At 41.8% G+C, this 72,089-nt stretch overlaps 3 protein-coding genes across 6 annotated transcripts in view; 2 read left to right on the top strand and 1 right to left on the bottom strand.

Annotated features, from left to right (window-relative positions):
• Positions 1 to 17,662, top strand: part of LOC112218187 — a 23,250-nt gene extending 5,588 nt beyond the window's left edge. For 2 of the 3 annotated variants that reach the window (XM_024378774.2, XM_042301213.1), the window contains exons 2-4: positions 9,722 to 14,496; positions 14,601 to 14,663; positions 16,052 to 17,662. In XM_024378774.2, coding sequence (XP_024234542.1) covers positions 9,722 to 14,496; positions 14,601 to 14,663; positions 16,052 to 16,173 — 4,960 coding nt within the window. In that variant the 3' untranslated portion in view covers positions 16,174 to 17,662. The remainder of the gene's footprint in view (positions 1 to 9,721; positions 14,497 to 14,600; positions 14,664 to 16,051) is intronic. The other variant, XM_024378777.2, reaches the window with a different exon arrangement.
• A 9,619-nt stretch (positions 17,663 to 27,281) lies between these two features.
• Positions 27,282 to 39,699, bottom strand: LOC112218188 (mixed lineage kinase domain-like protein). 2 transcript variants are annotated; one of them, XM_024378779.2, is made up of 11 exons: positions 39,593 to 39,699; positions 37,672 to 38,121; positions 37,415 to 37,522; positions 36,960 to 37,137; positions 36,759 to 36,859; positions 35,974 to 36,109; positions 32,183 to 32,267; positions 31,931 to 32,070; positions 29,226 to 29,275; positions 28,912 to 29,052; positions 27,282 to 27,543 (listed from the first exon to the last, which is right to left on the bottom strand). In XM_024378779.2, exons 2-11 carry the CDS (start codon positions 38,117 to 38,119, stop codon positions 27,494 to 27,496), a joined length of 1,437 nt encoding a protein of 478 aa, XP_024234547.1. In that variant the 5' UTR covers positions 38,120 to 38,121; positions 39,593 to 39,699; the 3' UTR covers positions 27,282 to 27,493. The 2 variants fall into 2 exon arrangements, 1 of the variants encoding a protein (XP_024234547.1); XR_006079327.1 differs by lacking the exon at positions 29,226 to 29,275.
• Positions 39,700 to 42,755: 3,056 nt separating this feature from the next.
• LOC112219177 (mixed lineage kinase domain-like protein) lies at positions 42,756 to 56,798 on the top strand. The gene is given in 11 exon segments (XM_042302002.1): positions 42,756 to 42,763; positions 44,550 to 44,653; positions 51,001 to 51,178; positions 51,279 to 51,360; positions 51,362 to 51,368; positions 53,418 to 53,553; positions 54,695 to 54,779; positions 54,957 to 55,096; positions 55,286 to 55,335; positions 55,510 to 55,650; positions 55,778 to 56,798. Coding segments are annotated over 11 exon segments (981 nt in total). The 3' UTR covers positions 55,828 to 56,798.
• Positions 56,799 to 72,089: the final 15,291 nt, after the last annotated feature.

Consider the following 72,089-nt stretch of genomic DNA (forward strand, 5'->3'; position numbering starts at 1 on the left):
ATATATATACATAGAGAAGATTTGGCTGTGATCACTGAGATCCTGGTTGAAGACAGCGGAGGTGTATTTGGAGGGCCAGTTGGTCAGGATGACGTCTATGAGGGTGCCCTTGTTTACAGATTTAGGTTTGTACCTGGTGGGTTCCTTGATGATTTGTGTGAGATTGAGGGCATCTAGTTTAGATTGTAGGACTGCCGCGGTGTTAAGAATATCCCAGTTTAGGTCACCTAACAAACTCTGAAGCTATATGGGGGGCGATCAATTCACAAATGGTGTCCAGGGCACAGCTGGGAGCTGAGGGGGGTCGGTAGCGGGCGGCAACAGTGAGAGACTTATTTCTGGAGAGAGTAATTTTTAAAATTACTAGTTCGAACTGTTTGGGTATGGACCTGGAAAGTATGACATTACTTTGCAGGCGATCTCTGCAGTCGACTGCAACTCCTCCCCCTTTGTCAGTTCTATCTTGACGGAAAATGTTATAGTTGGGTATGGAAATCTCCGAATTTTTGGTGGCCTTCCTAAGCCAGGATTCAGACACGGCAAGGACATCAGGGTTAGCAGAGTGTGCTAAAGCAGTGAGTAAAACAAACTTAGGGAGGGGGGCTTCTGATGTTGACATGCATGAAACCAAGTCTTTTTTTAATCACAGAAGTCAACAAATGAGGGTGCCTGGGGACATGCAGGGCCTGGGTTTACCTCCACATCACCCGAGGAACAGAGGAGGAGTAGGATGAGGGTGCGGCTTAAGGCTATCAAAACTGGTCGCCTAGAGCGTTGGGGACAGAGAATAAAAGGAGCAGATTTCTGGGCGTGGTAGAATATATTCAGGGCATAATGCGCAGACAGGGGTATGGTGGGGTGCGGGTACAGCATAGGTAAGCCCAGGCACTGGGTGATAAGAGAGGTTGTATCTGTGGATATGCTGGTTGTAATGGATGAGGTCACCGCATGTGTGAGAGAAAGGAGGTATCCGAGGTATGAAGAGTGGAACTAGGGGCTCCATTGTAAACTAAAACAATAACTAACCTGAACAACAGTAAACAAGGCATATTGACATTTGAGAGAGACATACAGCGAGGCATACAGTAATCGCAGGTGTTGATTGGGAGAGCTAGCTAAAACAGCAGGTGAGACAACAACAGCTAATCAGCTAGCACAACAACAGCAGGTAAAATGGTGTTGACTAGGCAGCGAGGGTCGGATTAACTACACACAGAGCCTGAGTTCGCAGCTGGGATCCGACAGATAAAAACATAAACAGAATGGATTACCGTGATTAATGGACAGTCCAGCAGGCGACAGCTATGTAGCCAAGTGATCAGTGTCCAGGGGGCAGCAGTAGATGGGACAGGGAAGCCGCCACTACGCTAGCGACACAGCGTTTAAAGTTAGTAGCCCGGGGGGGTTGGCAGGGAGATGTGCCTGGCTCACGGCTAACTAGTGCTAGCTTCGTGGCAGTGGCGTTAGCCAAGGTCCAGAGTTTACAGCAAGGATCCGGTGGAGTATTGGGCTCTAGCCGTGTATGAGTGTGGTTCGGGTGAACACCTGAGTAGGCCGGGAAGTGGGCCTCAGGGATAGCTTCGGTACTGCGTGAAAGCTAGCTGTGAAGATCAGAAGTAGTGGTCCAGGGATTACTGCAGGATTCTGGCGTGGTGTGGAGAGACAGTTCGATACTGGTAGACTGGCGAGTATTATCCAGACAAAAAAAAACTGGCTGGCTGTGCAGAAGGTAAAAGCCGCTAACAATGACTAAATGGCTTGTAGCTGGTTAGCTTCTGGAGGTTCTTGAATGTGTTCTAAAATTAAAAATAATAGCGATTTCCATATCACATTTGGTGAGGCAGGTTACCGGAAGGTATAATCAAATTAAAAATCGAAAAGAGATTGAAAATAAACATGGGTCCAGTGAGTGGTTGGGCTGGCTGGGGACACGGCGATTCAGACAGTTAGCAGGCCTGTGCTATCAAGCTAGCAGTTAGTAGGCCATGGCTGAACAAACTAGCAGTTAGCAGACCGGAGCTAAACAAGCTAGCAGTTAGTAGACCGGGGCAGGCTAGCAGTTAGCAGGCTAAATTAGCAAGCAAGCAGATAGCAAGGGCTAGAAAGTTAGCCTTTGGGGGACGTCGCGATGGGGTTAAGTCTGTTTATGCCTCTTCATGCGGTGACATCGATAGACCGGTCGTGGAATTAGTAGGGTTCCAAATAGCTCTAGGTAGCTAAGCAGGCCTAGCTGGTTAGCATAATGGGCCATTTTACTCACCCTAGCAGAGCTGGTTAGGCTGTTTTCATGCTATCCAGAGCGTTGGAGACTGTAATTGTGTTGCTGGCAACGATTTAACCTCTCTGGGACCGTTTGGGACGTGAGCGTCCCACCTTTCAACAGCCAGTGACACCGCAGGGCGCCAAATTCAAAACAACAGAAATCCCATAATTAAAATTCCTCAAACATACACCATTTTAAAGATAAAATTCTCGATAATCCAACCAGTGTCCGATTTCAAAAAACGCTTTTCGGCGAAAACAGAACATATCATTATGTTAGGTCAACAACTAGTCACAGAAAGCATTCAGCCATTTTCCAACCAAAGAGTGGAGTCACAAAAAGCAGAAATATAGATAAAATGAATCACTAACCTTTGATAATCTTCATCAGATGACACTCATAGGACATCATGTTACACAATTGTTACTGTAATTCCAATATGTTTTCATTAATTGAATTCACTTAATCTATTTTATGAGAATTTGTAAGATTCTTGTTTGCATAAAATAGACGGAGACCAGACTTATCAATAATAGATAATAGTATTTATTCTCGGAGCGCGCTGCCATGTAACCACGAACAACAGTTTATATATAAAATATGACGTCATTGGTGAATAAATCTCCCCCTCTCGAACGAGACAAAGCAATTTTTAAAGTTAATTCTGACCCACCAGCACACACACAGGACACACAAAACTGAATTAACTCTTGACCCCTCACCATTATCGATCACCACTTAGCTGACAGTTCTAGTTAACAAAAAACCTAGGAATGCACTCACTGCCTTATCTAAAACACCCCAGAGCTAAGTTTCGTCGGTTCAACCATAGGGTCATTAACCTATCTGCTTACTTAACCCACAACCCATTCCTTCCCAGGCTAGTTGGAATGGTGTTCATTATGTTTAATTACTCCTTGTCCATGCCACATAATCCCTTTTTATGAACTCGTATTGTTAATCAGATATAATAAAACTGAGTATAAGTTAGTTACAGTTCTATTTAAAATGAGGATATTGTTTAGTCATTTATTCATTAAATTCATTTTTTTTTCCGGTAAAGTTCATATTTATATCCAAAAATCTGAGTTTACATAGGAGCGTTACGTTCAGTAGTTCCACAACATCCGGTGATTTTTGCAGAAAGCCACATCAATTACAGAAATGCTCATAATAAATGTTGATGAAAATACAAGAATTATGCACGGAATTATAGATACACTTCTCCTTAATGCAACCGCTGTGTCCGATTTCAAAAAAACTTTACCAAAAAAGCATAATCTGAGTACGGCGCTCAGACAACAAAATCAAGCCAAACAAATGTCTGCCATGTTGGAGTCGAGAGATGTCAGAATAACATGATAAATATTCACTTACCTTTGATGATCTTCATCAGAATGCACTCCCAGGAATCCCAGGTCCACAATAAGTGCTTGTTCTGTTCGATAATGTACATCATTTATTTCAAAATAGCTCCTTTTGTTGGCGCGTTCAGTACACAATCTAAACTCACCAAGCGCGTTCACTAGACAATCTAAACCGACAATCTAAGCAGTCCGTAGCAACATGTCAAACGATGTTTAGAATCAATCTTTAGGGCGTTTTTAACATAAATCTTCATTAATGTTCCAACCGGACAATTCCTTTGTCTGTACAAATGAAGTGGAACGTAGCTACCTTTCACGTGAGCGCGCCAGACCGAGGCTGTGGCACTCTGCCAGACCACTCACTCATAGAGCCCTTATGAGCCCCTCCTTTAGAGTAGAATCCTCAAAACAGGTTCTAAATACTGTTGACATCTAGTGGAAGCCTTGGGAAGTGAAAAATAACTAACATCACACGGTATCTTCAATAGGAGCTGAGTTGAATAACTACAAACCTCAGATTTCCCACTTCCTGGTAGGATTTTTCTCAGGATTTTACCTGCCATATGAGTTCTGTTATACTCACAGACATCATTCAAACAGTTTTAGAAACTTCAGAGTGTTTTCTATCCAAATGTTCTATTTATATGCATATTCTAGCTTTTTCGGCTGAGTAGCAGGCAGCAAAGTGAATCATGCCTTTTTCTTGTGTGTGAAGTTTCCTGACACCAGCCATATTCAACGGATGTTGAGCGTTTGTAAATTCATCAGTTCATTCTCGTAACAAGAACGCAGACTATGTTATCAATGTTCATAATCTGAACCTCAATTAAACTGCTCAGTCTGTAACCCAGAATTGATAGGATTCTAGTTGAATGAAACAGACAGTCCCAGCCTACAATAGCCAGAATGTTTATTTACGAGAGCTCTAAAAATCATACAATGCACATAGCCTTTTATACCTCACATTTGGTCATAAAAATGCCCCTCCTCCTCTCTAACACTGCCAATGCTGTTTACAAGTTTTCTCCAACATATACAGTGCCTTGCGAAAGTATTCGGGCCCCCTTGAACTTTGTGACCTTTTGCCACATTTCAGGCTTCAATCATAAAGATATAAAACTGTATTTTTTTGTGAAGAATCAACAACAAGTGGGACACAATCATGAAGTGGAACGACATTTATTGGATATTTCAAACTTTTTTAACAAATCAAAAACTGAAAAATTGGGCGTGCAAAATTATTCAGCCCCTTTACTTTCAGTGCAGCAAACTCTCTCCAGAAGTTCAGTGAGGATCTCTGAATGATCCAATGTTGACCTAAATGACTAATGATGATAAATACAATCCACCTGTGTGTAATCAAGTCTCCGTATAAATGCACCTGCACTGTGATAGTCTCAGAGGTCCGTTAAAAGCGCAGAGAGCATCATGAAGAACAAGGAACACACCAGGCAGGTCCGAGATACTGTTGTGAAGAAGTTTAAAGCCGGATTTGGATACAAAAAGATTTCCCAAGCTTTAAACATCCCAAGGAGCACTGTGCAAGCACTCAGCTGTAGATCTCTGCAGTTCATCCAACAATCAATTGAAATGGACGGAGTATCAGACCACTGCAAATCTACCAAGACCTGGCCGTCCCTCTAAACTTTCAGCTCATACAAGGAGAAGACTGATCAGAGATGCAGCCAAGAGGCCCATGATAACTCTGGATGAACTGCAGAGATCTACAGCTGAGGTGGGAGACTCTGTCCATAGGACAACAATCAGTCGTATATTGCACAAATCTGGCCTTTATGGAAGAGTGGCAAGAAGAAAGCCATTTCTTAAAGATATCCATAAAAAGTGTTGTTTAAAGTTTGCCACAAGCCACCTGGGAGACACACCAAACATGTGGAAGAAGGTGCTCTGGTCAGATGAAACCAAAATTGAACTTTTTGGCAACAATGCAAAACGTTATGTTTGGCGTAAAAGCAACACAGCTCATCACCCTGACTACACCATCCCCACTGTCAAACATGGTGGTGGCAGCATCATGGTTTGGGCCTGCTTTTCTTCAGCAGGGACAGGGAAGATGGTTAAAATTGATGGGAAGATGGATGGAGCCAAATACAGGACCATTCTGGAAGAAAACCTGATGGAGTCTGCAAAAGACCTGAGACTAGGACGGAGATTTGTCTTCCAACAAGACAATGATCCAAAACATAAAGCAACATCTACAATGGAATGGTTCAAAAATAAACATATCCAGGTGTTAGAATGGCCAAGTCAAAGTCCAGACCTGAATCCAATCGAGAATCTGTGGAAAGAACTGAAAACTGCTGTTCACAAATGCTCTCCATCCAACCTCACTGAGCTCGAGCTGTTTTGCGAGGAGGAATGGGAAAAGATTTTAGTCTCTCGATGTGCAAAACTGATAGAGACATACCCCAAGCGACTTACAGCTGTAATCTCAGCAAAAGGTGGCGCTACAAAGTATTAACTTAAGGGGGCGGAATAATTTTGCACGCCCAATTTCAGTTTTTGATTTGTTAAAAAACTTTGAAATATCCAATAGATGTCGTTCCACTTCATGATTGTGTCCCACTTGTTGTTGATTCTTCACAAAAAAATACAGTTTTATATCTTTATGTTTGAAGCCTGAAATGTGGCAAAAGGTCGCAAAGTTCAAGGGGGCCGAATACTTTCGCAAGGCACTGTACATTGCTTATCATATCCGACAACATGTTACATAATCTACTGCAAGACTAACGGTTTCCCCCCTCCCTGGGTGGGACCTCCTTCCCTGTTAACTTGTGACCGCTGTGAAACTGATGTCTTCACAGTTCCTTCTCTGCTAACAGTTCCTCTTTTTCTATGCCCATACATTCAAGAATTCTAGTCTTATGATTCAAACACATTTCACTCTGTTATACAGTGACAGATTGGAATACTGTTGGTTAATTCAAGCCTTAATATTACTTTAACCGTATAAATCATTTAGTCATTATTTTACCATTACCTTAAACATTCTATAACAGTTCTGGTACACTCCGATGAGAGTGCTCTGAAATCTGAGTAGATAGCTAGAATTAACAATGTCCATTGAGACCGCACAACGACTATACCGCTAAGCTATGAACGACGTGAATAAATAAGTCTTTACTTTGGGTACTTAGTTAGTATACTGCCTGGCAAGTTCAATGTATTAGTAGCCAACTAGCCTTAGGTAACTAGCTAACATACTGGTACATACTGCTGTAATGCTATGCGGTTCGTAAGGATGGTGTAGCTAACAAATTGTCAGCCAACAACAAAGTGTTACTTAACTTATTTGAAAAGTAATTTACTTTATTACATTGCTCAACATTTTAACATTTGTCATAATTAGTTAAAGCAATGAATTTGTATCCTCTCGTTGAAATCGGATGCATGTTTTCTGCCGTTGTCTTCAAATCTGAAAACACATTTTTTCTGAATTGCGTTATGGGCCCTAAAAGCACGGAAATAGTGTCCACTGCTTGTATACTTTGTATTTTGACACATTTAATACAACACCCGGGAACTTTTGGCATACTAACTATGACCAATAAGCATACTACATACTCAATTTACATTTCAAATAGTGAGGTTAGTTTGAGTATATGAATACAGCTAGGTACTCTGGGACCAGAACTAGGGAACGGGGTCGAATCCTGGCGACGGCATATTATTTTGAAAATGGTTTTGTTAAACGACACTTTCTGCGCATTGTTGTTCAAACAATTTTATTTTATTTAGTCAAGTACATGTTTCTGTCTTAAGCATCCTAAATAATGCCATAGATTCACAGTGGAAGGTGTGAACTTGTATGGTAACTGATAGTAGGCTAGTAAGTAAGACCTGCGACTAGCTGCCGTGCCATGAAGATTTGATGAATATTGTGTAACAAACTTCTATATGAACATCACACTGCTTTTCATTGCTGACCAGCACATGTCACAAATGTGCATTGTGTTAAAAGCTCAGAGTAATAAACTGTTTTTTGGCACAATTTGGTAAAAGACCCAAAGGCTTCAGAAAGCCTCAGTGTCCCATCACCATGTCTGAATGAACCAGAACTACTTTCTGTGTTTTAGGACTACAAGCTGGAGAGCTCTGAAGCAGGCAAGATGTTTACATGTGTGATTTACAGATGCGTGTAGGCCACAAGATGTGACTGACTTTTTATTTATATATATATATATATATCTCTGAATTAGGCCCACAGAATTATACCTACGGAGGAGCGGCTTCTGTGGAGGAACTTTGGTTGGCTTAACGCTGGACTAGAGCTAGCTAGCTAACAAGCTTGTGTGTGCAGAGCAGTACCAGAATTAACCTTTTTTGTTGTTGTTAATACATCTAATGTGAAACGATAACTATAATATCCTGAACTAGCAAAGAAAAAGTTAATCCATTCATAAATAATTTAAACTCTCTCTTCTGAATCACGCTTGTAACTTCAGTACTGTTGCTTACGCTTCGGGGGGGACTTAATTAAAAAATATATATAATAAAATATATTTGCAGGCTAACAATAAAATATAATTCCTAATGTGATTAGTAACCTAGGCATATGACAAGATTTGGTAACAGAAGTCACTGCAGCCTAAAGTAAATATATATGAATTTTCCAAAATGGTATAATTAATCCTGTCTATATATTAAATAATAGAAAATACTTCACCAGAGAATATTACTTAGCCACTGAGGATCATTAGCTTCTATAAAAAAAAAGATGTGCGGTGGATTGTTTCAAATTACAAGTGTGTAGGCCTATATGCCTAGTTGGGAAGCTGGCAATCTGGGCAGCACTCGTGGCCGAGATGCGGCTATCAGTGAAAAGCAATACAGCTAAAATATGTGTACCGATAATGTCTTGAGTATAAGATATTGGCACATCTCTCCAGAATGTGCTTAGCTCTGAGCTGTCTCCTGCTAAATCTAGCGCATTCATTGTGTTAATTGTTTGCCCTTTTGATTTGTAATTATTTATTTTTTGTCATCAATGTGTTTTGAGCGCTCCACGTGAGCAAGGAGCGTGTGTCTGGTTTCTCTGTCAACATTAAGGAGACAGAGATACAAGTAGGCTAACTGGCCTGCTGTTAGGTTCTGAACAAAACGCGTAAACTCAAACGGATGACTAGAAAAAGCTCAAACCATGTTTATTCACCCACTGGGTCATACAGCTGCAAAGACAACATACAGTTGAAGTCAGAAGTTTACATACACCTTAGCCAAATGCATTTAAACTCAGTTTTCACAGTTCCTGACATTTAATCCTAGTAAAAATTCCCTGTCTTAGGTCTTTTAGGATCACCACTTTTATTTTAAGAATGTGAAATGTCAGAATAATAGTAGAGAATGATTTACCCCACTGGTAAAACATATCAGCTAGTGTTGTGGAATATTGACACAAATATTACACCTTTACTGGAACTTGTCAATTCAATTTAGACTTTATTACAAAGTAGCAAAGTTGTGCAATTCCATGGAACCGTCTTTCTCAGCACAGACCTTTCCCTTTATAGCATTACATCCTTACATAACACATGTGTACTCCCCATCTGCAAATGAAACGACTCCCCTTGTCCTTTCACCACCATTATATTTCAGTCCCAGTTCTTGCTTGTTCACGTCCACATCTGCTTTGAGTTAAATTATAATGGTGGCAGGACCCTTTATAAAATAATACCTTTATAGTATACATATGTTTCACGTATTGGTCATTTTGTTACCATCCTGTCTCCATGTTCTCCTGACATTAGTATGTCCAGATGTAACAAATGTAGTTATGGGCATTAGCTAATTACCTTTAGAAACAGCAAATACACTAGGTGACATAATTTCTACATCTAGCCAATGTAATTATTGGCATGATCTTTTCTCAGAAATAGCACATGCAATTAGTGGCATCGAATTATCTCCCACACTAGCCTATCTGTCATAAGACTATGCTGCCAGAGAATATGATGAGAGCTTTGTAGTACCAGATTGCTATACTTCTAGATTTTTTTGGTGGGAAACAGGCTATGTTGGTTACTGTGTGTGTGTTGCGCTAATCCCCTGTTTATCATGTGTTTTTTCACTTCAGAAATGATTTCATTCTGAAATACCACAAGGCAGTAGGCGAAACTGAGGAGACCAGGAGAATGCAGACCTATACCTGGACCCAAAGTGGACTGGATCGATCCATTGCTGGACAATCCTCAAGTCCCCAAGTTACCAGTGGTCAGATGAGTGAGATTCCAAGCAGCTATTCTCGTCAATATGGGCCAGTCAGACCAGCTGTCCTGTATATAGAAGGTGGTCAATGCCTACCACACAGCGGACAAGTAACCAGTGGAGGTTACTGGAGTGGACCGACCCTGAATCAACAGGCTTCAATGGTTAACATAAACTCATCTCAGCATTCACCCACCAGAGAGCAAGTTCTGATGGGTACTAGTCCCCTTTTGACATCACTCTGGACTAACAATGCAGCGGCTGCTCAATCAACTGGTGTTACATCACAAAGTGGAAACCATCACACCTTGCCCGGAAGGGTTAACAGTGTAGCTCATCCCACTTTCCAGCAGGGACAGGGGTTTTTGGGTGTTAAAAATAACAATCCACAGAGGATCGTTAAGGATGGTCAGGGTGCAACCATTCACTGCCCCCCTCATATTAATGCACCACTGAGTACAAATGTTATGTATGATCTAAGCCCAGTGAGTGGCAGACAGCGACTTGTACTTGGCAGACAAGATGGGGCCTCCAGTGGTACCTCTGCTTCTCTTGCAAAGGGTAGGAGCCCCAACCATGTAAATCATGTAGTGAGTGGGCAGGATTCAAGAAGGATAGCAGTTCAAGCTACTCATCAGGGAAACCCACAAACACCAAACTCTTTGCAAAGTGCACAGGAAAAAACATATAACCAACTGTTGTATTTACTTCAAAATCAGAACAATGACAGCAGGCCTGAGATGAACAGGGTTCAACATGGAGCACCTGTCCACACTGGCTCATCAAACTACAGTCAGATGTATCCCTCTCAACTTCTCACTGGCATCAACAACCAGGTCAATGTACCAAATGCTGCAGTGGGAATGCCAATGCATAACATTAGCCAGAATCCTCAGTACAATGTACAAAGTACAAAGTATAACCCCCCTTTTAATAATTCTCCAAGACATGTCCCCATCTGCCCTAAAAGCCTTCCCATCCTACCACAACAGAACAGACTCCCATCTTATTGTGCAAATAATAACAGTCAGTTAGGGCCCATTGGAAATAATGCACACCATGCCTCTCATCCTAGGCTCCATATCCAAGGCACAGGCCCTACCCTACATTACAATTACAAGCCAGACTGCACCAATGTTCTGGTATCCAACACTGGACCATCTCCATCTGTTCCAAACTATAGTATACAGTCCTCAGTCCAGCACAACCGTGAAACCGCGCCTCCACCATACCCAGTCCAGCAGATGCGTAAGTCCGCGCCTCCTCCATACCCAGGCCAGCACTCCCATAGACCCGTCCTGAACAAGACAGAGCATGTGGTTGGGGCAGGAGCACATTTTCTGCAACACTTGCCTAACCAAGGCACAGCCCCTACCCTACATTACAAGCCAAAAAACAATTATGTTCAGTTATCCAACACTGGACCATCTTCATCTGTGACAAACCATGGAATGCTGTCTTCAGGCCAGCGAAACTGTGAGTCTGTGACTCCGTCACACCCCATAAGACAGGGCTATTACATAACAGTAACAGAGGACGAAAGTGGAAATGGATTTAGAACAGAAAATTTTATTTTCATAGGAGATAAACCTAATGAAAGTGCTCTGGTCTCGCAAGGATCTTCTGCAAGTAATGCCCCCTCTGTTCTTACGGCACAGAAGGCCATTGCAGTTGTACAACCACTATCGCAGTGTATGCAGACAAACACACCTCTAAATGTGGCTGATAAAATCTCCTTGACCACCCAAGCTATGTCTTTCTTAACAGGTGTCGGAAATGTGAGCAACCCTGGGGAACAGTCTTGTGTCCAAAGTCCATCACAAGGCCAAACAACCCTTGCTCTATCTGCTTCTTTGACAAATGAATCAGAACAAGAAGTCCCCAGGATCGGACTAGAATCAGGGGCTGATAAAACATTGACTCAGGGTTCAGAAACTTCTGATGTTGAAATGGCCAAGACATATTCATGTTTTAAGTCTCAACGGTCATTATCAAACGGGTTACGTGCAGAGAAATTTGATTCTCAACCATTATCTAATGTGGAATGTCAAGCCACTCTGAGAAGAGAGTTAGCTGACCCAGAAATGACCACTCATGTGAATGTTAACCAATTGAGTGAGGAAACGAATGAAAAAGTCGATTCCGATGAGGACATTTTTGATTTGTCCTCCATTCCTGTAATCAAATGGACCCTTGGTAAATTGAAGGAGTTGGTAGATACTGTGCAACGTCAAAAATGCACTGCCACACTAGTTGAAAGCAAAATACTAAGCCTCTATTGGGATGGAGATGGGCCAAAGCTTATGGATGCTGCAGGATCTGGTATGTTACAAAAGATAATGCAAGAGGTTAGATCTGTGTGTGGCGACGATGACGATATGTCATCACAGTCTGTCATATTTTCACAAGCCAGGCGCAAAAACTGGGGTCAAGTTGAAGAGAAATGTGCTATTCTTAAACATGATTCTGTTCACCCAGAGTTCCCGGCACAAGAGTCATCATGGTTGAACACAAATAAGCAGCTTGATGACATAGACAAGGAGTTTGGATTCCCATGGTCACTAAGATATGACCAAAAGACTCTTCAAAGAGGAGATGAACAACCAAAACTGATTTGTACCGAAAATGAAAAATCTACAGCCTCTGCCAATGACATGCAGACTGAGGTCACTCAGGCGAAGAGACCAACACCCTCTGATTCTGATGCTAAAGAAATTCAAGGGTCAGGTTTGGCACACAGTTCCACCCAGACCCTCTCACTGGTTAAGAGAGAAAAAGCAGGTATCATTTTTAGTGACCCATTTTCCTCCCTGGTGATCAACGTGCTGACACCAGAAGAGGCTTTGCAGTTTTTCAGTGGGCAGCTACTACAAGATGAAGTGAACGAAGACCTGTTGGAATTGCCAATGGAAATGGATGCGGAGCTGATTGAGTTGAAAGATTACTCAGTGGAGGATAAATCATCTGAGCGGGTAGATGTGAAGTTGACTGATTTAAAACTCAAAAACAAAGGGGATGTCCAATCAGAAGATTACTGTTGCCTCTCTCGTTGGATGGCAGTGTTCAGTGGGTCCACCAATTCTTCGTCCTGCAAATGCCAATACAAGACGAAACTGGGTTCAGCAAAAGCCACTGTGAATGCGACGGCATTGGTTGAGGTAACATTGTCTGTTGAACCCAGCACAACAAAAGCAGAACAAAGGGAATGCGTGCATTTGTGTAAATCAAATGGCACAGCAGAAGAAAAGAGTGAAGAGAATCCTGTAAAAAATTTGAATCCTCAATCTTGGAAATCTACAGGCATTGAAGAATGCCAAACAATTGTCTTGTCTGATAGAAAATCTGAGACTGCTCACATATACACAAATGGAGTGAAGAGCTTGCCTTTGTCAAAAGCCCCAGCACTGCAACTCCCCATCAACCACACAAACATTGTTGAAATTGAAGAGGTCTTCTCGCATTATGAAGACTTAATCAAAGTAGGCACCTCAATGTCGGAGCTAGTTTGGGACGATGTACAGCCAAAGCAGAAACTACCAGGTCCGTTCCAGAAACATGTGGAATGTGTACAAGAACTTGGTGTCATTTTGGAAGAAGGAAACCCTAGAGGTAGTGAAGTCGTTCCTACAGCTCCCATTCCTACTTCTAATCTGCAACCTGAAGCAACAGACAAAATCGGTTTCCTTACATCACTTTCCTTGGCACAAAGATGTCACAAACATCTCTCTCCTAAAACAAATTGTAGCTACAAGTTTAAACAAAAAGGGGTTGGACTCAAGAGAAGATGTGTTGAAAGTCCTCATTCAATTGTGCCTGTCCCAAGAAAGCAAAGGAAAATGAGGGACGGATTAGGTCCCTCCTTTCACCTTGTTCCTGAGGTCAACTTGACTGATGATGATGACGAAGATTTTGAGCCCCCCAATACAACTACTCCTAAGTCTTTGGAAGAAGAGAAACATTCAAAAAGTAGCAATCTCCAGAAGCCAACAGAACATGGAATTGGGAACAACATTTGGAGGGTTGGCACAGTAAGTCTAGCCCTGTTTGGTTCCGCGCTCCAACGCAAGGACCATAATGCTTCTCGAGCCAGACCTTTTGCAGACAATGCTCCAGCACCTCCTGTAACCCTCCATGTGAATGTCAACTCCTGGACAATGGAGCCCTCCGAGACCAGTCCTCCAGTGGAAAGCCCAATCAAACAATGGATCTTAAACGAGTGGAATAATAGTTTTATCCCGACAAAGTCCAGGGGCAAAGTGCCAAGACTACAAAACAGAAGAAGCGTTGCTCCAAAAATTATTTGTGCTGAAATGGCTAAAAAGATTGTTGCCCTCACCAACACAGATAGAGGTGCATTATCCTCTGAAAGGCGAGCCACACCAGAAAGAACTGTAAAGGCCAAGCAGACTTTGCGGCGCATTGAAAGAGAAAGAATCTTAAGCGGCCTAAAACTCAGACTGAAGAAATCTAGGATTGAGGCAGTGCCATCCGGTATCCCTGATATAGTGGAAAAAGGTAAATATGAGATCGGAAACCCTGCTTCTTTTCCTCATGAGGAGAACAGTCTTATGTTTAGTGTGCTGCCGGAGTCGTTCAACTTCAAAGAAATCATGGACCCTCCGACACAGACAGGTTCAATGAATGGTAAGTAATACCAACACAGATGCTTGCTCCTACTCCAGTTAATGTTACCTGTAATTAGACATTTTATTCCTGCTCTTTTCACATTGAAACACTTTTTCCATCAGACATGGCTGGTCCGGTTGCTGCCAAAGCTGAGAGGCCTAAGGCAATAGTCCAAAAATCCAAAGGTAATAAAGCATGCTGTCTATTCAACCATGTGTTGAAAATGTACTGTACAGTGGCACAAAAAAGTATTTAGTCAGCCACCAATTGTGCAAGTTCTCCCACTTTAAAAGATGAGGCCTGTAATTTTCATCATAGGTACACTTCAACTATGACAGACAAAATGAGAAGAAAAAAAATCCAGAAAATCACATTGTAGGATTTTTAATGAATTTATTTGCAAATTATGGTGGAAAATAAGTATTTGGTCACCTACAAACAAGCAAGATTTCTGGCTCTCACAGACCTGTAACTTCTTCAAGAGGCTCCTCTGTCCTCCACTCGTTACCTGTATTAATGGCACCTGTTTGAACTTGTTATCAGTATAAAAGACACCTGTCCATAACCTCAGTCACATTCCAAACTCCACTATGGCCAAGACCAAAGAGCTGTCAAAGGACACCAGAAACAAAATTGTAGACCTGCACCAGGCTGGGAAGACTGAATCTGCAATAGGTAAGCAGCTTGGTTTGAAGAAATCAACTGTGGGAGCAATTATTCGGAAAAGGAAGACATGCAAGACCACTGATAATCTCCCTCGATCTGGGGCTCCACGCAAGATCTCACCCCGTGGGGTCAAAATGATCACAAGAACGGTGAGCAAAAATCCCAGAACCACACGGGGGGACCTAGTGAATGACCTGCAGAGAGCTGGGACCAAAGTAACAAAGCCTACCATCAGTAACACACTACGCCGCCAGGGACTCAAATCCTGCAGTGCCAGACGTGTCCCCCTGCTTAAGCCAGTACATGTCCAGGCCCGTCTGAAGTTAGCTAGAGAGCATTTGGATGATCCAGAAGAAGATTGGGAGAATGTCATATGGTCAGATGAAACCAAAATATAACTTTTTGGTAAAAACTCAACTCGTCGTGTTTGGAGGACAAAGAATGCTGAGTTGCATCCAAAGAACACCATACCTACTGTGAAGCATGGGGGTGGAAACATCATGCTTTGGGGCTGTTTTTCTGCAAAGGGACCAGGACGACTGATCCATGTAAAGAAAAGAATGAATGGGGCCATGTATCGTGAGATTTTGATTGAAAACTTCCTTCCAACAGCAAGTGCATTGAATATGAAACGTGGCTGGGTCTAAGTGTACCTATGATGAAAATGACAGGCCTCATCTTTTTAAGTGGGAGAACTTGCGCAATTGGTGGCTGACTAAATACTTTTTTGCCCCACTATGTATTGTGGCCGCTGCCTACATTGCATTTTCCATATCTTTGTAAGGAAAGCATTTCTTGTATCTATTCAGTTTGTTCCCTATCTCCATGTATTCCTTTCTGTCAAATATGTGGATGTAGGTTTTTGTTTTATTTTTTATTGTAACGAATGGATTATTACTCCATTTAGGTGTATGGTCTGTTGGCATTCAGAAGAGATATTGTCCTCTCACCTCTTTGACCACTAAAGTTCCCAAGTCTTCCTCCACCACCTTTCAGAAGTTTCAGAAGAAATTCAAGCAGAAGAAGTAGGCCTGGTAGCTGACCCACGACAAATTGTATTGCTTCCAGTTATGGACTGGGGGAGTGGAGTGAGGACTGTCTGATGACAATCTGATTCTTGTAACTTGTTTCCGATGGAAATATATGTACAATTTTTGTTTTTAATGACAAATGTTCATAACCAATGTATATTCTTTGGGAATGCAGAAATTGACCTCATTGTGGTAAGGTTGGGCAGCTCATAATACAGTTATTATTTACTGTAGTTAGCGTTTACATTCTTAAGTGACTGAGAATTTATCTGACAGTGTCCTCTCTACCTCAGGCCTGACAGGTGTTGGTTACACTTTTCTGGGCTCCGTTATTTACTTAACAAATAAGGAACACTCAATGTGCACTTAAATCAAAACAGTTTTAATCAAAATACAGCTGTAGACAGAAGTCAAACATCAAACATCACACATACAACTGATGTCTCCTGAGTTCTGCCAAATAGGAAAAGTCCAAGTTGCTTTTAATATGCTTGCAGTCAACCCCTAGTGATGTAAATGCCTACGTCATTACCTTCTTCTCGTGAGACCAAGCCTATGCAGCTATTCAAACATTAGTTCCAGTGTTCTCTAAAGGCTCAGCAGTAAATGTCCCCAAGTTGATTTATGGTGGTATGTCTGACTGTCTCTTATCTCTTTCACTCCCCTGCAGGGTTCTGTGTCTATGAATCTCTTTTAGCCTTGAGGTGCTTTCTCACAGACACCCTGTTTTGACTGCAATAACTCACATCTCTCAGACCGTTTCTTATAAGAAGCAGAGACTAGAAAATAACTGGAACAATATTACACCTTATAATGCATATATATTGTTAATCTGTAGTCTAGGACCCTATACATGTAAGGGGGAGGGCTCTTATAACCCTTCCCCTTACATTAATGCAACATAAGCATAACCTATTATTATTATACATCAAACATTTGGTGCAGCCCCTATCATGACCCCAAATTGACCCCATCACCGGCAACATTGCGAAACTTAATCTAATTTAAAAACCCTAAACTAAAGTTTTGTGTGTCATTGGATGGCTGTTTTTGTCATGTTTATTTTCTTGTCAGTGTTGTAGCTGACATTTGGGGGGTAAACAGTATTTTATGCAAACCTCATGTTTACTGTTTTGAATGCATCACAGAAAGTGAACTATGCAAAATTGACTGCGATTTGTAAGATATCATTCCGCCCACCTTTCTACTGTTCCCTTTTACAATCTTCTAACAAGTGGGTACCTTACCAATAGTTAGTTTTCTGGCTTTTAAATTGATTCCGTTTGTTGACACGGGATGAACAGTATTGTATGATTTAGAGATACTAAGCCAGCTGAAACAAGGTTGCTTTGCAGTATTCCGGATGCATATAGCAGGAAAACTGTATGTATTTGTTCTACCTAGTGTTATTTCTTTATGTTGGTGTATGTTATTTGTTTCTAAATATTTTTGTACACTTAAAAATATATTGTCAGCAGCATCCTTCACTTGGCTCTTGTTGATTTTATAGTGGACTAAAGTAAGACAGGCAGGGTGCATTCTTACCAGAGGTGTCTGTTGGTTAGGTGTGAATGCTAACCCTTTTTATGGTTAAAAGAAGGCTATATAGACTATATAAAGTGTAGTACTGGGATGTAATACATTTTGTTACGGTTTTCTTCCGTTGAAGGAGAGTCGGACCAAAATGCAGCGTGGTTAAATCGATACATCTTTAATGAAGATGACACACGAAAATACAAAACAAACGGAACGTGAAAGGCTGTATAGGTTATCTGGTGAAATACAAAACACAGACAGGAACAATCACCCACGAAACACTCAAAGAATATGGCTGCCTAAATATGGTTCCCAATCAGAGACAACGAGAATCACCTGCCTCTGATTGAGAACCGCCTCAGGCAACCATAGGCTTTGCTAGAACACCCCACTAAGCCACAATCCCAAAACCTAGGAAAAACCCCCATACATAAACACAACACAAAATAAACCCATGTCACACACTGGCTTGACCAAATAAATATAGAAAACACAAAATACTAAGACCAGGGCGTGACACATTTCTAATCTGCATTTCTAAATATCTGACAGGGTACACGTGTGTATTATTTTTCTTAGCCCATATCCATGTATGTGAGGTGTTTTACTTTTGTTTCAAAGTTAATCATCTTTAAACACCAGTCTCAACATCAACAGTGAAGAGGCGACTCCAGGATGCTGGCCTTCTAGGCGGAGTTGCAAAGAAAAATTCCATATCTTAGACTGGCCAATAAAAATAAAATATTAAGATGGGCAAAAGAACACAGACACTGGACAGAGGAACTCTGCCTAGAAGGCAAGCATCCCGGAGTCGCCTCTTCACTGTTGACGTTGAGACCGGTGTTTTGTGGGTACTATTTAATGAAGCTGCCAGTTGAGGACTTGAGGCGTCTGTTTCTGAAACGAGATACTCTAATGTACTTGTCCTCTTGCTCAGTTGTGCACCGGGGACTCCCACTCCACTTTCCATTCTGGTTATAGCCAGTTTGCGCTGTTCTGTGAAGAGAGTAGTGAACAGCGTTGTACGAGATCTTCAGTTTCTTGGCAATTTAGAACAGGGATAGACTGACGAGTTTCAAAAGAAAGTGATTTGTTTCTGACCATTTTGAGCCTGTAATCGAACCCACAAATGCTGGTGCTCCAGATACTCAACTAGTCTAAAGATGGCCAGTTTTATTGCTTCTTTAAATCAGCACAGGTTTTCAGCTGTGCTGACATATTTGCAAAATGGGTTTTCTAATGATCAATTATCCTTTTAAAATTATAAACTTGGATTAGCTAACACAACGTGCCATTGGAACACAGGAGTGATGGTTGCTGACAATGGGCTTCTGTACACCAATGTAGATATTCCATAAAAAATCAGCCGTTTCCAGCTACAATAGTAATTTACAACATTTAACAATGTCTACACTGTATTTCTGATCAATTTTATGTTATGTTAATGGCCAAAAAATGTGCTTTTCTTTCAAAAACAAGGATGTTTCTAAGTGACTCAACTTTTGAACGGTAGTGTATATGGCTAGAAACTACCCCCAGGTTGAACTGGGGGAGGTCATCAATAATCTGATAATGTGACATTTCCTGGCAATGATTGATTCCCAGTACAATTCTAAAACACTTGCCACGAATTACTAAAGCCTGTTACTTATGTTCACAGCAGCTATTAGTACAAAAGCAATCTCTACTGAATTTTTTTTATATAATCCATCATACCGGGAACTTGGAATGCTCCAAAAGTGGCAGTATCGTTAGATGCTGAAAAAAATATTTGGAGTAGAATGGGTGTATGTGGTGGCTGTCTTAAAAAAGTAGTTTGTTTGGCTGTTATTTTGTTGTTGGATTGAGCTATTGTATCATCATTTAAGTTATCAAGAGAGACAAGGATGCTGTCTGTCGTTATCTATTTGCTTTAGCCACAGAACACACAACGCCACTGTTGCCACCGTTGCAGGAACAATCCATCACAGCTGCTTACTGCCAGAGGCCAACCAACAGGATACATCCAGAGAGACTGGACGCAAGCAAGAAGTGTGGGAGCTAGTGTAATATATTATTGATAGGCTGGGCAGATGCTATACTAAGTAGCAAGGACATAAGCGCGAAGGCCAATACCCAAGAGTACATTAAGCTGAACATAAGTGCAAAGGCCAAAGCCAGAAGCACTTAGAACACCAGGACAAATCAATACTAGAAGGACACACCAAGGAGAGTGCTTGCCAACGGACCAACAGATAGGACATAAGCATGATAGATATATTATGTTTTTTAGGACATGAAAGGGTCCTGCCACCATTATAAACTAACCAAAAGCAGAGATGGACGTGAACAAGCAAGACACTTGAACTAAAAGATAATGGTGGCAGAAGGACTGAGGGAAGGAACTTCATTTGCATGTGGGATGGACTGATATGCTGTATGTGTATAAAAGCACCTTTATTTAACATGGCAAGTCAGTTAGAAACAAATTCTTATTTTCAATGTCGGCCTAGGAACAGTGGGTTAACTGCCTGTTCAGGGGCAGAACGACAGATTTGTACCTTGTCAGCTCGGGGATTTGAACTTCCAACCTTTCGGTTACTAGTCCAACGCTCTAACCACTGGCTACCCATGAACACATGGAAATATTCATTCATTTTTTAAAATTGATTTTTTACTTCGACACGTGAAATGTACTGTATCCAAAGTAACCATGTGATTTAATATTGCATGTTATGTATATCAGAGGAGGCTGGTTTGGAGGAGCTATAGGAGGGAGGGCTCATTGTAATGGCTTGAATGAAATATATGGCATGGAGTCAAACACATTGTTTCCATGAGTTTGTTTTTGGTACCATTCCCATTACAATGATCCATTCCTCCTATAGCTACTCACACCAGCCTCCTCTGGAATATATCTATACAGCAAGCTAAACATTTCTCCCTACTGAAAAGCCAATTCTGACGTGTTTTACGAAACTAATAAGAATTGCCTCTGGCCTGCGTTGAAACGGCTGCCAGTTTATGCGCATCTCTATTCCCCTGAACACGCAACAAAGCCGCATGCTCACACGACATCCAAACATTAGTTTGTTTGTGTTTCTCCAACTGTACCATGGTAATGAATGTGTCCAGAGTCGGGAAGAGACAAACAGCCTGCATTTCTCAGCCAGTCGAAATCATGAATCACCTGCTATCATTTTTATGGATATATACAAAGAAATGTCAATTGAAAAAAGGTGAAACGAAGTACCGAGTTAAAAACAGTTTCATTTGGATTTTCCACGGATATTCACGCTTTCAAACCTCAATAGCTTTCAAACCACTTGAGCCACAGACTCCAAATAAGGATCAAGATGTTGGAAAATTGCGCACAACATTGCACAGCTATTTTCACGATTTGGACATGAATTCGCTTTCCAAAGCTAGAAAACATGTGGAAATGTGAGCAGCATTTTGTATTACTAGTTGAATTCGATATGGAGTGTAAACAAAGTACAAACTTTTTTTACATTTGAATTTCAATAGTACTTGACCCAAAAAGGATCAGAATGTCCACTGACTACCCTTCTATGCTGCAAAACCTTTGATTTGTTCATTTTCATCTCACACGTTTCAATAGCTCTTGGTTATATGACCTACTGACTTCAAACAAGGTTCAGAATGTACAGTCAGTGGACCTACACATTACACACCATTTAATTTGTCCATTTTCACCTCACGTTTTTACATTCATTTTCAAACTTTATAATTTCAATAGTTCCTTGGTCATGTGACCTACTGACTTCAAACAAGGTTCAGAATGTCCACGGACTAGCCTTATATATTACACACTCCTGTTTGTGTTCTGTAGAATCACCTAGTGTAATGTACATTTCTCATAGTTTTACATTTCAATGGCTCCTTGGTCATGTCAAATACACACCTAAGAAGCGTGCAGTGGATATACAGCCATATTGCATAACCTCTAGTCATGTATCTTCTATATTGTTGCACATTAATATTAGTTTTACAATTAGGGGGTTCAGTCCAGTGTTGTGTTTAACCCTTTTCTTTAATATTTATCTATAATAATTGGTCGTTCTAAGTACTTATTTTCCCTGTTTTTTTATTTTGCCACAGTATTTAACCGCGGTACACAATAGGAGAGGGACAGATAATATCTCCTTTCGTCGTTAATATCAACCATAAAGGAAAAGGGCAAAGTACGAGAGTCATGCTAATAATTGTCCAAAGCAGGGATGGAGAGTGAGCTGGTGAGGTAGACTGGACAATACATATACTGAACAGGGATGGAGAGTGAGCTGGTGAGGTAGACTGAACAGGGATGGAGAGTGAGCTGGTGAGGTAGGCTGGACAATATATATACTGAACAGGGATGGAGAGTGAGCTGGTGAGGTAGGCTGCAGTGGGCTTGCTGGTCAATACATATACTGAACATGTAACCACAGTAATGGTGGCCAGAAATATCAATTAATAAAAATTGAATATTGACCAATTAAACAGAAATTGTAGACAAAAATATTTTCCAACATGTCAACAGACACTTAACTTCAATTAAGCATGAAACATTTCAGTGTTAACTTTCTCTTTATCCCTGGTTGAGGTACATGTCAGAGCCTCTTCAGTGTGGATGGGGTATAGCATACATTATCCCTGGTTGATGTACATGTCAGGGCCTCTTCAGTGTGGATGGGTTAAGGCATACATTATCCCTGGTTGATGTACATGTCAGAGCCTCTTCAGTGTGGATGGGGTAGAGCAGACATTATCCCTGGTTGAGGTACATGTCAGAGCCTCTTCAGTGTGGATGGGGTAGAGCAGACATTATCCCTGGTTGATGTACATGTCAGAGCCTCTTCAGTGTGGATGGGTTAAGGCATACATTATCCCTGGTTGATGTACATGTCAGAGCCTCTTCAGTGTGGATGGGGTATAGCATACATTAACCCTGGTTGATGTACATGTCAGGGCCTCTTCAGTGTGGATGGGGTAGAGCAGACATTATCCCTGGTTGATGTACATGTCAGAGCCTCTTCAGTGTGGATGGGGTAGAGCAGACATTATCCCTGGTTGATGTACATTTCAGAGCCTCTTCAGTGTGGATGGGGTAGAGAATACATTATCCCAGGTTGGTGTACATGTCAGAGCCTCTTCAGTGTGGATGGGGAATAGGATACATTAACCCTGGTTGATGTACATGTCAGAGCCTCTTCAGTGTGGATGGGGTAGAGCATACATTAACCCTAGTTGATGTACATGTCAGAGCCTCTTTAGTGTGGATGGGGTAGAGCAGACATTATCCCTGGTTGATGTACATGTCAGAGCCTCTTCAGTGTGGATGGGGTAGAGCAGACATTTTCAACAACAAAGACATCACTTCCAGTTTGTGTTCTTCATTCTGAACCCTTGTCTTCCTTCCTTGGCACAGCACATGGAACCACCGTTGGCATGCAAAACATTCAATCAAAACAAAACAAAGTGTAACACGTTATAAATAATATCTAATATCAATGCAGTATGAAGAATTATCCATCCATTGTGTTATATCATACATTGTCTTACATGCCGTCACTGATTATAAACATGTTAAATAAAGTTACTAACCCAGTCAGTCTTTGGCCCACATCCAGGTTCTTTATTTATTTATTTTGCACGCCCAATTTTTCAGTTTTTGATTTGTTAAAAAACTTTGAAATATCCAATAAATGTCGTTCCACTTCATGATTGTGTCCCACTTGTTGTTGATTCTTCACAAAAAAATACAGTTTTATATCTTTATGTTTGAAGCCTGAAATGTGGCAAAAGGTCGCAAAGTTCAAGGGGGCCGAATACTTTCACAAGGCACTGTATCTTGAGTAACCCTGGTTGTATCACAGGGCAAGAGAGTATTAATATCTGGTGTGTGGCTTGGAGACTCAGCTAGTATTGTGTTGCCACACCTCCAAATTCCCATTGTTATCACAGAAACCTGGTTCGGAATGATGCTAAGCCTCAGATATAAATATGGGTGGCAGGTAACCTAGCAATTATAATGTTGGGCAAGTAACCAAAAGGTTGCTAGTTCAAATCCTTGAGCTGACACGGTGAAACATCTGTTGATGTGCCCTTGAGCAAGGCACTTAACCCTAATTGCTCCAGGGTCACAGTTGAATGGCATACCCTGGCCGTAACTCCTCTCCGAGTGTGTCTCGGGGAGAATGGGATACAGTGCCTTCAGAAAGTATTCACACCCCTTGACCTTTTCCACAATTTGTGTTACAGCCTGAATTTAAAATGGATTAGACTGAGATTTTTGTCATCACTGGCCTACACACAATACCCCATGATGTCAAAGTGGAATGATGTTTTTCAAAAATGAAAAGCTGAAGTGTTGAGTCAATAAGTATTCAACTCCTTTCTTATAGCAAGTCTAAATACATTCAGGAGTAAAGATCTATTTAACAAGTCTCATAGTAATTTTTTTTAACATGAATGTTGAATGTCTACCTCATCTCTGTACCCCACACACAATTATCTGTAAGGTCCCTCAGTCGAGCAGTGAATTTCAAAAAGATTCAACCAAAGACCAGGGAGGTTTTCCAATGCCTCGCAAAGAAGGGCACCTATTGGTAGATGGGTAAAAAAACAAACATACACTAAATATCTCCTTGAGCATGGTGAAGTTATTAATTATACTTTAGAGGTGTATCAATACACCCAGTTACTACAAAGATACAGGCGTCCTTCCTAACTCAGTTGCCAGAGAAGAAGGAAACCGCTCAGGGATTTCACCACGAGGCCATTGGTGATTTTAAAAGAGTTAAGAGTTTAATGGCTGTGATATGAAATAATGGAGAATGGATCAACATCATTGTAGTTACTCCACAATACTAACCAAATTGACAGAGTGAGAAGAATAAAAGCCTTCCAAAACATACATCCCGTTTGCAATATGGCACTAAAGTAAAACTCCAGGGTCGCCGTTGAAAGGTAGACCCAGGCTGTGACCCCACTCTCTGAGGGTGTCTCAGGGGGAATGGGATATGCAAAAAACACTGGACAAATATAAGCAACCACCAAATTATTACAGCTGCCAAGCTCAGTAGTAGCCAATGATGTCGACCCTGGTAAAGAATTCTGCATGCTTCCCAGCCGGAAGAGTTTGTGCATAAATTATGATTACATATTGTGATGTTATGACATTTAGTGACTTTTTTTTTTTTCTCGACTTAGGTGAGTTTTTTTTCCAGCTGTTCGGGAACACAACATTTCTTCTGGAGGAAAGCCGAAGTCTACACCCCTTCATCTGTGATTGGTCAACAATAGGGATTCTTCAATAGTCTTTGTCATTCAACGAGTGACGACTCATTTTCTTGCAAATCTTTTCATTGAAAAATACTGCACCAAACATATTAGTTAGATGTAAAATTGTGTGGCTAAGATCCCCTCAGCAAAAACGTCAAAATTAATGACAGATTTCTTGAGTTATCTTAGATTAATTCAGACTATTTTGAGTAAGTTCTAACGTATGCGCAAGGAGTCAGGAAACACGCAGAGTTAGTGAGTTTAATAATAATGAACGATACAAAACAAGAGAAGCACCTGACATGGAAACATAAACAATACTACCTGACGACTACTAACAGAAGATTACTATATAAAAAGGGTGAGTAATCAAGGGAGTAATGAAGACCAGGTGTGACTGAGATGCAGGTGTGCATAATGAGGGTTGCCTGGTGTGTGTAAAGATGGGTTGCCAGGATCGGTGGTTAGTAAACTGGCGACGTCGAGCGCCAGTAGAGGTGACAGAAGTTTATACTGACTATATCGTCTCAAAATGGACAAACAGTACTATTGCTGCTTTTTTCTTGTTTTTCAAGTGAATTTTCACCTAAAATGACATACCCAAATCTAACTGCCTGTAGCTCAGGCACTGAAGCAAGGATATGCATATTCTTGATACCATTTGAAATGTTATGACGTTGGCCTGGGGGTAGGTTTATCACAGTCATAAATACCTCTTCCCCCCTTTTTCCTATCTCTACCCTACTGAGGGTACATTTGCAAAACCCTTGGCTAACCTAGAGATTCTGGGAACATCAGTAGGTGGGGAGAGTTCCCGGATTCACATGGAATTGTTGTTCAATTTAAATGTTTGAATATGAAATTATTTGTGATGGGGTGAAATGTGATTTTAGCTTCTAAAATGTGAGATGTGGGTTTTCATAACATAGGGCTGCTCACTTAGTGGCCCGCCCACGTGAAGAGAGGGGTTGTAAACTATGAAACACACCCCTTTTCTCCCTTCCTATATAAGCCCTTGACGACAACATAACTTCCTGTTCTGAGGACGACGGTCCTATGTCAGAATGATTCAGATAATAACTACAGAACGAAGCCAACATCAGCGTGAGTTTTGGTTGCAAATGCTATGAACTTTGAACTCTTATTCACTACAGAAGTGATCCCTCCTAGCCGTTGAGTTAGCAATAGCCGCTGCAAACAAGGATTAGGAAGGAACAGACAGAGTTTCCTGTCTATCACACAACAACGTAACTACAACGTATCCAATTGACCACCAGAGACATTCTTCAAAGGACAAAGGGCTTGGTTTCGCAACATGGCCTTCCATCTACCACCAACCTACTGAAGCGCAGCTCAGAGTAAATATTTAGGATGCATAAGATACTGTATTTACGATAGCCCAGCTTTTTCCCTTTGTTCCTCAGTCTTTCCCGCTCTTTCACTCAACCCAGCCCCTTTTCCTTTGTGTAACAAGCTGTCATATCTGTTCTGCCCGCTAGGGATGTTTTCCTTTATGATGTCATTTGTAATCAAGTTATGATTAATTGTGTGTATCTGTAATCCTGTGTGATTAGTTAGGTATTTAGTAAATAAATAATAAAACCCAATTTTGTATTGCTGATTCAACTTGTTAGCCAGGGTTCGTGCAGATAAAATAATTTACAACTTTCAGATGAGACTGAATTAAGAGGAGGATTAATATTGACTGCTATTGATGTAAAATATTACTAGGTCTTTAAGAGTTTATTCGGAAGATAACAGCTCTATAAATATTATTTTGTGGTGCCCGACTCTAGTTAATTACATTTACATGATTAGCTCAATCAGGTGATATTAATTACGGAGAAATTATTTTATAGAATAGCATGTCATATCACTTAATCCGGCATAGCCAAAGACACGACAGAAAGGAAACACTTTGAAGTTTGGAAATGAAAGGAATGTAGGAGAATAACACATTAGATCTGGTAAAAGATAATACAAAGAAAAAGTGTTGTATTTTTTTGTACCATCATCTTTGAAATGCAAGATAAAGGCCATCACGTGCAATTTAGATTTTGTATGTAGCAGTGTATGTACAAAGTTTCAGACTGAGCCAATGAACCATTGCGTTTCTGTTCAAATGTAAGTATCAAGACTGCCCAAATGTGCCTAATTTGTTTATTAATAATTTTATGTTCAAAATTGTGCACTCGTCTCAAACAATAGCATGGTATTCTTTCACTGTAATAGCTACTGTAAATTGGACAGTGCAGTTAGATTAACAAGAATGTATGCTTTCTGACAATATCAGACATGTCTATGTCCTGGGAAATGTTCTTGTTACTTACAACCTCATGCTAATCGCATTAGCCTACATTAGCTCAACCGTCCCATGGATGGGACACCGATCCAGAAGAAGTTTTAATCCCATAAAGAATGAGAGACAGTAAATTGGTCTTCCTTTGACCTGGGGTTGATAACCGCTCTTGGTTTTCCTCTTTTCGGGGGACTCTGGGGTTGGAAACCTCTGTTTGTTAGTCCTCCTCTAGCTGCTCAACCACTTTGCGGAGCTTGTCCACTAACACTGTGGAACAGAAACTTGATTACTCAATCTGTCCTGGGTATGATAACACCTCTTAATGATTATAAGGATGGAAATAAGAAACAAGGATAACTGAGAGGACATAAAGGAATCAATACGGACAGGTGTATGTAGGCCTACAGTAGATCATACAGTGCCCTCCGTAATGATTGGGACAGTGAAGCATTTTCTCTTCCTCTGGCTCTATACTCCAACAGTTTGGATTTGCAGGCTGTCAGGTTTAATTTGAAGGTATTTTCATCAATATCAGGCAAACCGTTTAGAAATTATAGCCCTTTTTGCCCATAGTCCCCCCATTTCAGGGCACCAAAAGTATTGAGACAAATTCACTTGTATTAAAGTAGTAAAATGTAAAGTATTTGGTCCCATATTTATAGCATGCAGGGGATACATCAATCAAGTTGGTATATATAAAACAGCAAATGCATCCAACAAATGTGTAGAGTCACAAGCTTCATGCAGTCATTGCATGCTAGGAATATGGGACCAAATACTTAACTTTTTACTACATCAATACACATACAGCAAGTGAATTTGTCCCAATACTTTTGGTGCCCTAAAATGGGGGGGGTCATGTACAAAAAGTGATGTCATTTCTTAACAGTTCACCTGATATGGATGAATACCCTCAACAGTCTGCACTTTAACCCGTTAGGTTCTGAACAGCGTAAAAACTCAGACGATTAGAAAAAGCTCAAATGAAGTTTATTCACCCACTAGGTCATATAGCTGCAAAGACATGTCTACACAAGCATATATATTCATACCTTCCTACTAGGCGGAGTCAACTCCTTGCACATCTAGACAGCCAATACATCTCGGTTGCTAGTCAGGAACTTAATTGTTTCCTCTCACTGGTGTAGTCCTGGCCCTGCCTCGCACTATAACCTTTGTGAGCGTGGAAGTTCATCGGAAGTGACCTCGGGCCGAATTCTTTGCGTCTCCCTAATCCTCGACTGTCCTACTTTATCAGTGACTTAAACCATACTGTTGCTCTTTCCCTCAATCCTTAGGAGCCATGAGATTTAACAATAACATGTTGGCAGAACGTAAACTTTCTGCACTCCCTCGTCAAAGTCCATAACTTTCCATAGACCTAGTTCTTATCCATCCTCCATTGGCCCCAACATATACATTCCTTACACATGTACCGTAATCAATAAGTTCTAGTCTGGTAACATGAAAAAGTATATTTCAAGCTAGAATCCAACACCCGGGAGGAAATGTTTGATTTAAAATCCAAACTTTGAGAGTATAGAGCCAAAAGAAGAAAAACTGAATCGCTGTTCCAATAATTATGGAGGACACTGTGTATCTAGGCCTATTAGTTGTGTGTGTTGAAGGTATTACCTCCTGCCGTTGGCCTTTGGAAGCTGTCATAGGAGCGACAGTCGTTGATCAGTTCCCCCAACAGTTGAGGGCAGTCTTCAGGAAGAGGTTCAGTATATTTGTCTTTACACACCATCTGATACACCTCTTTGTGTGAGCAGTCTGATCAGAAGTACAAGAGAAAACAGAAATGTAATGATACATTTCTAAATATGACAGAGCAAGCACATGCTTAGGAGGGAGATAAAACCCAACCATGCTATTTTCAGATATACAGTGTCATTGATATTGCTGATAGTGTTTGTTACACACAGCCTTGTCACTAATTGACACACCTCTGAAGGGAATCTTGCGGGTTGCAATCTCCCAAAGGACAATGCCAAAACTGCAAAGAACACAACACTTTTAAACAGAGTTAAATTGCAGTAGACTTAGGCCTGAGGGGCCTACATTAGAACAACAGAGACCATTTCAACATTTAAAAAATGCCTTCAGAAAGTGTTCATACCCCCTTAACTTATTCCACATTGTGTTACAACTCGAATTCAAAATGGATTAAATATATTATTTTGCTCACCAAACTACACACAATACCCCATTATGACAAAGTGAAAACGTGTTTTTAGTTCATTAACATAGGTATTCACACCCCTGAGTCAATGTTAGAATACCCTTTGGCAGTGATTACAGCTGTGAGTCTTTCTGGTTAAGTCGAAGAGATTTGCACACCTGGATTGTACAATATTTGCACATTATCTGAAAGGTTCTTCAAGCTCTGTCAAGTTGGTTCTTGATCATTGCTAGAACGACAATGTAAAGTCTTGCCATAGATTTAAGGCGAAGTCAAAATTGTAACCAGGCCACTCAGGAACATTCAATGTCGTCATAGTAAGCAACTCTAGTGTTAAATTAGGTTATTGTCCTGCTGAAAGGTGAATTTGTCTCTGAGTGTCTGTTGGAAAGCAGGCTGAAGCAGGTTTTCCTCTACTCTCCTATAAAAAAAGTTTACAAATTTAAAAAAAAGGTTCCATAAGGGTTTTTCGGCTGTCCCCATAGGAGAACCATTTGTTGGATCCAGGAAGAACCCTTTTTGTTTCTAGAGAGCACCTTTTTTTCTAAGAGTGTAGGATTTTGCCTATGCTTAGCTCTAGTCTTTTTTTATTACATTTTATTATTTTACTCCCTAGTCCTTGCTGATGACAAGCATACCCATAACCAAGTGTTGGAACCAGTTCAGGAAACAGAATCGAAAAATAACTTTGAGGAACAGAGCCTGAAACTAGTGATCTATACAGTTCCGGAACAGTGATCTATACAGTTCCGGAACAGAACCATTCTTTTAAAAGCATGGGAACCGGTTAATAAATGTTATTTTATGCTCCAGGCAATTTTTCCAGGCCCACAAATATCGCATCAAAGTACCTATGCAAAGCCCTCGCTGAGTTTCTCAGTAACAGAGTGTCTGCCTGCCAGCTGATCTTTGCCTGTGGGTGTGCGTATGTGCCTCCCCTCTGAAGCATAGGTTACTATAGCCTCCTGAAGACATTACAAGCATGATTCAGAAATTAGGGAGAAACGTTTCATTAGAGAATGGATTAACCTTTTCAATGCTAGTTAAGGACACTAAAGTCATCACGTTTCACATTGGATTTATTAAACTACAAGAAAGATAAAACGTGTTTTTAATTATAGTGCTGCTCTGCACACACAAGCTTGTTAGCTAGATAGCGTTTCCTCTGATCCAATGTTAAACCAACCTGGAAGGTCAAAGTAATTGAATGATGCTCAGCGCTTCAAGGCGAGCTTCCAACAAAATGTCAGTGTGTGCGTTTCTTTTATTATGATTAAACCATGATGTTACGGCAAAATACAATTTGCTCTCAACAACTTTCCTATGCAGATTAAATTGCTTACCCGCTCCATAGTAAGCTGCTCTATCCGCACTGATTTTAGTAATTTAATGTCGAGCTAAATGTAAAAATTGAAATAAATTCAGAACTTGATTTTGCTGGGCGGAACAGTAACGTAACACAAATAATGGTTCTGTTCAGAACAAAACGATTGGAAAATTATTTTGGTTCCGACTGCTGCCCATATGACATGCTTGAAAATATGGAGTGGTACTCAGTGATGTGTTTTGTTGGATTTACCCCAAACATAACACTTCATATTCAGGACATAAAGTTAATTTCTTTGCCACATTCTTTACTTTAGTGCCTTACTGCATACAGGATGCATGTTTTGGAATATTTTGATTCTATACAGGCTTCCTTCTTTTTACTCTGTCATTTAGGTTAGTATTGTGAAGTAACTACAATGTTGATCCAGCCTCAGTTCTCTCCTATCACAGTCATTAAACTGCAACTGTTTTAAAGTTAACATTGGCCTCATGATGAAATCCCTTCGCGGTTTTCTCCTCCTCCGCAACGGAATTAGGAAGGACACCTGTATCTTTGTAGTGACTGGGTGTATTGATACACCATCCAAAGTGTAATGAATAACTTTGCATGCTCAAAGGAATATTCTGTTTTAGTTATACCCATCTACCAATAGGTGCCTTTCTTTGTGAGGCATTGAAAAACCTCCCTGGTCTTTGTGGTTGAATTAGTGTTTGAAATTCACTGCTCGACTGGGGGAATTTACAGATAATTGTATATGTGGAGCACAGAGATGAGGTAGTCCTTAAAGTCATGTTAAACACAATCATTGCACACAGATCGAGTCCATGCAAGTTATTAAGTGACTAGTAAAGCAAATTTTTACTCCTGAACTTTAGGTTTGCCATAACAAAGGGGTTGAATATTTATTGACTCAAGACATTTCAGCTTTGATACATTTCTAACACAATATTCCACTTTGACATTACAGGGTATTGTGTGCATGCCAGTGACACAAAATCTCAATTTAATCCATTTTAAATTCTGTAACACGACAACATGTGGAAAAAGTCAAGGGATGTGAATGCTTTCTAAAAAAGGTACTATAATGAGTTTGTGATTTTTCAATGGTTGAGAGCGTAGTATTTTGACTTGAAGCTGACCTGTACATCTCACATTCCTTGTTGTACTTATGATTAATACTCTCAAGCTGCTGAGGGGAGCTGTAGTATAAAGAGCTTCTACTGCTATCCTTTGTCCTCTTCAATGACGTATCGGTTTTGGCCAGCTCAAAACCTCCCAGCTACCCATGTATAACAAAGAACAGAACATTACATCCAGATAGAGTACTTAACCTATCACTTTGTAGTGTCAAACACACATGGTTGTGTACGGGGCTGCATTGAACCTCATACCTTCACTCTGTACCCAGCATCTACCAGGAACCTGCTGCTGTTGATGCATCCATGCACTTTAAACTTCTCCTCCGACTGGTGCAATCTACAATTAGAGAGGGATTGGCTAGTCATGACAGCTCAAAGTGATTAGGATACACTTTCTCTTTTATGTGAACTTTTATGAGAGAGGCGCAGACCACTGATACAATGTACCCACTATTTTAGAGAAGATGAAACGCCAGAGCATACTGCATAGTATTGGTGGATGGAAGTTTAAGTAGTTGGATCATAAGCTGCATGAATAGTTTCCAACTGAAAAGCATTCCTCATGAAGCGGGTTGAGATAATGCCAAGAGTGTGCAAAGCTGTCATCAAAGCAAAGAGTCGCTACCTTGAAGAACCTCATAAAATATGTCCCAACACCATAGTACCCTCCAAGCTCGTCATCAAGCTCGAGACCCTGGGTCTCGACCCCGCCCTGTGCAACTGGGTTCTGGACTTCCTGACGGGCCGCCCCAGGTGGTGAGGGTAGGCAACAACATCTCCTCCCCGCTGATCCTCAACACTGGGGCCCCACAAGGGTGCGTTCTGAGCCCTCTCCTGTACTCCCTGTTCACCCACGACTGCGTGGCCATGCACGCCTCCAACTCAATCATCAAGTTTGCGGACGACACAACAGTGGTAGGCTTGATTACCAACAACGACGAGACGGCCTACAGGGAGGAGGTGAGGGCCCTCGGAGTGTGGTGTCAGGAAAATAACCTCACACTCAACGTCAACAAAACTAAGGAGATGATTGTGGACTTCAGGAAACAGCAGAGGGAACACCCCCATCCACATCGATGGAACAGTAGTGGAGAGGGTAGCAAGTTAAGTTCCTCGGCATACACATCACAGACAAACTGAATTGGTCCACTCACACAGACAGCATCGTGAGGAAGGCGCAGCAGCGCCTCTTCAACCTCAGGAGGCTGAAGAAATTCGGCTTGTCACCAAAAGCACTCACAAACTTCTACAGATGCACAATCGAGAGCATCCTGGCGGGCTGTATCAACGCCTGGTATGGCAACTGCACCGCCCTCAACCGTAAGGCTCTCCAGAGGGTAGTGAGGTCTGCACAACGCATCACCGGGGGCAAACTACCTGCCCTCCAGGACACCTACACCACCCGATGCTACAGGAAGGCCATAAAGATCATCAAGGACATCAACCACCCGAGCCACTGCCTGTTCACCCCGCTGTCATCCAGAAGGCGAGGTCAGTACAGGTGCATCAAAGCTGGGACCGAGAGACTGAAAAACAGCTTCTATCTCAAGGCCATCAGACTGTTAAACAGCCACCACTAACATTGAGTGGCTACTGCCAACATACTGTCAATGACACTGACTCTACTCCAGCCACTTTAATAATGGGAATTGATGGGAAATGATGTAAATATATCACTAGCCACTTTAACAATGCTACCTTATATAATGTTACCCCTACATTATTCATCTCATATGCATACGTAGATACTGTACTCTATATCATCGACTGCATCCTTATGTAATACATGTATCACTAGCCACTTTAACTATGCCACTTGGTTTACTCATCTCATATGTATATACTGTACTCGATATCATCTACTGTATCTTGCCTATGCTGCTCTGTACCATCACTCATTCATATATCCTTATGTACATATTCTTTATCCCCTTACACTGTGTATAAGACAGTAGTTTTTTTGGAATTGATGGTTAGATTACTTGTTCGTTATTACTGCATTGTCGGAACTAGAAGCACAAGCATTTCGCTACACTTTAACATCTGCTAACCATGTGTATGTGACAAATAAAATTTGATTTGATTTGATTTTGATTTGCTTAACCCTTTTTTGGTTACTACATAACATATGTGTTATTTCATAGTTTATATGTCTTCACTATTAGTCTATAATGTAGAAAATAGTAAAAATAAAGAATACACTGGCATTCTCTCAACCAGCTTCATGAGGTAGTCACATGGAATGGATTTCAATTAACAGGTTTGCTTTGTTAAAAGTTAATTTGTAGATTTGAGCCAATGCATTTGAGCCAATCAGATGTGTTGCGACAAGGTAGGGGGTATACAGAAGATAGCCCTATTTGGTAAAAAGACCAAGTCCATATTATAGCAGGAACAACTCAAATAAGCAAAGATAAACGACAGTTTATCATTACTTTAAGACATGAAGGTCAGTCAATATGGAACATTTCAAGAACTTTGAAAGATTCTTCAAGTGCAGTCACAAAAACCATCAAGCACGATGATGAAACTGGCTCTCATGAGAACCGCCACAGGAATGGAAGACACAGAGTTACCTCTGCTGCAGAAGATAAGTTCACTAGTTACCAGCCTCAGAAATTGCAGCCCAAATAACTGCTTCACAGAGTTCAAGTAACAAACATCTCAACTGTTCAGAGGAGACCGTGTGAATCAGGCCTTCAAACCACTACTAAAAGGACACCAATAAGAAGAGACTTGCTTAGGCCAAGAAACACAGCAATGGTATTAGACCGGTGGATATCTGTCCCTTGGTCTGATGACTCCAAATATTTTATTTTTGGTTCCAACTGCCATGTCTTTGTGAGAAGCGATGTGGGTAAACGGATGATTTACGCATATGTATTTCCCCCCATAAAGCATGGAGGAGATGGTGTCATGGTGTGGGGGTGCTTTGCTGGTGACACTGTCTGTGATTTATTTAGAAGTTAAGGCACACTTAACCAGCATGGCTACCACAGCATTCTGCAGTGATACGCCATCCCATCTGGTTTGTGCTTAGTGGGACTATTATTTGTTTTTCAACAGGACAATGACCCAACACACCTCCAGGCTGTGTATGGGCTATTTTACCAAGAAGGAGAGTGATGGCGTGCTGCATCAGATGAACTGGCCTCCAACAATCCCCCGACTTCAACCCAATTGAGATAATTTGGGATGAGTCGGACAGCAGAGTGAAGAAAAAGCAGCCACCAAGTGCTCAGCATATGTGGGAACTCCTTCAAGACCGTTGGAAAAGCATTCCAGGTGAAGCTGGTTGAGAGAAAGCCAAGAGTGTGCAAAGTTGTCATCAAGGCAAAGGGTGGCTACTTTGAAGAATCTAAAATCTATTTTTATTTATTTCACACTTTTTTGGTTACTACATGAATCCACATGTGTTATTTAATAGTTTTAATGTCTTCACTAATATTCTACAATGTAGAAAATAGTAAAAATAAAGAAAAACCCATGAATGAGAAGGTTTTCTACAACTTTTGACCGGTAGTGTATATGAATTAAAGAAAGAAAGAGAGCGAGCGAGCGAAAGAGAAAGACTTACTCAACTATAAAAAATGTATGATAGACCGATTCCTTAGTTAAAATGGTATCAATATAACACAAAGATATGATAGAAATGGGGCTCCGTGCGTCATGTGTAATAGGTGTACTGTCTGGTTTCATGTATGTAGGGCACAAGGTAAAGAGATTCACTTATATAGTGGTACTGTATAACTGTAGGTAGGTTGGCATTTATTGTCACGATTTTTGCCCTGGAGGCAGCTCTGCAGTGGTCACTAGCTAGAACAGTCACAAAGACACAAAATCTGATTTTAAACCTAACCTTAACCACACTACTAAACCTAATGTCTAAAAAAATACCTTCAATCAAGATCAAAAAGCAGCTTGCCCATCTAGCCCATCATTACTGCCTTTAGGTCAAGATTCATGACAATAAACATCAACCTGCTACCTGTAGAGGCCCTGTGCTGCATCCAGACTCATGACAATAAACATTAACCTGTTACCTGTAGAGGCCCCGTGCTGCATCCAGACTCAAGCGAGCCTTTCTGTCCCAGGGCAGCTTCCTTTGGGAATCCAGAACCTCTCTCAGACTGCCCTTCTCACAAAACTCCATGACAATGAGGAAGTTTGGATTGGGTCCTGCGGGACAACCACGGTAGAGAAGAGGATTATTAACTGCAACAAGGGCACATCATCATCACATTTTGAAATGAGGCGGCAGGGTACCCTAGTGGTTAGAGCGTTGGACTAGTAACCCAAAGTTTGCAAGTTCATATCCCCGAGCTGACAAGGTACAAATCTGTTGTTCTGCCCCTGAACAGGCAGTTAACCCACTGTTCCTAGACCAGTTAACCCACTGTTCCTAGGCCAGTTAACCCACTGTTCCTAGGCCAGTTAACCCACTGTTCCTAGGCCAGTTAACCCACTGTTCCTAGACCAGTTAACCCACTGTTCCTAGGCCAGTTAACCCACTGTTCCTAGGCCAGTTAACCCACTGTTCCTAGGCCAGTTAACCCACTGTTCCTAGACCAGTTAACCCACTGTTCCTAGGCCAGTTAACCCACTGTTCCTAGGCCAGTTAACCCACTGTTCCTAGGCCAGTTAACCCACTGTTCCCCGGTTGGCCATCATTGAAAATAAGAATTTCTTAACTGACTTGCCTAGTGAAATAAAGGTAAAATAAAAAACATTTTGAAATATCCTGCAATCACATTGTGATTTGATCCCATCTTATATTTCTTCAGCAATTATTACACATACTATAAAACAAATACAGAAGCTGACTCACCGTTCTCTTCCTGGACACAGATCCCAAACATTCGCAGGATGTTTGGTGACTCAAAGCGTTTCATAGTCTCCACTTCCTTTTTAAAGACACTTCTCACCTGACTGTGTGGGACACACGTAACCCATTAAACAAATAGATGTTTAGCACCGAAGCTGATATTACAAGAACTCTTTGAGACGTCCTGTATGCTACGCTACATACCTCAGGCTTGTGCCACTTGAGTAGGCGTATCTTTTGATGGCCACTGTGAATTTGTTGTACTCTCCTTTGAATATCTCTGAATTGTCATTTTTGATGAAGGGCTCTTTGGGCACGTCGTAGATCAGCTCCTCTGGCTTGATCTCTCTGATGTCTTCATGAAAAATACTGGGCTTCATTACTGTCAATGGGAAACGCACAACAAAGTCACTGAGATGGCAAGTCACATAGGCACATCAAACCAATAACACAGAGAACTGAAGGTATCACAGCACAACGTCACGCAAAATACAGTGCGAATGGAGAGACCTGATGTAGGATGCAAAACTGAGCCGATAGGATATACTCACACAGTCTCCTTTATCATCGGACGCAGGTTGAAATCAGTAAGAAATTAGAAACGGCGACAGTTACAAGTACAGTTTGTAATGACAATTAATCTATAGAGGCTTACTTACAGGTTTCCAACATGGCTTTGATGTCTTTCACGTCTTCTTGGGTGGAGTCCACTTTCTCATGCACTGTGTCCACACTTTCCTTCGTGTCCTCCGCCAGAGACAGTAGCACTGTGGGACATAACAGTAACACACACACACACACACAAATAAATTTGGGGTAGTCAGCAGGATCAACAACTGGAGCTTTCCCTACCTGCTCATACAGAGAGGCCATTCGATTGACCTTGCACTGAAACGGCATGGTAGAGCTATCTCACATTTCTGCAGCTCCAGACGATCACTCTCCCTGTCAGCCTCATCCTCTCTCCATCGTGTCGTCTCTCGAGACTCCTGAAGTAGATCGTCACTCTGATCCACCTGTAGGGCTAGCGACAGCCCCTGAGCCGCATCATTCAGACGCTCATTTAAACTCCCAAAATCATCTCCCTGGTCGTAGGCCTTCAGGATGCGCTTCAGGTAGCTGGCGCAGGAGTATTTCTTAACCACGTCCTGGGCATTTTCCAGGGTGAGTTTGAGCTCGCATAGGACATTCTTCACAAGGGAAGGCTTTTGCCCCAGTCCCTTCACCTTGACTGCTCTCACCAGCTCATCCAAGGCTTTTATGCGCTGAGCCAAACGCTGACAGCGCTTCTTATTGGCTTTCACTTCACTACATAGAGAGTAAAGCGTCTCCGCTATGCCCAAGATGGGATCTATGATGTCCATGGCTGGAGGGAATAGAATGGATTAAGAAATGCATTAGACAAGACAAAAACTGACTTGCCTTATTATACATAACAACTAAAAAAATCACAACAGTCATACAAGTTCTGGAGACGCCTCTCTCACTTCAGCTAGACATTATATGTGTGTGTGTGTGTGTGTGTGTGTGTGTGTGTGTGTGTGTGTGTGTGTGTGTGTGTGTGCAGGGAAGGCATTGTTACCACCTAATTACATAAATAATAAAATCCAAAATGGATACATCAGGTTTTCTGGTCATTTGTAACCATAACTTCGTATTTCCATAGCTACTTTGGCACTGAGTAATGTCAGTTAATGTCTTTTGAACATTAGTCAAGTAGAGGAAGGGAAACTTGCTTATCTCCGAGACACATCCGATGTGAGACTAATGTGCCGTTTTTAAGCTCTTGTGAAAGCTGAGGGAAGTTTATTTCATTTGGCCTTGATTTTTAAGTCATGTTCAGTTGAGCAATCAATGAACAGCAGCAGTTATGACAAACAATACGGTCTGATTCCCCAGACGCAGGTTAAGGATGTAGCTACCCCTTTGTGTTGGCTGGCAACCCCTGCTTAGGATCATTCAAAGCAATAGCATCTGTCTTAGCCATTCCAAAAATCACAGAACTGTAATTCTACAACCTAAACTGTTTTTCTATTGCCTCTAGGAGGTAACTGAATAACAAGTGCTGACAAGGAAATAATTCGTAAACAGCTCATTTCAATAGACTGCCTTGCTCTCGAGAACCCAAGAGGGGGTTACAGCTTTCCGTCTTGGGTTCTCCGCAGAACGTATGGACCACAGCTGGATCTCTGCGAACTACTTTACCTCCATATCACACCAAAAATAATTTCACAAAAGCAAAATATACACTTACTGTAAACTGTTTTAACACAGTTGCAGCTGACAGTATTTTTCTGTTACACACAGGTGATCATACAGGGATGATTTCTGTATTTTGAAAGTTAGATATCTTGAAAACTTGATAGCTGACAAGCTAAACATTTTGGGACTATGTCAACAACGGACTAAAGAAACAAATACAAAAATATAGTTTTGGGGTGGATTGCAAGCGTGGCGTACAGACGTTTAGACAGAGCATTTGTGCAGCGTCGGGGAATTTCCCTCAGGCTGCAGACAGCTTCGTGAATAGACGGTATATGTTTACCGTCTATTGAATGGGCTATAGAGCCCCCATATCACTAGTATGAGTCACATCTGTCGATTGGTTGTATTCTTTTCACACTTTCCAGCATCTATCAATGACAATCAGAGGTTCTCGCTTTTCAGAGGAGACAGACACACTAGTGAGAACTTTCGATGAATGGTTTGAGTAAAAGGCTAGGAAAAAGCAGGAAGCAGGAAAAAGCAGGAAGCAGGCTATAAGACAAATCACACGCAACAAGCACTTGTTAATGTCCTTAACCTAAAACCTATTGTACGTTTGAAATGGAAATTACCTTGAGTGACTGTTGTTGGTGCTGTGACATCTGAAACTGAAAGGAGATCACACCCTTAGTATGCAAAGGTTTCTATGGAGCTCCTCCCACACCACCACTAGAAGAGCTTCTTTTTCTTCTGTGGGTTTTATGGCAAACTACACCCAAAAAGTTGTATTGCCACCACTAACTGGATGGTTTGAAAAAAATTTAAAATAATGATAATTTTAAAAAATCCATATGTAATCCACCCTAATAAAAATAGTACATTGCCAAAACAAACAAAACTCCCACTTCTTCCTTCTTTTAGTTCTCCATATCTCCCCTCTCAGGCTCTAGGACCTGAGAGGGTGGTACAGCTTGTGTCAATATTGCATGTAACTCCTTCGCTGAGAAATCCTTCAGCCCCAGGAACCTCTCCGCCACAATCACTATGATTTCTATCTTCCTGGGCCTTCTCTCCACATTGGCATTGCCATTGATTACCATACCTATAAAGGCCAAAAAGTCCACCTTCTTAATCTTTAAAATGTCAGGATCCTGCTGGTGAAAGGCAATCCCTGTATCCTGCAGTGTAGGCCTATCCACTACCTTGGACTCTTCTGATACACCATTCAAACCCTCAACCATTTTCACAGCTGCTGCATATGAAATGCTCTGTTTTACAACCCAGACTTTGGCCACCTCATTCTCTTTCACCCTTTTGGGGCATTCGGAAGACATGGCTTCATGATTCCCACCGCAATTGCAACATGTCACATATTCATTCCTTTTATATCAAATAATATGATCCTTTCCAAAACTTGGACATCTCAGCTTCTCCCTTCTGCAAACACTTGCTACATGACCAACATCTTTACAATTATCACACTGCATTGGTCTTGGGATAAATTCTCTGACTCGGTAGTTTATATACCCCAACAGCACTTGAGTAGGGAGAGACTGCATATCAAAAAACAAAAGAACAGATTGATTTTACTACTATTGAAAAAGTGAAGTTTATCTAATTTTGTTGACAATTGTACATAAAACACTCTTTACAGTTTTATAAACTCAGCAGAGAAAGTTCTCTCTCTCCATTCAGCTCCACTCTTATCTTGAGGAGTGTTTCTTTAAAACATCCAACATATCAAGCAAGTATTTTTATATTCCACAAGTGTAATATATGGAGCTATACACCTTTAATGATAGTCCATAACTCCCATGTTTAACAGCCAATCAGTATCACTCTTAAGGTTGAAGGTCAAGGGGATATGTAAATGAGCGGTCTTTCAGTTTGAAGTGCGCACAGTGTCAATTCTTGCCACGCTTCAGATTTAAAGCCAAAAGTTATAGTACATCAGTCTCCATTTTCAAGTTAATTATACCGTGCCATCTAGAGTACGACAACAAGTATCATTAGACTAACTGTTTTGTACAGATAATTATCAGACTCAAGTTACAAATGCTAGCAAACACGCCAATACATTTAGTTTACATTTTTTTTCACAAAAAGCACTGCACTGGGCCATTGCTAGTCCTTATTTAGCAGACGAATATAGGTGTCTTCAAGCGCAGGTAATGTTAACCAAGCATTTTGGAGTTTTGTACCTGAAAGTCAACGGTTACATGAAAGCACTTTGCACTAGTACAAATAGATACCTTCAAGGCTTTGGCTCGGATAATGATATAAATAACTTTATTATAGAAAACGCTGCAATAGTAAGTAAGCATTACTCAACCACAGAAGTGCATTTCAGACGGCTCACTCCAAATTGTTGGTTTTAGCATACAAGACCAGAACTGTGGCCCGTCTCTTACATTCTGGGCAATATACTGGCCAGGGGACAAGCACTAACCAGCTATACACCAAATATACAAAAGTATGTGGACACCGTTTCAAATGAGTGTATTTGGCTATTTCAGCCACACCCGTTGCTGGCAGGTACAGTGCCTTGCGAAAGTATTCGGCCCCCTTGAACTTTGCGACCTTTTGCCACATTTCAGGCTTCAAACATAAAGATATAAAACTGTATTTTTTTGTGAAGAATCAACAACAAGTGGGACACAATCATGAAGTGGAACGACATTTATTGGATATTTCGAACTTTTTTAACAAATGAAAAACTGAAAAATTGGGCGTGCTAGTCACCTTACCCCTACTACACATCTTCTTTTTTTTACCTCTTTTGGATTTCATGGTATTCAATTGGTAGTTACAGTCTTATCTCATCGCTGCAACTCTCGCACTGACTCATGAGCGGTTAAGGTCAAAAGCCGTGGGTCCCCTGAAGCACAACCCAACCAAGCTGCATAGCTTTTTGACACAATGCCCGCTTAACCCGGAAGCCAGCCCCACCAATGTGTCGGAGGAAACACCGTACACCTGGCGGACTGTGTCAGTGATTACTGCGCCCGGCTCACCACAGGAGTCGCTAGTGCGCGATGGGACAAGAGCATCCATGCTGGCCAAACCCTCACCTAACCCGGATGACGCTGGGCCAATTGTGCGCCGGCCCATGCGTCTCTCGGTCGCGGTCGGCTGCAACAGAGCCTGGACTCGAACCCAGAATCTCTGGTGGCACAGCTAGCACTGCGATTCAGTGCCTTAGACCACTGTGCCACTCGGGAGGCCCCTACTACACATATCTAACCCTATCATTCCAGTATCCCTGCACATTGTAAATATGGTATTGGGACTGACCCTGGAACTGACCGTGTAATTTAGCTTACTTTCTCGTGTTCTTATTTCTATTACTCATATGTTTTTGCTCTACTGTATGTTTTTAAATTATATACTACTGATATTGCTTACGGCATTGTTGGGAAAGAGCAAGCAAGAAAGGCATAATTTACCTGGCGAGTGCTTGTCCCCCTGGCCAGTATATTACCCAGAATGGGTCAGAGAAGGGCCACAGTTCTGGTCTTGCACGCCAAAACCAATAGTTTGGTGTGAAAACTCTCAAATGGATTTCTGGAGTAAAGTTTTTTTTTACTATCTAAGGTTTCTGTAATAAAGTTATTTATATCATTTTCCGAGGCAAAGCCTTGAAGGTATCTATTTGTACTGTACTAGTGCTTTGACAATTTTTATATAACCCTTTTTACATAGAATGTAAACTTTATCCTAACCAAGAACAGCACAAGCTCGTTGTTCCCATACTGAAACAAAAGATGACAGGACCAAATGTACAACGGTTTTAAGATGCCCCCGTACTACAACAAACAATACTTTGGGTTCCGCTCCACTTTTAGCAAACACAGCGTTGTTTTCTATTTAGTTCTGCATTCTTTTGTGTGGCTCAAATTTTAGAATGCGCAGTGTGTGTTGGACCCTTAAGGAGGATCATATCGACTCTAAGCTTCTCCTGGGCCAAAGTACTCAATTGTCATTCCTGAGTAAAACTATGAAGTTAAAATAAATGCTATTCATAAGGTTTCTTATATTTAGCAAAGCACACTGCACAATTTGTGTTTTTATTTTATTTACGGTCAGACTGGCACACTCCAACACTCAGACATAATTTAAGTAGTACTTTTAAGTACTGTTACTTACAGTGCCTTGCAAAAGTATTCATCCCCCTTGGCGTTTTTCCAGAAAATGGAAAAGTGGTGCGTGCATATGTATTCCCCCCCTTTGCTATGAAGCCCCTAAATAAGATCTGGTGCAACCAATTACCTCCAGAAGTCACATAATTAGTTAGATTACACACAGGTGGACTTTATTTAAGTGTCACATGATCTCAGTATATATACACCTGTTCTGAAAGACCCCAAAGACTACAACACCACCAAGCAAGCAGCACCATGAAGACCAAGGAGCTCTCCAAACAGGTCAAGGACAAAGTTGTGGAGAACTACAGATTAGTGTTGGGTTATAAAAAATATCAGAAACTTTGAACAAAAACCCATTGCTCCAAAAAATGTATATGCAAACACGTTTGGTGTTTGCCAAAGGGCATGTGGGAGACTCCCCAAACATATGGAAGAAGGTACTCTGGTCAGATGAGACTAAAATTGAGCTTTTTGGCTATCAAGGAAAACACTATGTCTGGCGCAAACCGAACACATCTCATCAACCCGAGAACACCATCCCCACAGCATGATGCTTCACTGTGGGTATGTTTTTCATCAGCAGGGACTGGGAAACTGGTCAGAATTGAAGGAATGATGGCTGGTGCTAAATACAGGGAAATTCTTGAAGGAAACCTGTTTCAGTCTTCTAGAGATTTGAGACTGGAACGGATGTTCACCTTCCAGCAGGACAATGACCCTAAGCATACTGATAAAGCAACACTTGAGTGGTTTAAGGGGAAACATTTAAATGTCTTAGAATGGTCTAGTCAAAGCCCAGACCTCAATCCAATTGAGAATCTGTGGTATGACTTAAATATTGCTGTACACCAGTGGAACCCATCCAACTTCAAGGAGCTGGAGCAGTTTTGCCTTGAAGAATGGGCAAAAATCCCGGTTGCTAGATGTGCCAAGCTTCTAGATGTGATTGCTGAAAAAGGTGGCTCTATAAAGTATTGACTTGGGGGGGGTGAATAGTTATGCATGTTCAAGTATTATTTTTTTGTCTTATTTCTTGTTTGTTTCTTCAAAGTGGTAGGCATATTATGTAAATCAAATGATACAAACCTCCCAATAATTCATTTTAATTCTAGGTTGCAATGCAACAAAATAGGAAAAATGCCAAGGGGGGTGCATACTTTTGCAAGCCACTGTAAGTATTTACACCACTGTCACCTTCCCACTGCATGCTCAGTGCTATTTTTGACATATTTCATAACTTTTGATTGATTGGACAAAATACATTTATTTAAACATTTGGTCATTTGGGGTCCCTTGTTTAAGCAAGTAGGTACGTGGCATGCTATACTGTGTTTTAGCAGGCAATCACTATTGTTAAGAAAGAAATTAGATAAGCAGACCTGAACTGAAATAAACCGAGGAAGTGCACAGCTGTAGCCTATTGTATGTTGTAGTGGTATTGTAGGAGGAGCTCAAGACAAACCGGTGTCAGGGAACATAAAGGGTGTGGTCTCCTTTCAGTTTCAAAGATCATTGAAGTCTCTGCACCAACAACAACAGTCTCTCAAGGTATGTTTAATTTCAAACTTACGATAGATTTTAGGTTGAACAGAGAACAGTAACTGCTTATGATGGATGTGATCTTTTCTGTAGCTGAACTGTTATACTAACTGTCCTTAAAAGTTCAAATTAACTGTATACTTAATGGCAAACCTCTATGGGTATCCGAAAGCCTGCTTCCTGGTGTTTGTGAGCAATGCATTTTTGTTCAAATCATTCCTCATAAATCCATGAGCAAGGCCTCCAAATCGAAATGCGTTTTAGCATTGCAGCAATTTTGTAGTGTGGTGGAAAAAAACACTTGTAAGACATTCCAGTCTCAATATGCACGGGAAAACCAATTCAACTAGCTCTCAGTACTCACAGACATTATATAAAGACCCAGGATGGGTGGGGTGTTTCACATGCCATTCGTATGAGTCAGCCACTTCTGCTTATCTCTAGTTGGCAGTCCCATATTCAAACAGACAAATCATGCCAAGGAGACACGATTGAGAGCATAGCAGAGAACAGAGCAAATCTTACAGAAATGAAGAGGAAAAGGATGATCGGTCCCTTCTTCAGGCCTTATAAGATACCAAATTAAATGTTCCTCTTCCACAGTTGCTTTCTCTGCGTTACCACTCATCCCTCTATCCCATACATTTTTCCCATAGGGATTTTACCCTATGACAAACAATGTCAGTATACAACAAGTTATTACTCACCCGTTAATCATAACTTTTCACACACACAGCTAGAACAGGGTTTTAGAAATATGTTTAGATATAGGACCAACACAGGATCCACGCATTAACCCCACAGAAGCCTTTTTCCAATATGGCCGCCAAACAACTCTGTTCTCATCTGACCATACCAGCATGAAATATTATTGTAGTATGCCCAGTAATATCTTAAAATGTACATAGTGATGTAGAATACACAACCAAATGACTCCAGTGTACCAGGTACATGAAGATGTTAAATTATTCACAGAAATGTGGTAAGAATGTGTCCTGTCAGAATCAAAGCTGTCAGAATCGGTGTTTTCTGAGTATGCTTTAATCCTTTTTTGCTATATTTAATCTTCAATCATTTAAAATGTATTTATACATGTAAATAGTAATGAATGTGTGCTGATTTAAAATTATATAATGTTATCCTATTAACTGTTTTAATTTTGAGGACTATAAACCTTCCAATGTTATCAAATCCAATGTTGGACCTGTTATCAGGTTTTAGGTATGACCCAGATGCAGACAGTGTCAAAGAAACAAAAGTTTATTTCTAGTACAGGGGCAGGCAAATGACAGGTCAAAGGCAGGCAGAGGTCAGTAATCCAGAGAGGGTGTAAAAGGTCCAGAATGGCAGGCAGTCTCAGGGTCAGGGCAGGCAGGGGTCAGTAATGCAGAGAGGGTGTAAAAGGTCCAGAATGGCAGGCAGTCTCAGGGTCAGGGCAGGCAGAACGGTCAAAACCGGGAAGGACTAGAAAACAGGAGCAAGAACAGACAGGAGCAGCGGAACAAACGCTGGTAAGTTTCACGAAACAAAACGAACTGGTAACAGGCAAACAGAGAACACAGGTATAAATGCACAGGGGATAATGGGGAAGATGGGCGACACCTGGAGGTGGGTGGAGACAAACACAGGTGAAACAGATCAGGGTGTGACACTTGTTGAGACCACTTATATTAATCTATATCTTTTGGCATTCTAGTAACAGACCAATCTGCTATGGCCCCATAGTAAGAATACACCTTCATTTAGAATAGCTATGTGTAATGGTTTTTAATCCTATGTTTTATGAAATGTGAATAGGATAATGGAATAACGTTGTATAGGTTACAAGATAACTTTGTATATCATTTTAATCATCTTATATCCACGAATACTCACATCTGCATAACCATTTTACATGTTTGAAGATTAAATATTGCAATTATTGATCATGTCACCTTCAGAAAACAGTGATTCTGACAACTTTTTGGGCACATTCTTACCAAAATTCTGTGACTTATTTAAAATATGTATATACACACCTCCCTCCGTATTTATCTGGACAGTGAAGCTAAAATTTTAATTTGGCTCTATACTTCAGCATTTTGGATTAGAGATCAAATGTTTCATATCTGTTTTACCTTTTAGAAATTAAAGCACTTTACTGTATGTACAGTGCCTTGCGAAAGTATTCGGCCCCCTTGAACTTTGCGACCTTTTGCCACATTTCAGGCTTCAAACATAAAGATATAAAACTGTATTTTTTGGGGAAGAATCAACAACAAGTGGGACACAATCATGAAGTGGAACGACATTTATTGGATATTTCAAACTTTTTTAACAAATCAAAAACTGAAAAATTGGGCGTGCAAAATTATTCAGCCCCCTTAAGTTAATACTTTGTAGCGCCACCTTTTGCTGCGATTACAGCTGTAAGTCGCTTGGTGTATGTCTCTATCAGTTTTGCACATCGAGAGACTGAAATTTTTTCCCATTCCTCCTTGCAAAACAGCTCGAGCTCAGTGAGGTTGGATGGAGAGCATTTGTGAACAGCAGTTTTCAGTTCTTTCCACAGATTCTCGATTGGATTCAGGTCTGGACTTTGACTTGGCCATTCTAACACCTGGATATGTTTATTTTTGAACCATTCCATTGTAGATGTTGCTTTATGTTTTGGATCATTGTCTTGTTGGAATACAAATCTCCGTCCCAGTCTCAGGTCTTTTGCAGACTCCATCAGGTTTTCTTCCAGAATGGTCCTTTATTTGGCTCCATCCATCTTCCCATCAATTTTAACCATCTTCCCTGTCCCTGCTGAAGAAAAGCAGGCCCAAACCATGATGCTGCCACCACCATGTTTGACAGTGGGAATGGTGTGTTCAGGGTGATAAGCTGTGTTGCTTTTACGCCAAACATAATGTTTTGCATTGTTGCCAAAAAGTTCAATTTTGGTTTCATCTGACCAGAGCACCTTCTTCCACATGTTTGGTGTGTCTCCCAGGTGGCTTGTGGCAAACTTTAAACAACACTTTTTTATGGATATCTTTAAGAAATGGCTTTCTTCTTGCCACTCTTCCATAAAGGCCAGATTTGTGCAATATACGACTGATTGTTGTCCTATGGACAGAGTCTCCCACCTCAGCTGTAGATCTCTGCAGTTCATCCAGGGTGATCATGGGCCTCTTGGCTGCATTTCTGATCAGTCTTCTCCTTGTATGAGCTGAAAGTTTAGAGGGACGGCCAGGTCTTGGTAGATTTGCAGTGGTCTGATACCCCTTCCATTTCAATATTATCGCTTGCACAGTGCTCCTTGGGATGTTTAAAGCTTGGGAAATCTTTGTGTATCCAAATCCGGCTTTAAACTTCTTCACAACAGTATCTCGGACCTGCCTGGTGTGTTCCTTGTTCTTCATGATGCTCTCTGCGCTTTTAACGGACCTCTGAGACTATCACAGTTCAGGTGCATTTATACGGAGACTTGATTACACACAGGTGGATTGTATTTATCATCATTAGTCATTTAGGTCAACATTGGATCATTCAGAGATCCTCACTGAACTTCTGGAGAGAGTTTGCTGCACTGAAAGTAAAGGGGCTGAATAATTTTGCACGCACAATTTTTCAGTTTTTGATTTGTTAAAAAAGTTTGAAATATCCAATAAATGTCGTTCCACTTGATGATTGTGTCCCACTTGTTGTTGATTCTTCACAAAAAAATACAGTTTTATATCTTTATGTTTGAAGCCTGAAATGCGGCAAAAGGTCGCAAAGTTCAAGGGGGCTGAATACTTTCGCAAGGCACTGTATCTAGCCCCCCCCCCCCACCACCAATTTGAAGGTCTCATAAGTATTTGCACAAGTAAAGTGTTCATGTGTATACAAGATAATAGAGTATTTCAGGTGTACTGTACTGGTTGAGTAACTCTGCACATCTCGTAATGGTGTTACAGTATGAGATACTCAACACCAATGTATTACTGAGACTGACCTCCCAAGGACCTTTATACTTTAAACTTTTATTTAACTAGGCAAGTCAGTTGAACAAATTCTAGGCGAGTCAGTTGAGCAAGTCAGTTGAACAAAGTATTATTTACAATGACGGCATTCTCTATGGACTTACCTTTCACCTTTACTACATTAGTTAACAGTTTACTGCAGCAGTCACCAAATTGACACAGATTCTCAATCTCACCCATGTGAAGGTGGATGTAGCTGATAAAAACATTTCTAAAAAAGGTATCAAAACAAATCAAATCAAATCAAATCAAATTTTATTTGTCACATAAATGGTTAGCAGATGTTAATGCGAGTGTAGCGAAATGCTTGTGCTTCTAGTTCCGACAATGCAGTAATAAATCATAACAAGTGATCTAACTAACAATTCCAAAAAAACTACTGTCTTATACACAGTGTAAGGGGATAAAGAATATGTACATAAGGATATATGAATGAGTGATGGTACAGAGCAGCATAGGCAAGATACAGTAGATGATCTCGAGTACAGTATATACATACATTTTATGAGATAAGTATGTAAACCAAGTGGCATAGTTAAAGTGGCTAGTGATACATGTATTACATAAGGATGCAGTCGATGATATAGAGTACAGTATCAATTATGCATATTTCATGAACAATGTAGGGTAAGTAACATTATATAAGGTAGCATTGTTTAAAGTGGCTAGTGATATATTTACATCATTTCCCATCAATTCCCATGATTAAAGTGGCTGGAGTAGAGTCAGTGTCATTGACAGTGTGTTGGCAGTAGCCACTCAATGTTAGTGGTGGCTGTTTAACAGTCTGATGGCCTTGAGATAGAAGCTACAATCGTACCACCTAGAGCCAGTATGAAGGTCATCAAACTTGTTTCTGCAAGTGGTATGCAATTAACATTGATATGAGTAGGTCTATATTAGAATACATTTAAATGTGAAGATTTACAGTTTCTTATATAGGGCGCCGCATTAAATGATGTACAGCTTATAACGGCTTCATAAAGCCTTCGTAAACGCTACATAAATGTGTTAAAAATCATATAACCATATGTCATGCTTTATAAAGGTTCTTTAACCTCTCTAGGGTATGTGGGACACTAGCGTCCCACCTGGCCAACATTCAGTGAGATTGCAGAGCGCCAAATTCAAATACAGAAATACTCTTTATATAAATTCAGAAATAGAGATAAAACTAATCACTTACCTTTGATGATCTTCATATGTTTGCACTCAGAAGACATCCTTTTGTTCGTTAAAGTCTCTCTTTATATCTGAAAACCTCAGTTTTGTTTGCGCTTTTTCTTGGGTAATCCACAGTCTCAAACGCAGTCACAACAGGCAGACAAAAAAATCTAAATTCTAAAAATCTAAATTTTATCTGCTCTCCTATAGTGCATTTTTTAATATATATTTTTAATATATATTTTTTAATTTTACCCTGTTTTCTCACCAATTTCATGGTATCCAATTGTTTTAGTAGCTACTATCTTGTCTCATCGCTACAACTCCCGTACGGGCTCGGGAGAGACGAAGCTTGAAAGTCATGCGTCCTCCGATACACAACCCAACCAAGCCGCACTGCTTCTTAACACAGCGCACATCCAACCCGGAAGCCAGCCGCACCAATGTGTCATAGGAAACACCGTGCACCTGGCAACCTTGGTTAGTGCGCACTGCGCCCGGCCGTCCACAGGAATCTCTGGTGCGCGATGAGACAAGGACATCTCTACCGGCCAACCCCTCCCTAACCCGGACGACGCTAGGCCAATTGTGCATCGCCCCACGGACCTCCCGGTCACAGCCAGTTACGATAAGGCCATAGGCCCAGAGTCTCTGGTGGCACAGCTGGCGCTGCAGTACAGCGTCCTTAACCACTGCGCCACCCAGGGTGCTCCACCTCTCTGCAAAACATGACATGCCACCAGAGACTCTGGGTTCGCGGTAGAGATGTCAGAGACTCTGGCCGGTAGAGATGTCCTAGGCCGTCATTGAAATACGAATTTGTTCTTAACTGGCTTGCCTAGTTAAATAAAGGTTAAAAAAAATGTGTTTACTAGCTGTACTACTTCATTTGGAATCTGACCAACTATTGTTTCTCGTTGACCTTGACCAGCGTCTGATGATAAAGGAGACTGTGTCTGTTTTCGCTCCTTTGTGGTTTATACCTTTCTCCATTTTTGTTTGATACTACAAGCACTCAAGTTTCACTCATACACACTACAAAACACAGCATAGATCCTACACCAGGAAAACACTCCATGGTCTCACTGCATTCTGCATGATGGTGTGTTTTCCTGTTGGACCTTCAGTTCTCTGTGTTATTGATGTGTTATGTTCCTGTATGACTTGACCATCTCATTGACTGTTGTTTCCCATTGACAGTAAAGAAGCTGAGCATTTTAGATCAAGACATCAGAGAGATCAAGCCAGAGGAGCTGATCTACGACGTGCCCAAAGAGCCCTTCATCAAAAATGACAATTCAGAGATATTCAAAGGAGAGTACAACAAATTCACAGTGGCCATCAAAAGATACGCCTACTCAAGTGGCACAAGCCTGAGGTATGTAGCGTAGCATACAGGACGTCTCAAAGAGTTCTTGTAATATCAGCTTCGGTGCTAAACATCTATTTGTTTAATGGGTTACGTGTGTCCCACACAGTCAGGTGAGAAGTGTCTTTAAAAAGGAAGTGGAGACTATGAAACGCTTTGAGTCACCAAACATCCTGCGAATGTTTGGGATCTGTGTCCGGTGAGTCAGCTTCTTTTTGCAGTATGTGAAATACTGTAGTTGCTGGACAAATAGGAGACTGGATACAATCACAATCATCTTTATTCATCATGTACACCCAGAATTTGATTTTGTGAAATGGTGCTGCCACAGTAAACCAAATAAACAAGCAGAATATAGATGAAGAATTTACATGAATCCACATAGTCTGTACACTATTAACAGCAAAAAAAAATAAAAAAAATAATTGTGCATGGTATGGATGTATAAACAAATGTACAGTCCATGATGTGCAATGGAGTGGAACTACATATGCAGTCAGTCAGTGGCAGAGGGAAAATTGGCAACCGCATATGTGCAAGAATGTGCATAGCGAAGTACAGTTACTGTATAATGAGCAAAGTAATCAGGACATAATATCAAATCAAAACTTTATTTGTCACCTGTGCCGAATACAACCTTACCGTGATATGCTTACTTACATGGCCCTTAACCAACAGTGCAGTTCAAGAAAGAGTTAAGAAAATAACTAAAGTAAAAAATAAATTCAATAGTAACACAATAACATATCAATAAAAAGCTATATACAGGGTTAGTGTCTGAACCCTCTACTCAATGCAATGGGGTACAGGTTTATTCGAGGTCATTTGTACATGTAGGTAGGGGTGAAGTGACTATGAATAGATAATAAACAGCAAGTAGCAGCAGGGGGGGGGGGTTCAATGTAAATAATCTGGTGGCCATTTTATTATTTGTTCAGCAGACTTATGGCTAAGGGGTAGAAGCTGTTAAGGAGCCTTTTGGTCCTGGACTTGGTGCTCCGGTACAGCTTGCCGTGCGGTAGCAGAGAGAAGAGTCTATGACTTGGGCGGCTGGAGTCTGACACTTTTTTGGGCTTTCCTCTGACACTGTTTAGTATATAGGTCTTAGATAGCAAGAAGCTTGGCCCCAGTGATGTACTGGGCCTTACGCAGTACCCTCTGAAGCGCTTTACGGTCAGATGCCGAGCAGTTACCCTAACAGGCGGTGATGCAACCGGTCAGGACACTCTCGATGGTGCAGATGTTAATGGGGACCTGTTCAGCCCACAATTTCCTGTAGACATGCTGGTAGAAATGAGGTAAAATGGATTTAAGTTTTCCTGCATTAATGTCCCCGGCCACTATGAGCGCCACTTCTGGACGAGCATTTTCTTGTTTGCTTATGGCCTACAGCTGGTTGAGTGCGGTCTTAGTGCCAGCATCTGTTTGGGGTGGTAAATAGACGGCTATGAATAATAAAGATGAGAACTCTCTTGGTAGGTAGTGTTGTCTACAGCTTATCATAAGTTACTCTACCTCAGGCAAGCAATACCTCGAGACTTCTTTAATATTAGACATCGCGCACCAGCTGTTATTGACAAATAGACACACACCCCCACCCCTCGTCTTACCAAACGTAGCTTCTCTGGCCTGCCGGTGCATGGAAAATCCCACCAGCTCTGTTATCCATGTCGTCGTTCAGCCACGACTCGGTGAAACATAAGTTATTACAGTTTTTAATGTCCCGTTTGTAGTATAATCTTGATAGTAGGTCATCCATTTTATTTTCCAATGATTGCACGTTGAACAATAGAACGAATGGCAGTGGGAGTTTTCTCACTCGCCTATGAGTTCTCAGAAGGCAGCCCGACCTCCGCCCTCTTTTTATCCGTCTTTTCTTCAAATAAATGACGGGGATTTGGGCCCGTTCCCAAGAAGGCAGTATATCCTTCGCGTCGGACTAGTTAAAGAAAAAACATTCTTCCAGTTCGAGGTAGGTAATCGCTGTTCTGATGTCCAGAAGTTATTTTTGGTCATGAAAGACGGTAGCAGCAACATTATGTACAAAATAAGTACAAAGATAAGTTACAAATAACGCAAAAAAACCGAACAAAATAGCAGTTTGTTGGGAGCATGTAAAACGTCAGCCATCCCCTCCAGCGCCATTCACCAAACCAATATGTGAATTCAGAATATGATATCAAAATGTGATGATGATGTGCCCTTGTTGCATTTAATAATCCTCTTCTCTACCGTGGTTGTCCCGCAGGACCCAATCCAAACTACCTCATTGTCATGGAGTTTTGTGAGAAGGGCAGTCTGAGAGCGGTTCTGGATTCCCAAAGGAAGCTGCCCTGGGACAGAAAGGCTCGCTTGAGTCTGGATGCAGCACAGGGCATCTACAGGTAGCAGGTTGATGTTTATTGTCATGAGTCTGGATGCAGCACAGGGCCTCTACAGGTAACAGGTTGATGTTTATTGTCATGAGTCTGGATGCAGCACAGGGCCTCTACAGGTAACAGGTTGATGTTTATTGTCATGAGTCTGGATGCAGCACAGGGCCTCTACAGGTAGCAGGTTGATGTTTATTGTCATGAGTCTGGATGCAGCACAGGGCCTCTACAGGTAACAGGTTGATGTTTATTGTCATGAGTCTGGATGCAGCACAGGGCCTCTACAGGTAACAGGTTGATGTTTATTGTCATGAGTCTGGATGCAGCACAGGGCCTCTACAGGTAGCAGGTTAATGTTTATTGTCATGAGTCTGGATGCAGCACAGGGCCTCTACAGGTAACAGGTTAATGTTTATTGTCATGAGTCTGGATGCAGCACAGGGCTTCTACAGGTAACAGGTTAATGTTTATTGTCATGAGTCTGGATGCAGCACAGGGCCTCTACAGGTAGCAGGTTAATGTTTATTGTCATGAGTCTGGATGCAGCACAGGGCTTCTACAGGTATACCACCATAGAAATTAATATCTTTACCCTGTACCCTACACAAGTAGACAGGTCACAACACCTATTGCACATGACACAGAGTACCACCTCTATCATATTGTTGCCATAAATGTGTTATGTCAATACAATAAAGAATCAATCTATAGTCTAATCTTTTATTTGAATAATGTCTCTGTCTTGTACCTTCCCTTTCTAATCTCTACCCTTCTACCTCTCCAAAAGTAGAAAGTAATGTGTCCTGTACACGCATGAAAGGGCTTCACCAGAGCGGTGGAAAGCAACGCCAATAGCTGGCTAATAAAGTCGCACCTCTAATAGCCCTGCCACGGCCAAGTGTCACAGGTAACACGGCAGGTACAATTTGGCCATATTCGAAAGAGGAACGCTAAATTCCTGTTCATGTGTCCACAATCCACCTACTAAAACCTCTGTCCACCATCATTAGTATGTGCTGCTGCTTCTTCACTGAAATAATAGGTACACTGGGTCTGTGCCCTGTACCTCTCTCACCAAAGTTCACAGCACTAGAAAGTGTGTAATCACATTGAGCTACCCTGTCAAGACTAACTAATATCTCGATCACAATAGATTGCACCAGTCGGAGGAGAAGTTTAAAGTGCATGGATGTATCAACAGCAGCAGGTTCCTGGTAGATGCTGGGTACAGAGTGAAGGTATGAGATTCAATGCAGTCCTCTACACAGTCATATGTGTCAGGCCCAGAAAGTCAGGCCCACTGTTAAATAGAGGCAGAGGTTGTTTTGAAGATGTGTAGTTGATGTTCCATGTTTACAGTGTTGCAGTACTCTATCGCAAATGTCATTGTTTTGGGGTCTGTTGTGTGTGGTCAGCTGGCATATTTTGAGCTGGCCCAAACAGAGACGTCGCTGAAGAGGACTAAGGACAGGAAGAGGAGGTCCTTATGCTACAGCTCCCCTCAGCAGCTTGAGAGTGTCAACCATCCCTACAACAAAGCTTGTGAGATGTACAGGTCTGCTTCCAATCAGACTTACAACACACTCTCCACTTTTGTAAATGAATGAATGTCAAAATTTTTGTAAATTAATGAATGTCAAAATCACAGAAATTATTTTGTATGTTCAAATGTTCTCTGTTGGTGTAATGCAGGCACTAAATATACTCCGAGTTCACTCTGTTTGAATTGTTGTGTTCGTTGCAGTTTTGGCGTTGTCCTTTGGGAGATTGCAACCTGCAAGATTCCCTTCAAAGGTGTGTCAACTCCATTAATTTAAAGGCTGTGTGTAACAAATACTGTCAGCAATAATAGTGATACTGTATATCTGAAAATAGCATGGTTAGGTTTTCTCTCTCTCTATAAGCATGCAGTAGTTGCTCTGTCATATTTAGAAATGTATCATTCAATGTCTGTTCTCTTCTGATCAGACTGCTCACGCAAAGAAGTGTATCAGATGGTGTGTAAAGACAAATATACTGAACCTCTTCCTGAAGACTGCCCTCAACTGTTGGGGGAACTGATCAACAACTGTCGCTCCTATGACAGCTTCTACAGGCCGACAGCGGGAGGTAATGCAACACAACTAAATGGCATATGATGAATGTACAGGAACATACATTTCTTTCAGCTGTTCCATATGGATTCCTATTTGTCCTCTCAGTTATTCTTTCCTAATTAAGTTGCTCTGTTCCACAGTGTTGGTTGACAAACTGTGCAATGTGGTGGAGCAGTTAGGGGAGGACTAACAAACACAGAGGTCCATCTCCAGAGTTCTCAGAAACATGGCCAGAGAAGAGAAAAACCATGAACCACTATCATCCCCACTCCTCAGGTCAAAGGAAGACCAACCAATCCCTTGCCAAAACCTTTGTTTCTGGCAAACCTCAAATCAAATCAAATTTTATTTGTCACATACACATGGTTAGCAGATGTTAATGCGAGTGTAGCGAAATGCTTGTGCTTCTAGTTCCAACAATGCAGTAATAACCAACAAGTAATCTAACTAACAATTCCAAAACTACTGTCTTATACACACAAGTGTAAGGGGATAAAGAATATGTACATAAAGATATATGAATGAGTGATGGTACAGAACGACATAGGCAAGATACAGTAGATGGTATCGAGTACAGTATATACATATGAGATGAGTATGTAAACAAAGTGGCATAGTTAAAGTGGCTAGTGATACATGTATTACATAAGGATGCAGTCGATGATATAGAGTACAGTATATACGTATACATATGAGATGAATAATGTAGGGTATGTAAACATTATATTATTGCTGCAAATTTGGCCAATTTTTTGCAAATTTGCAGCAAACTCATATTTCCAAGGGACATTTTTTTGGTCAAACTGTTGCTGTACATTTGCGGCAACGCGTGAACTTCTGGCAAAGAATCTTGGGAAACTTGTGGTGAACATTCTATTGTATGCTGCAAACTCAATATGAATATGTGAAATTGGATCAGGTTTTTGGTTGCTGTGTGTTGACACTGAAATGTTGTATCTACATAAAACAAGTCACATAACTTAAAATGAACTTACTTCACAGAGAAAAAACAACATACTAAATAAATGTAGTAAATATGCTAAACATGTATTCAGTGTCTTAAACAGATACAAATAAATCCAACTTTAAATCATTAGCATGGTAATGACGAAAAGAGCAAAGACTGGACATTTCTCAAATAAATACCTTCAATGAATTACATATCTTTACATCTGTAGCTCTGTCTCTCCCCCTTGGGGTGTGTGGGTGTGGAGTGTCTTTGAAGACCCTGTTTTACACCTGTTTCACCTTTATCCTTTAGAAAGAGTTAGTTCTCAGCTGTCCATATTTAATGGTTAACAGGTAGGCTAATCTAGGGGGTCCCTTACACACAAGTGGAACCCCAAGTGTCTTTGAACCAACTGTTTAAAACCTGTTTCACCTTAACCCGTTTAAAAATGGGGTGGGGATTATATTTAATGAGAAATATAATCTAATTAACAAATGTTTGCATAACCAAAGACATGACAACTGGCTCCAACATTGTATTTCGCTAGCTATAAGACTTTGATATTGGCAGTAAGGTCAGTGAGAATAACAATAGACAGTAGTTATTGTGGGTAGTTCAGGGATACATATAGTGAAGGATCATGAATGGTAAAGATGTGTTCACAGTGGGCATTGTGAAAGAGGGGGATTAGAACCCCTAAAGTAATAGTGGTAAGAAAGATCATAGTTTCAGATTCAGGTCTAGGGGGTTAATAACTGTTTGTGGATACCACTATTCACACTATGTGGATTATAAACATGTACAGACATAGAGAACTATCACATCAAGAAGGTGTAACAGTGATGAATGGCTATTCAATGTACAACAGTCGTCATCAGTAGCAAGCAATACGTATTAAATATACATCCATGAATGAATGCTTTCATGAACTCCTTTAAAGGTTTTGTAAGTAAATTGTAACAGACCTCATTCAGCAGTCTGAATTAACCTAGAGTCACCAAAACATCAATACTTAGAGAAGCTCGGAGATTATTCCACAAGTCAGGTGCAAAGAGCTGATTTACTGAACTCTGTACAGACCAAAGGAATTTCCAGAGCTAGCAATCCCTGAGACTGTGTATAACTCCGACTCGTACTTCTAATGGTTATTGTAGATGTTAGCTACAGAGGGAGTTCACAGTATGTCAAAGAGCCTGTCAAAGGCAAAGAGAGCAATTCATTGACCTACGTAACTAACTCATCAATATGTTGTTTTTTAAAAAACAGCTGAATGTCTATACAAATAGACCATACTAGGTACACACACTTCAATCATTAGAATCATGTTTGTGCACTCTAGAAAACAACTTATACTTAGTTTGACACGTATTCAATAATAATTTAAGGTTTTCTGCAAAATAATGAAAGCATACTGTAGTTCAGATAGATCATGATCAGCAGGGTGGGCGATAGAGTACACAGCTGTATCGTCTGCATACAGTTGCAGGTCAAACTTTATTATTATATTTATATTTTTTGGACAAAACAATATTTCTAATGTATACAATATAGTTTTTTATTTGACATTCTAACATGTAACATAATACCTAGGTACTAAACAATGTACGTGTATATGCAGCACTTGAACAGGAATTTACCCCCTGGGTTATGATGTATATGATACAGTGGTATAAGATACATTGGCTATTTTAGTCATCCTTTTTTATTATTTACATGTTTATAATCCAAAAGTATGTTTTTAGAGGGGCGGGAAATATTGTTTATGCTGTCCTGGAAACTATTCTCACCAAAGGAGAGAGACTTAGATTTCTTCAAAACAACTGACCTTTTATTTGTTCATTACTGCAGTAATGGAGTCCTCGTCACCCACCCCGGGAGGTGACTGTTGAGAAAAACAATGAGCAGAGTTGAGTTACAACCTTTATAGATGACGCACATCCTTCTGAGCACGTGACAAACAACAGACGTGTGGAATGTGTCAAAGGTGAGGTTTTGAATGGGAGAAAGAAGTAACCCCCCCAGCCAGATACAATTTGCTGTGAAGATTGTTCTAATTGTATAGAAATAGGGGTTTGGCCCCAAAGACAATACTCCTCCCATCAACTGTCCACACCAGAGACATCTAATCCCTGGTATCTCACAGAAACACCAACTCAATCTATGGAATGCAGGCTGTAGATTTTATCACCAAGCCATCACAAATCAATTGCCTGCGCCAAGCACCAGAGGCCCAACTCAGTCACACTCACACAGATGAGAAAATACTCAAAGATATTTGATGCATAAACAGTATTAAAAAATAATCTTGTAATTTTCTACCATCATGTTAAACTGTAGAGAACAAGAACATTTGGTAAATTACAGGTAGTTTTACAACTCTACTTGCAACAACAATCTAAATGTGTGCTGTGCAAAGTATTTTATTCTCAGTCCACCTAATGGACCACGTATCATAGAACCATGATAACGTGAGTTACCATTGATATACACTATTAGATTCTGGGAAATACATCCTGGTTTCTATCGCTTCTAGCATATTTATTGTGACCCATTCCTGAAAGCTCACCCTCCCAGGAACACATATGTTTGTTCCCCCACAACTAAGACCCTTTATACCAATCACATATTGTCACGTCGTGAGTGTAGGTGGCAGGGAAGTCAGGCGCAGGAGAATCAAACTTGTTATAAATGGAATATTTTAATAACTTAAAACAAACTCCAAAACCAAAGTCCATAATAAAATAAAAGTTGGTACAAGAACCCGTCACTTACCAATCCATGAAACACGAACATAACAATAAACAATCTCTGACAAGGACATGAGGGGAAACAGAGGGTTAAATACACAACATGTAATGAATGGGATTGGAACCAGGTGTGTAAGAAGACATGACAAAACCAATGGAAAAATGAAACAAAATGATGGCTAGAAGACGGGTGACGCCGAGCACCGCCCAAACAAGGAGCGGCAACGACAGTCCACTCCCCCGATCGGTCCTGGCAATAAGACCTCAGAAACCTACCCACATCCTGGTTAACTCCCTCTACCTGCCCATTACTCTAAGGGTGAAAACCTGAGGTAAGGCTGACCGAGACCCCCAGACGTTCCATGAACGCCTTCCAGACCCTTGACGTGAATTGGGGACCCCGATCAGACACTATATCCTCAGGCACCCCGTAGTGCCGGAAGACGTGTGTGAACAGGGCCAGGACTTAGAAAATCGAACCACAACAACCAGGATCGTGGCGTTACCCTGTGAAGGTGGAAGATCGGTTATAAAATCCACCGACAGGTGTGACCACGGCCATTGTGGAACGGATAAGGGTTGTAACTTACCTCTTGGCAGATGTCTAGGAGCTTTGCACTGCGCGCACACTGAGCAGGAGGAAACATAAACCCTTACGTCTTTTGCTAAAGTGGGCCACCAGTACCTCCCACTAAGACAGCGCACCGTCCCAGGATGATCAGAGGGGCGTGACGTGTGGGCCCAATAGATCAGCCGATCACGGACAGCAGATGGAAAGTACAGACTCCCAGCTGGACCCTGAGGGGGAACGGGCGCTGCACGTGACACCTGCTCAATGTCCGCGTCCAGCTCCCACACTACCGGCACCACCAAGCAAGAGGCTGGGAGTATGGGAGTGGGATCCATGGAGCGCTCCTCTGTGTCATACAGCCGGGACAGTGCATCTGCCTTAACGTTCTGGGAGCCTGGTCTGTAAGAGTGGGTAAACACAAAATGGGTGAAAAACATGAGCTTCTTAGAAAAGAAGGCACAGGGGCGGAGTTTTCGGTGGCGTACCCGAGCGCTGAGAGAGCACAGCTCCTATCCCAGCCTCGGAGGCCTGGGATAGGAGCGCACCGGCCCCCCTTCAGCAGTGAGGTAATGGGAGCAGCCACCTGACCAAAACCCCGGCTAAATCTCCGGTAGTAATTGGCAAACCCTAAAATTTGTTGCATCTCCTTTACCGTGGTGGGAGTCGGCCAATTACGCACAGCTGAAATGCGGTCACTCTCCATCTCCACCCCTGATGTGGAAATGCGATACCCTAGGAAGGAGATGGCATGCTGTACAGGTCATGCTCCAACAGTCGTCCAAGTACCTTGCGCACCAAAGACACATGCTCGACGCGTGTAGTGGAGTATATCAGAATGTCGTGGATATACACCACTACACCCTGCCCGTGCAGGTCCCTGAAAATCTTGTCTACAAAGGATTGGAAGTCTGATGGAGCATTCATCAACCCGTACGGCATGACAAGGTACTCATAATGCCCTGAGGTGGTACTAAATGCAGTCTTCCACTCACCACCCGAACAAGGAGAGGAACCGACTTCGGGAGAAGTCATGACAAAACTACTGTTGTGGAATATTGACTCAGAAATATTACACCTTTACTGGAACTTGTCAATTCAATTTAGACTATATTACCAAGTAGCAAAGTTGTGCAATTCCATGGAACCGTCTTTCTCAGCACAGACCTTTCCCTTTATAGCATTACATCCTTACATAACACACGTGTGTACTCCCCATCTGCAAATGAAACGACTCCCCTTGTCCTTTCACCACCATTATCTTTCAGTCCCAGTTCTTGCTTGTTCACGCCCACATCTGCTTTGAGTTAAATTATAATGGTGGCAGGACCCTTTATAAAATAATACCTTTATAGTATACATATGTTTCACGTATTGGTCATTTTGTTACCATCCTGTCTCCATGTTCTCCTGACATTAGTATGTCCAGATGTAACAAATGGAGTTATGGGCATTAGCTGTCGCGATACGAAACCTTCAGCCCCGCCCCTTGGCCGGCAGCGGGATGCTAGAGGTGGTTAGCGTCTCGTTCCCTGGATTGGACAGGGCACTATAGATACTTCAGGTTATCTCGGTATAACCAGGACCGCTCGCGTAGCCCTGCCTCTCTTTCTATATCGATACGTTGTCCGCGTAGAGAGGTCTTTTGCCTTGTCACTCTCAACGGTCTCTAGCTGGGATGTGTGAACCCCACCTTTATCCTCTAGACTCTTTGTTTCACCACTAATTGATCCTTGAGTTGTTATTAAGCACTAGTCCTACCAGTCTCTATATGATTTCCCTCAGGTTGAGTATTCCCCTTCTGTGATGTATCTAGTTTAAAGTGTGAAGACCTTTAGTCAACTTAGTCTCACTACTCTGCCCGTCGGCTATGTATCGCTTGGATAATAAAACTTAGATAGATCGATAAGACAATTAATGAATCACTACTGGACACACCTTCCTCCTTGTCTTTTAATGGTAACTCACTTTGTCGTAGAGTATTGGTCTCCGTTTCCAGGTAGAGGGGAGTGTCAGAGGTGTTATCTCCCATGCTGTTAACTGTCTTGGGAGGGCGTTTTACTCGAGACAAAATAAGGCTACCGTTTATTTTTGGAAACACTGTTTTTTGTCTTTTACAATCAAACACACTTCAAAATACACCATTTGTTACTTGGTCACACACAGCGTTAATCAAAAACATGCAAATGCCTTAATGCTCTATAAAGCCTGGTACAATGATAACACGTATCTCTATATTAATGCTTATAATAGCTCTTTAATTACCTTTGAGAGATGACAGGGAGACCCACGGTATCAGGAGCAGAGTTTCAATCGGTCAGAGTTGGCTGAATTTAGTTTAGGTATCGATTCCTCCTATGAGAGATCGGTGGTTCAACTAAATTTCGAGATTCAAGTTAGTCTGGAGAGATCAGAGGTTCACCGTTGATCTACCGCAGTGTCTGTGGCAATAAGATCCAGCCAGAATGTTGAGCTCAATCAGTTAAGATATTGTTGCATCAAGATAAACCGAGCACAGGGCAAATGGCGACAAGTACTACTGTTCGATAAGCGGCACGAACCCGAGTTCCAGCAAGTTAGAATCTTTAAGTAATTTGAGTCAGGTGGCAATTACCCGAAGTCAAATGGTTGTCTAAATGAATTCAGAATTCAAGAAGTCAGCGCCAAAGTAATGGCAATTTCTCTTTTTATACCTTTTGTTTCTCTGCACCGGATCCGCTGCTTGTCCCATCGCCTCAGACTAAACAATGATCTCGAGTCGCTCTTTCCTGAAGCATATCGAGTCACCTCTTTCCGGTAGCAGAGAGGGTGATGGCACATCTTACAACAGGAAATACTTTTCTTACAGTGCATATATGGGCCTCTGTTTATGACAGAGCTTATTACTCTAGCAACAATGATTCTAACAGTTTTTCCCATTCCTCAGAGGTGTCATTGAGGGGTGGAGCAGGTGTTTCTTGGTACCAGGAGGTTGAGTTAGGAGGTGAGCTGGAGGCTCAAAAACGGGTGGGGATAGAGGGGGAAAAGGGACACAGGGGAGATCCCTTTGGTGTTTCACCACAAGCTAATGTAATTATTGGCAATGGGTCATGCCTTGCTTTGGTCATGTGTTCTCTTACGGGTCAATGATTTGAATTACAATATAGCAATAATGTTCTCGCCTCGATTACTTAGAAGTGCCTGTGGTCCCACCCCTCCCATGTGTGCCCAGGTGTATATTTTATAGCACATATACATTCAGGATGTAAGGCTTACTAGTTATGGCAAATGTTAGGAAGACCTGGTTGTTGTGAAAAAAAAATATAAAAAATAAACAACACTTTGACCACATCTTTTCACATACATTTTATTTGGGTCTTTTTCATTTACCCTGTTGCTTGGCTCCAGCCAATGGAAGCTCGGCGCATGTGCAAAGAAAAAGAACGCAATTCAACCATTGTTGCATGGTGACGAAAATAATTACATTGCAAGTAGTCATGTTAAGGTTTTGGTTAAACCTAGGAACAACATTATAGAGGAACCATGCTCCGAGGGCTGTGCTGTGTGGACATTTAAGAGTACATGTGCCACTTATTGTTATTCAATATGTTCCAATGTTCGTAGATGACCCTCAGGGTCATATAATAACCAGGGTGGCTGTAGAGTGGGAAAAGGTTCAACACACAGGAGTCAATGTCTTTTGTCTTTTTCATAGAGAGAGAGAGAGAATATATTACATAAAGTTGTCACATTTACACACTATGTAACACATTATATTAATAATTGCCTAAAAATTGGACGTCATTGTCTATCAGAAGTGTTGCAATACAAAACGTTGAAACGCTGTTAAATACTTGTTACTTTGGTTTACACTGAGTCAAATAGTATACATTGACAGAGTAATATTACACAATTTAATAATAGATCATCACTCACACACACATGGCTTCATAGTTGTTTATAGTTTATTATCATAGTTTGATCATAGTTTGTTATAGTTTCTAATTATCGTTTCTAATCATAGTTTGTCATAGTTTCTAATTATCGTTTCTAATCATAGTTTGTCATAGTTTCTAATTATCGTTTCTAATCATAGTTTGTCATAGTTTCTAATTATCGTTTCTAATCATAGTTTCTAATTATCGTTTCTAATCATAGTTTCTAATTATCGTTTCTAATTATCGTTTCTAATCATAGTTTGAACATAGTTGGCCATACTTTCTAATCATACTTTCTAATCATACTTTCTAGTCTGAGAGGTTTGATATGATAAGAGGGTCAAATAGACCCTAAGAGGGCATAGACTATTGTTTACAAACAGTATGAATAAAAACAATGGTTACTGTTCAATGGATAAATATCCTTCATTTTTTTTAAACATACATGTCAATGAAAACAATTAAGACATTTCATTCTTAAATAATATATATCTATATACAAACATCACATTGAATATTCAACTCACCTTCAAAAACTTCATGAGGATGGAAGGATTCCCAGATGATCTTTTAGCTGTTCTGTCTTCATGCTGTTCTGGGCTGATGGCTGTTGGAGAGGGGAGGGGCAGGGGCCTTTTATGGCCCTGCCTTTGGGAGCCTGTTCGCTTGTGACATGATGAGAGAGTGAAAGAGGGCCTACATGTAAGATATTTTGTGCTACAAACATACTTCTATTTGAAGAGGTTTTGACCATTCAGGGATCTATTACAAACAGTCATGAAATCATACAAAGATGTATGTCAACACTAAAGAATGTGAATTTGGTCATAAAAATAATTTTGACAAGTTATAAATGACCCCACCCCGGGAAATGCTAAGAAGTCTTTTGGAAGGTGAGAGGTCCGTCCGTCCGTCCGTCCCCCCCCACACACTCACACACACACCCATCACGTGGGCAATAGACAGATGTCAGGACATCCTCAGGGGAAAAAACAACTGTTGTTTGGGTATCCTTATGTACATATAGCCCCCCTACTGTGTAAGGGCACCTGTTGAATTGATGAGAAAAAAACATTGGTTTCAAAGACCTTCCACACACACACACACACTTCCACACACACACACACACACACACACACACACACACACACACACACACACACACACACATCTTTCCCGGAATCCTTTCTCTTATGTTGAGAAAAACATTTCTTGGAGACAGACATATACAGAGAGAGACACATAGAGATTCCATTCATTAAAGGTAAGATACAATTTTAAACCCTTTATTTAATACTAAATCTTTAGTACAGACCTTTTAAACATGTAAAAATTATTTAAACAATTTTACTATACAATATTCAACTATGCCAGAATGTTTTTTTTTTACAAAAAAATTAAATGTACATAGAAGATATGTGTATTTGTCACGCCCTGGTCTTAGTATTTTGTGTTTTCTTTATTTATTTGGTCAGGCCAGGGTGTGACATGGGTTTATTTTGTGGTGTGTTTGTGTATGGGGGTTTTTCGTGGGTGATTGTTCCTGTCTCTGTGTTAGTTGTCACCAAGTAGGCTCAGTCACTTTGGTTTTTCTTTTTTCCTTGTTTTGGAAGAGAAGAGAACGTGCGCCATTCTCCTTGCGGAGATGGTGCTAAATCCATCAACACGGTCGGTCCCTGGGATTGGGCTGGCCAACACGATTCGGTTTGCTTGGAAGGAAAAGGAGTTGGAGCCTTTAGGACGGGAATCTTTTGGAAGGATAATATTGATGGGGATTCTAAAGCTGACGGTGAAGGACGTGTTTTGTTTCCAAGGCAACTCGTTGGAGGGAGCATACGACGTGGCACTATATACAGAGGAGAAACACGATGATATCCTGAGAAGGGCAAGAGCAGTAGGAGGTGAGAGGCCGATGAGCCACTATGAAATAACAAGCCTGGCGAAGAACAACTTTAGGGTTGTAACTGTCAACATTTACAACCCATACGTTAAGGACGAAGAGGTGAGGGCCTTTCTGGGGAGATACATGGATAACGTCTCCTCAGCAAGGCACCTCAAAGACTCCCTTGGGTTTTGGAATGGGAGGAGAGGCTTCCAGTACCTCCTCAGGGAGGACCCAAAGGGACTTGGTGGCTACCTCCATCCTCCTGCTATGTTCTCCCTAGGGGCTGACAGGGGGACGTTGTTTTATGCACGTCAGCCCCCATTTTGCAGGCACTGTATGGCCTACGGCCACATATTCGCCTCGTGCAGCACAAGAAAATGCAGATTTTGTGGATCTGAGGAACACGAGGCGAGGGATTGTGACAAGCCTAAGGCGTGCCACGGGTGTGGCTCGTCAGCACACCTGTGGCGGGGGTGCCCGGCTCGTCAGAGGTCATATGCGTCTGCGGCTGGGGGGGGAGCAGGAGCGGGGGATGGGGGAAGAAGAGGAGGGGAAGGAAGCACGCCTCATGACCAGAGTACAGGTCCAGAGGGGAAGGCCGCAAGGAAGGAGGAGGAGCAAGAAGCGGCGGATGGAGGAGAGAAGGAAACAGAAGGCACGGGAGTAGGAGAACCAGGAAAAGTGGCGGAAGAAGGCAAGCGAGTGGAGGAGCATGAGAGAGAAGAAAGCGAGGGAGGAGTGGTGGAGAAGGAGACGGTGGAAGAGCAAGTGGAGTGGGGGGAAAGTGCCCTGGTGGAAGAGATGAGGGGTATGGTGGAGGAGCTGGCGGGGAGGGTGGTATCTCTCCACTGCCGCCATCACCAAAGAAGAGAATGAAGAGGAGGGTGCGATTGGCCGACAGTGAGAGGGAGGGGATGGCCAAGAGAGTGATGGGGGTGGAAACCTCTGGTTTGCTGCTGGTTTCCCCAGGCCCTCAACTTCTGTTGGGTGGGGACACACCTAACAAGACTCAGGACTGGGTACAGGAGGAGGTGGGGAGTTTTTGTTTGGGGACTCAGCCTCCCGATTTTTTCCAAACCAGCTGCAGCACTGGGGAGGGGAGGAGTGTGGGAGTAGACCCAGGGTGCAGGGCACCCCGGAGCCAAACACTATTCCTGCATCCTGGGTTGGTGAGATGGAGGAAGAGGGGGATGTCGGGAGTACGGATGGTGTTCTCACCGGTAGATATGGAGCAGGGGAGCATCGGGTGAGTCTCCTGGTTTTTTTTTTTTTCTGTCTGGGCTTAGAATTTGAGTGTATTACATGTTTTAATTTTATTTTTTCATGGGGTCTAATTTTACTTTTGTTAGTTTAAATGTAAGGGGTTTAAGGGATTTTGTTAAGAGGAGGGCGGTTTTTAGTTATTTGGAGGGTGTGGGGTTTGATTTTTGTTTTTTACAGGAGGTTCACCTGAGGGATGGAGGGGATGTTAGTAAGTTTAAGAGGGAGTGGGACAAGGGGAGTCGGTTTGGGGTATTGGGGGTGCACTCATCGGGGTAGGGATTTTGTGTGGGCACAGGGAGGTAAAAGTGGAGGATTCTTTTGTGGTAATGCAGGGGAGGGTTATAGGGGTGGATGTCACGATAAGGGATTGTAAATTTAGATTAGTGGTGGTGTATGGGCCACAGGTGGTGGCAGACAGGAGGGAGATGGTGGACTGTCTGATGCCCCTGTGTGTCACAAATAGGAAATTAGTGATAGGGGGGGATTTTAATACAGATTTAGGATATATAGCAGTGCAGGCGCCATTACCGGGCTAATGGCTTGCCATGGTCTGGTTGATGGTGGTTTGCACACTACTCCGAAAATGGCCGGTCCTACATGGCGCAACTCCAGGGGGGTTGAGCGGAGGCTTGACTATATTTTTGTACCCAGGTCTTTGGGTAAGTTGTCTGGGCGGCTGTTGCCTGTTTTCTTTTCGGATCACGACGGGGTGCTCCTGCAGGTGGGGTCGCCAGTCTGCCTCTTTGGTAGGGTGTACTGGAAGTTAGATCGGGATGTGCTGGAGGAGCAGGCTTTTGTTGACGGGTTTTATGGTTTCTTTTGGAGGCTTGAAGGCCTCCGGTCCATGTGCGCGGGGGTGTTAGAGTGGTGGGAATTAGTTAAGGTGAGGATTAGGGCTTTTATAATAGGGTATTGCAAGAGGAAAAAAAGGGAGGAGAGGAGGGAGGTGGATCGTATCCAAAGGTTAATTGAACTCGAGTACGAGGCAGGCAACCTCGGCGGGTCGTTTCACTGGGAGAGATCCGCAACCCTAAAGGCGCAGCTCAGGGAGTTGCAGGAGCGGAAGGCTCGAGCTTTCCTGGAGCGTGCGCATAGTGGCTTTCTAGAACACAATGAGACTTGTTCTGCTATGTTCTTTAAGTCGGTTAGGGCCAGACAGAGTAGGAAGGTAATGCATGGCGTTAGGGAAGAAAATGGTAGTATAGTTAGAGAACCAGAGGATATGGTCAGGGTGACAACTGATCATTTCCAAGGTTTATTTAAGGAAAGGGAAATAGATGTAGAGCAGGGAAATGTGTTTTTAGAACACTTGTCCAGGCGGTTGCCGGCTGAGTTTTATCTCAAGTTTTGGGGTATACTTGGACCAGTGGTCCTCGAAGTCTTGAAGGCCATCCTTGAGACGGGGGTCCCGGGGGATCAATGGCTGTTGGTGTGCTGTCACTTTTATATAAGAAGGGGGAAGTAACAGACCGTGGCAACTGGCGGCCGTTGACCATGCTGTGTGTAGATTACAAGCTACTTGCAAAGGTTTTAGCAGACCGGTTGCGCACAGCCCTTCCCTACGTCGTCCATGAGGATCAGACGTGCGGGGTAGAGGGCCGCTCTATTAGATGGAACCTACAGTTAATCAGGGACTCCATCGCTTGGGTTGAAGATAGAGGACTGCCTTTAATGGTAGCAGCGCTAGATCAGGCGAAAGCCTTTGATCGCGTGAATAGATCCTTTTTATTCAGAGTGTTAGGTCGATTAGGATTTGGGGAGAAGTTCATAGGATGGATTCGTACATTATATGTCGGAGCGGGGTGCCGAGTTAGTGTAAATAGTCACTTTGACCTCTCGTCTGGGGTCAGGCAGGGGTGCCCACTCTCGGCTCTCCTCTTCGTTCTGTACATGGAGCCTCTGGGGGCTGCCATTAGGGCAGACACAGGGGTGGAAGGCTTGTTGATCCCTGGAAGTGGTGGGCTGCGTGTTAAGATGACGCAGTACGCTGACGACACTTCCTTGCTGCTGTGCAAGGACTCGTGCCTGACAAGGTCCCTTGCCATCTTTGGGGATTTCACCCGAGCGTCGGGAGTGGTTCTGAACCATGCAAAGTCTTCCGTCAAGTTTTTCGGAAGATGGCGCGGTAGAACAGATGTGCCTGGGGGGTTATCTCTCTGTGAGGGGGCCCTGAGGATTCTCGGGGTCCATTTTGAGACCTCCGGCTCAGCGACGCTAAACTGGAACATGCGTATCGCAGTGGTACAGAGGAAGCTAGCAATGTGGAAGGCTAGGTATTTGTCTTTTATGAGCAAAGTCCTGGTCCTAAAGGTGGATGTGTTGCCGTCTCTTTTGTATTTGGCGTACATCTACCCATTGCCGGCTTGTCTGAGGAGGCCTCTAGTGAGGCTTGTGTTTCAGTTCATGTGGAGTGGCAAGTGCGAGTGGGTCGCCAGGGCACGCATGCTCTGTCCCATCGGGGAGCGAGGTATGGGGGTACCACATTTCCCCCTCAAGCTGGACACAATTTTTGTTTCTTTCTTGTTAACGGAGCTTGCTCATCCAGTGATACACCCGTCCGGTTACCTCCTGCGGGTGTTCTTCTCGTATCAGGCGAGTAGCGTAATGGTGTGGTCTAACACGGGTCCTCGGGCGGAACAGCTGCCGTTGAAGTTGCCCGAGTAGGTTTAGATCACAGGCACCTGTACGAGGAGGTCAGAAAGGCAGGGAGTCCGGCGCCTGTAGTGGGCATCTCGGAAGTGGTCTGGGAGGGAGTGCAGGCGCGGGGTCTGGACAACAGGCTCAAGGACCTGAATTGGTTGAGCCTCCATAAGTGCTTGCCGGTACGTTCCATCATGTACCGGTATAGTTTGGTGCAATCCCCCACCTGTCCAAGATCCTCTTGTGGCAGGGAGGAGACTGTGCGCCATGTCTTTTGGGACTGTGCCTTTGCCGGAGTAGTATGGGCTAGGGCATGGGTGTTGTTAGGTTTGGTAAGGGGGGATTTTGTATTGACGTGGGCCAGGTTAGAGAGAGGTGTAGGGAGAGCGAGAGGGACGGATAGGGACAGGTTTCTGCTCTGGCTTCTCATGAGTCTCTTTAAACGGGGGCTGTGGGAAGCCAGGCAGAACATGGTGAAGACAGGGAGAGATTGGGGGGTGGAAGGGATAGTGAGGAGGGTGGAAGGAGATTTGAGGGGGAGGATGAAGAGGGAGGAGAGGAAGTGGGGGCAGCATGCTGCTCGGGAGAGGTGGAAGGGGGGTTTAGGGCTGGGTGTCATTTAGATTTGTAAGGGGATAGATTAGGGACGGGGAGATAGGGAAAGGTAGTTTGTAGGGTGACGGGGAGGGAAGATGCTCCCCTGAGGTTTTGTTTGGGGTTTTTGTTTAGTTAAATTAGTTAAATTAAAATAGCATTATTTGAGTATGTATGAGAATTATGAGTTGTAAAGAATGAATGGTATTGAAGATAATAAATTATTTTTTATAAAAATAGGCTGTATAGGTTTTCACGTTCCGTTTCTTGTTTTGTATTTTCGTGTTTTTTCGTTTCTTAAAGATGTATCGAATTAATAACCACGCTGCATTTTGGTCCGACTCTCTTTCGACGGAAGAAAACCGTAACAATATTATTATCATACAATACTACACTTTAATATCCTTTAAATGTTTATATTTATAATTGTCTGTTGTAGGAAAGATTATTCATATAAAATAAGGTTTTCAGGATTCTCTCTCTTTCTCTGGGTGTAACCCCCCCTGAAGCCTGCAGCCTGCAGCCTTTAGCCTGGACACACACAGGCATAGGGAGCCGGATATTTCAGCCCCTTGAAGGTAAATACAATTTTAAAACCCTTTTTATTTTTCCTTCTAAAATGTTAATACATAAATGTAAACATGTCACAATTATTAAAAGTGAACTATACAATATTAAACTATGCCGGAATGTTTTTTACTACACCTTTATATAAATCCAACATATTATCATACAATACTACACTTTAATATCCTTTAAATGTTTATATTTATAAGTATTTTGTTGGTGGAAAATACTGTTCTCAGCAAGTTTCCCTGTTTGTAACCTAAAGCCCCTGCCACACACACACACACACACACGTTCACCGTAGGGGGTCATGAGATCCTCTGGAAAAAGACAACTGTTGTTTGTATATCCTTATATACATATAGCCCCCCCTTATGTACATATAGCCCCTGTAAGGGCCCCACCTGTTGAATTGATGAGAAAAAAACATTGGTTTCAAAGACCTTCCACACACACGCCCCCCCAACCTTTTGAGGTACATAGACAGAGAGACAGCTGGATATTTCATTCAATGTAAATGACATTTTATAAATCTTTAGTACCGAATGCATACATATTACACGTTTTTATTGACCAATACTACATGTACATGTTTATATGTTATTATTATTTAATTCCTTTCTTAGAGAAAAAAGCCTGGGGAAGGATCTATGGTAAACCAAAACCCCCATCAGTCTCTAAATCACCATCGTGAAGATGTGCCCGGTTCAGACATTGTCTCTTCCCCGCATGATATCCATCCAGGTTTCGTATCTTTTCTTTTCCAGGTTAGATCAACCTTCTTGCCTTTAGGCCCAGGTTCTGTATGTTTTCCAGGTTAGATCAACCTTCTTGCCTTTAGGCCCAGGTTCTGTATGTTTTCTTTTCCAGGTTAGATCAACCTTCTTGCCTTTAGGCCCAGGTTCTGTATGTTTTCTTTTCCAGGTTAGATCAACCTTCTTGCCTTTAGGCCCAGGTTCTGTCTTGAGGATAGAATGGCCCATTGACGTAAATGTTCACGATGTTGGAAAATATAAAACATTTCCAGTTGTTTCCTCAAGGACTTCATGATAATCTCCCCACCTGAAGCTAAAGACAGATACAAAATAGTTGACCTCTGTGCAGGCTTCTGAAAATACATACGAACTAACTGATTTGGTTGCATTTGAACTATTGAATTTGGCACAACCTAAAATTGTCACTTTGGAGTCTGGACTATATGCCACTGACGAGATTCTTATGGCTTTCAAATCAAATCACCCCTTCCAATGCGTACCCCGGCAGGGTTGTTCCACTCAGGGCCTGTTTGATCTGACATAGAGCAAGTCTTATCTTAAGCCATT

The sequence above is a fragment of the Oncorhynchus tshawytscha genome, linkage group LG19, assembly GCF_018296145.1.
Source record: "Oncorhynchus tshawytscha isolate Ot180627B linkage group LG19, Otsh_v2.0, whole genome shotgun sequence".
NCBI lineage: Eukaryota > Metazoa > Chordata > Actinopteri > Salmoniformes > Salmonidae > Oncorhynchus > Oncorhynchus tshawytscha.

Excerpts from the sequence above, each read along its gene's own strand:
- LOC112218188 (XM_024378779.2), bottom strand. The coding sequence starts at position 38,119 with ATGGACATCATAGATCCCATCTTGGGCATAGCGGAGACGCTTTACTCT. Across the intron at positions 29,276-31,930 it reads AAGGAATGTGAGATGTACAG|TTTTGGCATTGTCCTTTGGG; the intron begins GTCAGCTTCAAG and ends TGTTCTTTGCAG. Across the intron at positions 29,053-29,225 it reads CCGCAAGATTCCCTTCAGAG|ACTGCTCACACAAAGAGGTG; the intron begins GTGTGTCAATTA and ends ACTTCTGATCAG.